We start from the raw sequence: 60,991 nt of genomic DNA, 5'->3' as shown, positions 1-60,991 counted from the left end.
ATGCAGGCGCTGGGCGCCGGGGGAGGCAGGCCCTATAAATAGTTTGTGTAACACACCGTGCCCGGGCCCCAAAAGCATTCCCCGTGCTGCCGGCAGCTGCTGAAAAAGGCCGAACCCAGCAGCTGCCGGGCTGCATTCAGCCCCCGGGACCCCCCAGCCCTCCCCGGGGTGCCCCTCGGGCTCTCCAAGGAGCTGTGTTGGTGCAGGAGGAGGGGAAGGGGGCTTTGTGGGGCTTTGTCCCCCCTCCAGCCCCCCGCTGGCACAAAGGGCCCTTGTGCCAGAGCCTGGGGCAGCTGCTGGGGACAGGTGGGGACGGCCACGGGCAGCTGGAGGGGGACCCCCGGGTGGGCGAGCACCCGGGAGGGGCTGCATTGCAAGGGGGGGGCGAGATGAGCCCCGTTGTGGGATTAATTGGCAGCTGGGCCCCCACCTGCTGCCCCCTCCCCACAAATGCTGGGAATGGGGAGGGAAAGGAGCTGCCAGCTGGTGGCTGCGGGGAGGGAGGGAGGGGAAGGGCTGCCGGATGGGGACAGCTGGCACCCCAAAGCCCCACAATGGGGCCAGTGTGCGTGGCCCGCCCCACCGAGGATGAGGAGCAGGGGGCCTAGAGGAGGGACGCGGGGATGGGGACACCCCTGTCCCACACTCCGAGCCCCCCCAGGGCCCCGAAGGACGCCAAAACCCCCCCCAGCAGCCTCCCCAATGCCCCCACCCTGCAAGGAGGAGGCCGAGCCGCCCGTCCAACAGAGCTCGTTTTATTACCCGGAGCAGGGTTAGGGGGGCGAGGAAGCGGCGCTGCCGGGGGGGCAGCAGTGGTTATTGCTGCAAGGCGCTGGGGAGGGGCTGCCTGCCTGCCCCCCGTGGGCCCTCGCCCACCGCCAGGCTGGAGACACCCCCTTTCCCCTCCCCGGAGGAGAACGGAGAAGCGCAAGGAGGGTGCCCACGGGGGGTGGGGGGTGAGGGGAGCCCCCCGTGCCGTGCCACGGTGCAGGGGGAGCCCCCAGTTCAGTGCTTACGTGAGGGGGGCGAAGGGCAAGGGGGCGAGGGGGAGGTGGGGAAGGCCACGCAGAAAGGAGCCCGGGCTGGGGGAGGCTGAGCAGCCGGGGCTCCACGCTTTGGTCGTTCTTTGGGGCGAGGGAAGGGTTTTAGGGGGCGCAGAGCTTCCTCCTCCCCGCCGCCTGCCTTCCCCGGCAGGGCAGCCCTGGCTTCCCAGGACCAAGCTGCCCCTGCCCGAGCAAGGCAGGACCTGCTGATGCCCTAGAGCAGGCGATCCGAGCCCTCCCTCTCTCCCCACAGCTCCTCTCCCTTGGGGGCAGCTGCCCCCAGCTTTCTCCCCCCCTCGAGCAGCTGCGGTGACCCCCAGCCCCCCCCTGCTGCTCGCCCTCCTCCTGTTCTGGGCTGGGAGGTGAGGAGGGGAGAGGGCGGGCGGCTCGGCGTGGGATGGAGCGAGGGGAAGGAGCTGGTCCTGCGTGCAGGGACCCCCAGGGAGGCACGTGGAGGGGGCCTGGCCCGCCGGGCTGTCCTAGGCACGGCCATCACCCTGGCTCCTAGCCACACATCGTCAGCAGCAGCCACTGGGGAGGAGAAATGGGGTGAGCAGAGGGCGGCACGCACCGCCCCGACACCCCGCACGGCACCTGCAGCAGCTCCCTGGCCCAGCCCTCGCTCTTTTAGGGTCCTTCCCCTATCCCCGTGGACAAAAGGCCTTCCCCCACGCCCCGCAGGTGCCCCTTTCGCTTTGGGGTCACCCTTTTTTCTCCACCCCCCGCCACCTCAACCTCTCACCTCGGCGAAGTTCATCACGGCGCTGCCCGTGCCCTCGGGGTCCATGCCGCGGAAGAACCCTACAGGGGCACAGGGGCAAGGTGAGCGGCCCGTCCCCTCGCCCGACCAGCCGTCCCCGTGTCTGTTTGTCCCTGCTGTCCCCTCCCCGGGCCGGCACTCACTGAACATGGCCTCCAGCTTGACCAGGCAGCAGACGAAGTTGTCGAAGTCCACCCCCATCTCGGCGTCGGCGTAGCGGGCCACCACCACCTGGTGCAGCTTGTTGTTCAGCTTGAAGCCTGCGAGGCAGAGCGCTCAGCACCCCCGGGGGCGGCTTGGGGAGGGCCGTGCCCCCCAAAAAACTTGAAGGGACAGGGTTTCCGCAGCTTCCCTCTCTGCCCCACAACCTACCCGCCGACTCCAGGGCCATGCGCATCTCGTAGGCGCTCATGGTGCCCGACTTATCCAGGTCGTGCTGGCGGAAGATGGTCTGCAAAAGGCACCGCCGAGGAGGTGAAGGGCAGGTTCTCCCCCAGACATCATCCCCAAACCCCAGAGGGGTGCCCCGCTCACCAGCCAGCTGCGGATCTTGTTCCAGAGGATCTGGAACTCCACCAGCCCCAGGCGGGCGCTGCCGTCCTTCTGGGAGCACAGGGTCAAGGAGAAACTGGGGAGCAGAGGGGTGGAGGAGCAGAGCAGGCACAGGGAGGGCGAAGCGAGCAGATCCTGGCCTCTTTAGGCGAGAGGAAGCGTTTCAGCCAGGCCATGCCCAGCTTTTTTTTCCACCTTCCCCTCTCCGTCCTGCTGCACAAGCAAAATCAGAGCTCGCCAGCCCAAGGGAAAGCTCGATGCTTAAACCAGCCGTGGTGCCACTCACCAGGAAATTTGGCTACACGTTGTCTGCAGGGAGCACACAGCATGGGGCTGTGTGTGCTCGGGGCAAAAACAGGCTGGCGTGCAAACGGGATGCCACAGGACATGGCTGGGGAAGGGCTCGGAGCCGCTTCTCAGAGCCCGTGGCTCCACGCAGCCACCCCTGGAGCACCCTCGGTGGGGCCACGAGGACCCCTTCCCCCTTTCCCCAGCTTCCCAGCCCTGGCACGGCCGGGCAGCCCAGCCCCAGTTCCCACGGAGAAGTTTCCCAGGCGCCAGGCTGCCTGCCAGGAAAGCTGTCCCCTGCCCGTGGCGCCAAGAGGATACATCCATCAGGTTGACCATGTTGCGGCAGGAGTCCAGGCTGAACCCGTCCGTCTTCAGGTCTTTGTCTGAGGAGGAGGAGGAGGAGGAGGAAGGGATACGTGCATCAGAACACAATATGGGGCCCCGGGGAACAGAGGGGAAGGAGGGCAGCACTCACGCCTCGCGATGACTCTGTTCAGGATGGTCCTGAGCTCGAAGACGCTGATTTCCATGTCCTGCAGCAGCAGCAGCAGCGTTAGCGGCACCCTGCTCCTCACCCCGCTCCTTCCCACATTTCTGCCCGCACATCCCTGCCTTTTTCACAGCACAGCAGGGCACCACCACGTGCCCTGCATGGTTTGAAGAGCCTGGGCCACATCTGACCTCCCCTTCCCCAAAATCTTGCTCCCAGCACACCCTGGGGACAGCTGGGCTGAGCTGCAGCATCTGCTTTTTGGTGGGTGGTACCAAAAGCCCCCAGGACATCACCAGAGTCCCCAGGAGCCCTTTTTTAGGAAGCCCCTGCTCTCTGCAGCCTGATGGCCAAGGGTCCCGTCCCCTCGCCACCCCAGGGAGCCGCTGGGGGCTTCCCAAAGCTTGGCGTGGCACGGCCATACCCACCTCCCCTGCCAGCTGCTGGAACATGTTCTTGAAGCCATCCTCAATGTCATCCTCGGTGATCTCCTCCTGCAGCCAGAAAGGGAGCTCAGCGAGCAAACACAACACCCCAAACCCACAGGGCCACCTCCTGCCCACAGCTCCCGGCCCCAAAGCCTCGGCGCCAGCTGAAGGAGAGCGGCAACCCCTACCTCATCGGCCAGATCTGCGGAGATCTCCTCGTCCAGCTCCCTGGGGGGCACAAAGGGGGGAAAAAGAGTGAGGGGAGGGCTGTGGGGTCTGGCTCAGGGGCACGGGGCCACCTGGTCCCGTAGGTGTGGGAGGTGGCAGGAGGCCCTGCAGCGGGGACTCACGCCGTGTCCGACTGCTTCTCGGTGAAGACCCGCAGCACGAAGTCGGCCTCCTTGTGCGGCTCGAAGGTGGAGGGCACCACGATGTACTCGCCGGGGGGCAGCCGGATCTGGTTGCTCACCTCCCGCAGGTTGATGAAGGTCTCAGAGCGCGCCCGCGACTGGTTGCGCAGGAAGAAATCCTTCTTCAGGTGCACGTTCTGGCTGCCCTGGGCCTGGGGGAGAGGGGCACACACGCTCGTGGGCAACAGCCCTGCACGATGGGGACCTGCGGGGTCCCCATCCCACGTCAATCCGCCCTGCACCCTTCAGCGCCGCCAGCCCGGTGGCAATCCCGGTCCCCAGAGCTGTGTCCGAGGTCGTACCTCCTCAGGAACCTGCGGGGAGGAGAGAAGGTGGAAAATGAGAACCCCTGGACCCGCACCCTCTCTCTCAGGGCGCCAGGAGGGGTGCCTGAGGTGCGGGGAGGTGGCGGCGGGGTGGGGGTTACCTCGTAGACCGCGAAGCCGATGGTGTGCATGTCGCCCCCCAGGCGCCGCTCCCGCCGCCGGTGCTTCTGCATCAGGGCCACCAGGAAGCTGCAGGCCACCTCGTCGTCCCCGGGGTCGTCGTCCTCCTCCAGCAGCTTGATCTTGAACTGGGGGTTGATCCAGAAGGTGGCTGCGAGGAAGGAGGACATCGGGGTGAGATACCCGGCTCGGTGATGCCACCAAGGATGGAGCTGCCGGGGGGTGAGGTACCTGGGTGATTCCTGCAGCCCCCAGCAGTGCTCCCCCGGCGCCACGTGCCCTCGAACACCTGCGTGTGCCACCTGCTGAGCTCGTCCTTGGTGAGGGCGTCGGGGGTCAGGTTGCAGATCTCCAGCCTGGAGAACTCCCGCATGAAGTCCCGGAAAGACATCCTGCGGGCGAGCAGGCAGGGGCTGAGGCCAGGCCACGGCTGGGGAACGCAAGCAGCTCTGGATTCGGCTGTGGCTGCCTTTACCAGGTGGAAAAAGTCGGTGGGAACCACCCCAAAGCCCTTCTCAGGGCGGTGAGCTGAACGCTGGGTGCCCTGTGGTGAGCTAAGGCTCACCAGCCAGGCTGTCGGTGCTGGGGGTGGCACCCCTGCAGCCCTTCACCCCATGAACCTCGCTCTTTGAGCCTCCAAACCACCCCACAGCACAGAGTCCCACAGCAGGCTTCCAACACCTGCCTGAGCTGCTGCTCGCTGGGAACCCCTTCGTTTTCCTGGTTTGGTAAGAAGCAGGGAACTCCTTCCTGCTCACCCTGCATTTCCAAGTGTTCGGGCTCCCTCTTTGGCCACTCGAAGAGTCACAGCCAAGGTTTGGAGAGAATTACAGGGTGCCAAGATCACCTACACCGAGCAGCCACAACTCGTTTAAAGCCCAGAGCTGGGTCTGTGCCATAAGGGATGATTGAACTTCTTAGGAATTAGTTAGTGCTTAATTTCCTTGAGGGAAGGGGAATCATTAACTAGAGCAGGTAGGAAAACGTTACAGGCTTGCTGGTAGTGGAAACACCGATGACAAAGGCAGGTCACGAGCTTTAGGAGAAGCACTAAGATCTCTCCTGGGCTCCTCTGCTCGTTGCCAAGCTGGATGCCGAGGAAGAGCAGCCCAAAGCTCTGGCACTCACCAAAACTCTCCGTCCTCCATCTTCAGCTGCAGCTCTTCCCTGTCGCCGGGGTCGATGTTGTCCCACTCGGGGGAGCTGGAATAATCGGCACAGACCATCAGACTCCTCAAGGCGAACTGAGGCAACCTCGGTGCTGCGAGCTTCCCCTCAGCGGTGCCACGCAGGGCTGTGTGCGCTCCCAGCTGGACTCACCCATCGCTCCAGGCTCCCGTCCACTCCACCTGGCCCCAGGGGTTCCTGATGCGGATGAGCTGCTCCTGCTGACCCCGGTAGTTCACCTGCCAGTCATCAGATGCAAGAAGTTAAACCCGTGCCACTGGGCACGGCGTTTTAGGGCTATTAAGGTCTCCCGTAGCCAACTCACATCTCTGAAGGCTGTGACGGAATAGGCATGGCCCTTCACCAGCTTCTTGAAGGTCACCGCTTCCATATCAAAGGCACTCGTGATCTGAAAAGAACATGCGAAGCTCAGGTGAATATGATCAAATTCATGCAGGTCGATCCCCACCCTTTTTGAGGGGAGTTTGAGACACTGCATGGAGAACGACCCATGCTTTGTAATGCTCCAGCCAAGGGAAGGAGCTCCCTGTACTCAAATGCTGCTGACCGAGGATGATTTCAAGACAGTTTCTCTGCTGGAGGACCCTGAAGACCCACCACGAAACCACCCAAACTTCAGAAAGCATAAGACAAGGTTTCGTGCTTCCCCAGCCACAGAAGTGTCACTAGGAGCAGAGATTGTGGGTTACAAATCTCCGCGGAGGTTACGCAACGCACCACGGTGGCGATTTGCAAACTGAACGAAACGTGAAATGAGTTGCAAATCCAAGGGGTAGGGCTGTCAGCGGTGATGGGGATGATGCTCTGTGCTGTTTGTGGCCGAGAGGGAGCAGATGACAGAGCCCACCCCAGGTGATCTGCAGATATTGACCCAAGACTTGGCCAGAGCTCTAGGCTCTTGCTCAGCAGCCTGGCTGCAGATGGACATCTCCAACCCCAATAAAGAGAGACCGTTCCCAGGCACCAGGGCGTAGCCTCCGTGCCCACGGGCGCTCTGCTAGGAGGAGAAAGGAGTCACCTCCCACCCGGCGTCCCAGCGAAAGCCCTTACGTCGATGGAGCAGCCCAGCAGGGAGCCCCTCTCCAGCGCCTTGCGGATGATGTGGCCCATGTTGCGCGGCGCCCGCTTGAGGTCGTACATCTCCGCCACGCCGCCGGTGAAGTCCTCGAAGCCCTCGGTGGTGCTGCCTCCCGAAAGCGCCTCGTAGCAGCCGTTCAGCCTGAGCGCGGGGCAGCGAGAGGGGGGCATGTGAGGCGATGGGGACACGTCCCCTCCGACCCCGGTGCCCGCTGCCGTGGGACTCACTTGGCGTAGGCTTTCTCCAGCAGAGCGCTCCAAAACTCAGTGCACTCCGCGGAGTGCACGAACAGGAGCTCCCCATCCTTGGTGGGAAGCAGGTCGTCCACCACCACATCCACCCACTCGCCGAACTGCCAGATCTGGGGGAAAAAGACAGGGGTGAGCAGGACGGAGGGGCGCCCTGAGCGTGCCCCAAAATCGCCCGTCCTGCCCCCAGCCCACCTGGAAGTGGAAGATGCCGGCGTAGTCCTCCTGGAAGCTCTGCCCGTGGGGCACCACGCGGTGCAGGAGCTCCTCGTTGAGCGTGAGGGAGCCGATGGCAGCCAGCAGCCAGCAGTCGCCTGGGCAAGGAGAGGAAAACGGCGAGGAAAACGGCGTGAGCCTTCGCCAGGGGGTGGAGGCGGCTCATTCAGCCTGCACACATCGCGTGGGGTCTCTGGGCGCCCTGCACCAGCTCCCCAGCTGGCTGTCTGGGTCTCCAATCTCTCGGGTGTCTCCACCAGCAGCCCGTTCCCCTGCCACACGGCCAGCTCTGGCAGAGAACCTCGCTCCTAGCCCACGTGGAGTAACAGCAGGTGCTGGGAAAGCAGCGCTAGCTCAAGGCAGAGAGGGAACAACCCTCCCTGGCCAAACAAACCTCCCCGGCCTGTGTCAGCACCAACACAGTCAGCACCAACAGCCCCTCCCGCAGCCCTTTGTCTAGACCTGCCTGGATGCCCTCCATGTCTCAGGACAGTGAGCTCTGCAGGGCGAATTTGCTTGGCATTTAAAGAAAAGTTTCCCTGTTTTCACTCCCCAAGCGAGACGTTTAGCACCGGTGCCCTGGCTTCGAGCTGCAAGAAATAACCCCGCACTTCTCCTTCCAAGAGCTCTTAACCGCAAGCGCTGCTCGAGGCCAGCACTCGTTTCTAAATTCTTTCCCTCAGTTTCCCCTTCCTCTTTCGCCTCTAGAGCCTGTCATACACCAGCCCTGAGCCTGGGTAACCTGTGCGGGGCTGTGTTTAGACAAAACAGAGCTTCAAACTCTGCCCTCCTAGTGACCGACTGAGAAACACGGAAATGCTCTGGGCTGTGACACGCTCCAGGTACCGCTGCAGGTTTGTCCAAATTGCTGGCTGCATTCAGTGTGGTCAGTCCTGAAACCAGAGTGCTGTGCTAGGGTGCTCAGCTTGATCGGGATCAGGAAAATGCTGCTGAAGGCAGCCAGAACTGGTTTTGATAGCCCCAGGATTGCAGTTACCAGCCCTCCCAGCCCTTTGCTCCTTGCCTCAGCCCCTTGGCTTGGGCAACACCCCTGGGGAAGGCGTACGGGGATGGTTCACAGAAAGGCACTGCTCCTCGGTCCCAAACCCAAGGACAGATCCCCAGCACTCACCCAGAGCCCCCTGGCAGATATCCGTCCGGGTTGCACCGCCAACGATGAACTGAGGGTCACCCACCAACTCCTGCAGGAGGAGGAGAGAATCAGAGGGCGGCCCCCCGCGGTCGATGCTCTCCTGGGCACCGCTCTGTTTCCTTGGGTGAAGCACCCAGAGACTCGAGCACGGCGAGGAGCAGGCCAGAGCCAGGCTGCAGCTTGGCAAACCGCGTCAATGCAGATACTGCAGGCGGGGAATAGGAGCCCAACGCGCCGAGCAGCGAGCCCAAAGCTTACCGAGGGGCGCTTCCACTCCACCCCCCGCGTCTTGCTGGAGTGCGGCCCCAGCTCCTTGAAGCCGAGGGCGGAGGGGCCGGCCGGGAACTGGGGGTCCCTGAAGAGGGTCCCGCTCTCGATGCACCCCTGCTTGAGGGCCTCGTAGTCCTGGTTGAGGTACTTGACGGCGTTGTGGTGCTGGCCCACCCCCTCGGCTCGCAGGCGGTCCCGCTCCAGCCGGGCGGCGATCCCCCCGAAGGGCAGCATGGCTGGGCACCGGCTGCGCTACCTCCGCCTCCGCTCCCTGCGGAGAAACGGGCACCGTGAGGCCGTGGCAGCCCCCACGAGCAGGACCTGGCTTCGGGAGCACCTCCCCAAGCTCCATCCCAGTGATTTAAGCCTCTCCCTTGGAGGCTCGAGGAGCTTGCGTCTGGCTCCCGGCGCTGCTTTTTGGACTCGCAGGGACCTTCCCCATCCCGCACGCTGGCTCCTCCTCGCCCGCCGGGCTGTTCCTCTGCCTGGAGAGCCTGAGCATTGAGTCAACAACGGGACGGGGAAGGGAGGAGCGCCTCGGGGAGCCGCGAGGCCCCGCATCATGTCGGGTGGCGAGGGAAGGAAGAGGCGGGATGGGATGGCCCTTCCTCAGCGCTGGGTGACGCGAGGAGGGGCGCAGCGGGACGGGGTGCAGGCTGTGGGGCTGACAGCACCGGCACCGTGAGCCTCAGCCCCTTCACGCTCCAGGCTGAGCTTCCTTTGGGGACGCGGGCACGGTGTGGGTTATTCTTAGCCCTGTTACTGCAAATACCCACAGAGGCTGTGGCGGGCGGCAGGCCGGGGTCACGCAGGCGCAGAGCGGGGAGGAAGGCTGCGGACCCACGGGTGGGACGGGGGCGTGGGGGCGGTGGGATGTGGGGCGGGGGGCTTCCCCAGGGTGATGCCGGGATGCTGCCGGCCCCACGCCAAGCAGGGAAATGCAGACAGCGGCTTGGAGAGGATCCCAGCCCCAGGCTGGCTTTCCACGCCACAAAATGCCCGGCCACAAGCGGGGGGCTCTGCGGGGCTGCCCACCAGAGCGGGACACGGCACCGGGTGGGCAGCGCCGGGCACCACCTGCCCGGAGACCCCCCCAAAATCCCTGAGACCCCCTAAAAATCCCAGAGACCCTCCCAAAACCCCAGAGACCCCCCCTAAATCCCGGAGACCCCCCCAAAAAAAACCACAGCCCCCAAACCCCGCTGCCACCCCCCGGAGGACGCAGCACGGAGGCGCACGGCTGGGTCCCCCCACGGGGGCCGGGGGGGACACGCAGGGACTCACCGCTCGCCCCCCACGGAAGCTGCCACCGCCCTGCCCGGCCCTGCCCGGCTCGGCACGGCCCTGCCCGGCTCGGCCCGGCGGAGGGAGGGCTCTGGGATGTGGCTGTGGGAGGTGGCGTTCAAGGAGCAGCCCCGGGGCCGGGCTCCCCGCTCGCCCACCCACCCCACGCGTGTCCTGTCCCCCCCCTCCGTGACTCAGCGCTGCGCTATGCGGGCGGTGGCCCTGCCCGGATCGGTTCAGCCCTAACCTTGGCAGCCCTCTAAGCGGCTTTGTGGTGTCTCCTCTAATCCTGCCCTGCGGGAAGCCAGGATTTTTGTCCCCAAGTGGGGAGAGAGCCGGGGGTGCGTGTTGGGCACCCTACTGAGCACCACGCACCCCGCTGCTGGGGTGATACCTGCTACACCCACCCCAACCCCACCAGATGCAGCTCCCCATCCACATTTAGCATTAGGATGGACACGGAGCCTTGCAGGACACACTGAGAGCCCACAGGCCCTGTGTAGGGTTTGCAGACACAATAGGAGCCCGCCAGCCCCTGGTCCCGTTCAGCACGCATGCTCCCAGCCCTGCTGCAGCCTCCCCTCCCTGCCAGCTCCCCCCCGCTGCGCAAAGGAAGACCACGAGAACAATAGCTCCTTTTTTTTGGTTTCTTTTCTTTTGTACACAAATATATACAGGGTATTATACACATCTCTACACAGACAGTGCCAATCCCAACGCAGGTCTCCATGGGCAGCGTCCCAGGGCTGCAGGCACAGAGACCGGGGCACCCCGGGCAGGGTGGGGGGCACGGGCAGCAGGCGGGGGCACAGACACGGATATAGGATCAATATCCTCCTTGCCCCAGCCTGGGACCCGGCGGGGAGCTCCCATCTCACGTGCCCACCCCTGGAAGGGCTGGCTTCAAACACCACGCTTCTCCACACCAGCACGTGCTCCAGCCCCGGCCTGCCCTCTCCACACCTCCAGGACCCACATTTCATCCCCTCCACGCCCCCTTTCCCTCTGGGCCTGGGGATCCTATAGAGAGGTGTACAGGGACGTCAGCTCTACCCTCCCCGGAGCAGCCCCATGTCTCAGGATCCCCTCTTCTAACAAGGGATGAGGGGAGATAAGCCGGGGGTGGCAAGGGCCTGTCCCCGCAGCAGGGCCGGGGAGGGCTGACGCCGCTCTTGTTCGGGTCCGTAAAGTGCTTTGAGCTCCAGGGCCAGAGTTGGTGATTGAAAAAGGTAAAACCCCTGTCCCCCGGCCCCGTCAGGGCCTGCGGGGCACAGCTCCAGCGAGCCAGAAGAGCAGGAGTGGGCCCCGCAGGCGCTGGGCAGAGGGAAGGGGCAGTGTCAGCGATGAGCACCAAACAGGATGGTGGCGGGGGGCTGAGGGAAATAAATATAGCTCAGTAGCAGGGAGATTTATTATTTTCCTTTACATTTTACACAAGGGGAGGAGGGGAAAGCAATCGAGGGCAATGGGTGCTGACCAGAAACCTCCTCACAAGAACCTCCACACGGGTGCCAGGGGCTCCAGGCCACCTCTCCTGCCCCTGCCCACCTCCGCAGCCACCCAGGGCCCCTCTCCCATCCTTCTTGTCCCCAGGACACAGCTATCACCAGAGAGGGGACACGAGGGCAGAAGCAGGCAAGGAACAGCCCCAGGCAGGTGAAGCAGCCCAGGGCTGCACAGGGCCAAAGAGCTGTAGCCTAAACCCTTTTCTCCCCTCACCATAGCACCCAGGAGACCCCCAAAACAGCCCTCCTGCACCTGACCCTGCGGTGCAGACACAGGGCAGAAAGGGGATCCACGGTCTGCCACAGAAGTCAGGTTGGTTTTCGCTCGAAAGGGGAGGAAAAATGTGCAAAAAAATGCCACTTAAAATGATGCTGCAGTCCCCCAGCCGTACCCCCGGGGAGCAGGGGGCACGATTTAGGGGAGAGGCTGCCTGCGCCTCCTCCTGCCTGCGAGAAGCACCCTGGGCACCCCTCACCCTGCAAGGGGCTGCCCCCGTGCTGCTCCCCCAGCAGTCCCCCAGCAGGGTGAGGCTGTCACCTGCCCCCTGGGGGACTTCTCCATCCCCCCCTCCCCAGCACCTAGCACGTCACCCCACGGGGACACGCGGGCACGGGGAGGAGGGAAGACAGCACTGCACGTGCAGGTGGAACAAAGTTACCCCATCTTCCTACGGGGGGCTTCCAAGACATCAATTAAAGCTTCGTTTGTCACCTTCCTGCAAATCTAATAAATTATTAGTGTTTCTGTTTCTCACCAGGAGGACAAGGGACAGAAGGGGCAGCCAACGAGGCCCCGGTGGTGCCCCTTGTCCCCAGAGCCCTCCCCAAAGCACCCAGCCTCCCTTCTCTCTCCTGGGGTGCTGGCAGGGTCATGGTCCCTTCCTCCCCAGCCCCTGGGGGGTCTGCGGTCCGGGTACGTGTTAACGAAGGTAGCTAATGAAGAGCAAGCCCGCAGAGCGGCGGGGAGGTGGAGGCAGGGAAGCGGAGAGCCAGGGCCAGGGCCCCTGCCCTTGCTGAAGGTGGTGGCCCCAGGGGTGGGCGAGGGCTGCGGGTGGCCCCCTCCCCATCTCTGCGCTCCCTTGGGTTTCTCTCGGCCGGTCTGGGTGGGCGCAGCCTGCCCCGCTCCTGGGCCTCCATCCCCTCTCCTCCCTCCTGCCCTCCCTCCGCAGTCCCTACTGGCGGATCTCGTTCTCTATCAGGCTGTCCTCACATGACTGGAAATCCGTGTCGTTCATGCCATCGGCGGTGATGAGCTCCTCGTCCTGCGACCCCTGCTCCTCCGACTCGGTCGCTTCACCCTCCGGGGAGGAGTCCTGCAGCACTTGGGCGATGTACTTCTGCTGGGGCAAAAGGAGGGGGACAGCAGAAAGACGGTGAGCACGGGCAGCTGTGAGACCTCCTTGCACTGTGCAAGGAGGAGGTTGAGCATTAAGGAGCACGAAGATGGTTACAACTCATCACCCAGCTCAGGTGAGCGACACCTGCCTCCCACTCCTGTTGGGAGATTGTGGGTGCTGCCTCAGAAAGGTGAGAAGCAAGGAGAAAAAGTCTCTGGATGTTGCCTCCCCCTTTCCTAAATCCCCCAGAGAGCAGTGCGCCAGGGCAGGGAGGTAGGGACAGGAACTCACAGTGGATTTGGGAGCCGGCAGATTAGTGGCAGGTCTCCCGTTCTGCCTGCTTTCTATGGTGTCCACCTCTGTGTGTTCGATCTGGAGAGGAAAAGGTGAGATTAAGAGAAAGTTGAGGAGATGCATTTGTAGGAGCCGCACTCCAGCAAGGCTGCCCTTGACCTCTGCACAGGTACGGGAGCAGCACACGCATGGTAAAGGTTCCTTGGGAACCTTTGCCACAAAGCTGGTGAAGAGATGCCCTGCCAGGGACCAGGCTGGGACATCCCAATTTGCCCCCAAGCCCATTTCACTGCTCGGCTGCACCCCCAGGGGAAGGGCCCCCAGGCAGCAACCCAGCTCACCTTGTAATTGTGAGCGCTGAGGTATTTGAAGTGCCCGAAGCAGACGTGACACAGGCAGATCACGATGGTGATCACGAGGACCACAAAGGTGAACATGGAAGTGGGGGCCAGGAACCCTGAGGCAAATAAAAGCCAACGTTAGGTTGCCAGAGCCCGACGGACAGGGGGAGGCCACCTGCAGCCCGGCTGGACGCCTCCCAGCCCAGCGCTCACCCGTGCGCACGGTGGAGAAGAAGAGGAGCCAGAAGAGGCAGAGGATGGGGGCAGCCACCACTTGGTTCACAGCCCCGGAATGGATCTTCTTGTCCAGCTTGGCAGGCAGGTAGGCATAATACAGGTTGTACCGGTCCACCAGGTGCTTGAGCAGCATGTACATGAGCCCTGAGGGAGAGAGAGGGGAGAGGTGGCAGGAGGAAAGCTGCCTCTTTCCCAGCGCCTCAGGGCAGCGGGAAATAATTCACCCCAAAGCGGGGAGGCAAAGGGAAGTCGCTTACCAAAGGGGACGATGATGGGGCAGGTGATGCTGTAGGTCATGACCACGGTGAAGACGCACATCATCCAGGCGTAGGCAGCCCCAAACTGGAACTCGTAGGCCTGGTGCTGCCGGAGAGAGCAGAGACTCAGCTGTGGGGGCAACCCCCACCCAGCCCTTGGCGAGCCCCAGGGCGCACGGCCCCTGGCACAGCACCTTTTGGGGAGACCCCAAAGCGCCCCCAGCCCCACCACTCACCCGCTTGACGTTCCTGCGCTCGGCGGCCGAGCGGGCCAGGCAGAGGCGGATCATGTACATCAGCAGGCCGGGGATGCGCAGCAGGTCCATGGCGTTGCCAATGAAGGCAGAGGCGATGACGTAGTTGACGAAGAAAGCCCCGTTATCGGGCAGGAACACGCACCTGGGGAGCACAGCAGGCTGCAGGAGATGCTCCCCCGCCCCGCCACGCACCCAGGTCAGGGGTTCTGCCTCTGGAGGCTGCCAGGAACCTCCTCCCCCCATCCCCGCTGCAAAGAAGGGGCTTTCTTCCCTGCCCCACTTACTCAAATCGCACTGTGGCTTCAGCCAGGAATTTTTTGTCGAAGAGCCAGCGGAAAAAGACATCCAAGCTGTGGGGGAAGGGGGTGGGAAGAGAAGAGAAACAGTCGGAAGCGGTGGCATACGGACATAGACATGCAAATGTATGGAAACTGCTCTAAAAAGGCCCAGAGCTCTGACCACAGGCCTTATTGTTCCCTCTTGGGATATGTCATTGGCATTTATGTAAATCAGACACTGGGAAAACCAGTTACAGGACGCAAAAAGGGATGCAAGACTTCCCATTCTCACACGTGTTCTCCCTTCACCCTAATCCCATCAGTATTTCCCTCTCTGCTCCTGGCAGAGGTTGTTTGAGTGAAACAACCATGGGTTAGTGACCACAGGAGAAACCACTCAGGTACATGGTAACCTCAGGCACAGAAATAAGAAAAAAAAAACAACAAATCTCATTCCCCCTCATTCTATATTTTTTGATATAGAACTGTACAATCCTCTGGCACCTCTAGGGCCAGGATTTCAGCGGAGCACAGAGATCCCCACGCAGCAGTGGGACTGATTTTGTCCTCGGAAAGAAGCGTGACCTGTTTGCTGGGACACAGCCAAAATGCAAATCCTGGGAGAACATTTACCTGCCTAGGGCACAAGGCTAAAAGCAGCAGGACATTTTAAACCTGGCGGGGAAACTTTGCTGTAGTCACCCCCCTGCAATGAAAGGCAGCTTTTCTATCTCTGTTGGAAGGCTTCTCTATTCTCAAAAACCACCCAATTTAGCCACCGAGGGTCTGTACCCTGAATTTATGGGATGTAGATTCCCCACCCCGCAATGCATAAAGAACTCCCTGTCACAGTAGATCCCCCCCCCATCGTGCTTCCACCTCCCAGTTTTCCTCTCTTTGTTGCACAGCTGCTGTGCTTTGCTCCCTGTCAGTGCTGAGCCCATGCTGATTCCTGGCAGCTGAAGCCCCCCTGTCACAGGACATTTCTATAACCCCTGCAGGAGGATTTGGGGCTTGCATCCAGCAGGATTCACATTTCTGCAGCCTACAAATAGGAAGACCACCCAGCCGAGCAGTATGACGTCCTCAGTTCTGGCTCAAGTGGGGGAATTTGCTACTTTTGTGTAAAAGTGAGCACAAGTAAAACAGATGTGGGAAGAATCTCCTTCACCAGCAGGCCTCAACAAGGCTTTTTATGTGCATCCATCAGCCACCTCAGGGTTTGTTGCCTTTCTAGGAACACCCAGGGAAGGGTGGCTGGGACATTTGTGCAAGCAGGGTGAGGAGGCATTGCAGGAGGACCACCAGAGGTGCATCTCAGCCCTCTCCACGCTCCAGGTCTCTGCTTGCTTACCTTTCCCTCCACACCTACCTGCTCAGGCCCAGCGAGGGCAGCAGCAAGACCATGAAGATGAGGAAGGTGTAACACTTGTGCATGGTGGTCCTGTTCTCTCCAGACCTGGGGGCAGAGAGAAGGCCATTAAAATTGTCACTTTTAATGTCACTTTTTTTTTTTAAAATGTCACTTTTAATTTGCAATTGTTATTGAGAATAAGCAGCTTCAGTAATCTGCAGCTGCCAGAGACGCCAGGTGAAAGGAGCTTATGTTCTCACACATGGTGAATATGCCCCTTTCCCTCCAAGGTATCCCTTGGAAAAGCTACGTCCTACACACGGGTACAGGCACACCACACCTGCACGCTCACCTCAGCCAAGACCTTCCCTTACTACCTGCATTTCTCATTACCTTTGTCCCCAACTCCTCCCAGCCTTCCTCTTGCAAATGTACATCAAGCTCCGCTCAAATAACCCCAATACTGTGCAACACCCAGCTAAGGGCTGGCAGAAGAGCAGCAGACCCCAAGGTGACCAAGAGGTGCCACAAGACACCGCGCTGGGGGTGGACGACAGGAATTGAAGCGAGAGGAACCAGTCAGCAGCTCTCCATCAGCGGGGAGCATCAAGATGCCAGGCACTGGCTGCTCTTACCTGGTCCAGTGCGCTTCGAAGAAGGCCGAATAATACACGATGGTGGGCAGCAGAGCTGAGAAGCACCACAGCAGCAGCGTGGGGAAGAACTGCGTGATGATGGGGTTCTGCAACGAGGAAGAGAAGAGACCACGCGTTACACGTGATGTGGCAGCTCTCGTGCCCGTCACAGGAGCTGCCTTTGCTGATGCAGAGTCCCCAGCAGCCACCGCACCCTGGCCAGGCTTAGCACCCCTTCTGGAGGCTGGGAACATGTGGCAGGGTGCTGGCCCTTTCCTGGGGACACCTCTCTTGTTCTCAAGGCTGAAGGGACCTGAGGCACGCTGACAATCTCACTGTCCCTTCCCCTGCAGGGGCTGCTGTGCCTCAGGGTGGTGGGTTCAGTGCTCCCCATCCCGTGCCCTTTTCCGAAGGCCTTACGTTGAGGTACTCCACAGGCTTGGTGACGTTGAACTTGTCCATCGTGGTGATGATGATCGCAGGGGTGGTGAGGAAGAAGAGGAGGATGAAGAGGACCACGTTGATCACCAGGCAGCGGATCCACCAGATGAAGCCCCGGATGGAGAGGTGTTCCCTGGGTGGGGTGAGGGGGGAAGAGGGCATCAGGACCAGCCACACCGAGCCTCACACACGTTCACGACACAGCCCAGCCTGCATCAACAGGGCCTGGGGCACGATCCCAAGCTTTCCCCTTCTAAGTCAGTGCCCAACTCTGGCTCAGCCAGGCAAGAACAACTCCTTTAGCTATCAGAGTGTGAGGGTGCACCCCTTTCCCATCACTGGGGACCCAAAGAACCCCACAGCTGCTCACCAGTAGATGTTCTGCGGGTCAGGAGCATAGCTGACAGTCCAGTTGGAAACATGAAGGGACTCGCTGCAGGAAGAGGCCTTGGGCTCCCCGCGGCACGCACATCCCTGGCACTTGCAAGCGTTGAAGTCTTTGAGGATTCTGGAGAAGAGAACAGTGGAGATGGTGACACACAGGGCTAGCAGGGACACGTTGAGGTGAACGCCCTGTGGCTGGGATCTGATTTCACGGAAGAGCTGTGAGACACCACCTTCCTGGCAGAACCCCTTGCAAGACTCACATGGCTGTGATGGTCTCGTTGTGGAAGGTGACGAAGGCCATCCCCAAAGGCTTCTCGTTCACCTTCTCCTTCTCCCGCTTGTAGTCGTCTTTGAGTTTCTCCTCCAGCTTCGTGTAGTACTCGATTGCCTCCACCTGGGCAGAGGGACAGAGGTTAGAGCAGAGACCTGGGGACGCCAGCCAGTGTGGGCAGTACAAGGACCCAATGCTCACGTTAACCCTTCTGCCCAGCGTCTCCAGCTCTCCACATACCTCCTCACAGCCCCTGATGACACAGCAGCACAGGTGGCCGCAGGGCTTAGGGTTGATCATAGATGGGGTGTTCTCCTTGCCCTGCAGGTTGGTGAAATAGATTCGCCCGCGCTCAGCCTTCTTTCTGAAGCGGGAGAGTGGAAAAGAAAAAAGGTGCTCAGAAAAGCTTTCATTGCACAAGATTCGAAGGAGAAGCAGCTGGGAAGAACCCGCTCCCCACCTCCTGTGTACCCTCACCCCAGCCCTGCCCTCTCCCCCAAACCAGGGGCTGCTTACCTCTCCGCATCCAGGAACATCAGCCGGGCCACATCATAGCAGGGACGCGCCTCCAGCACGGTGCAGTTGGCATAGGCCTCCCTGCAGACAGAGAAAACCAGCCCCTCACACACTGCATCAGAGCTGCACCTCAAAACAAAGCCCACACCTTCAGCCCTTCCTCCTGCCACGGGCTGAGCATCAGCAGAAGCTTGGAAAGCAGGAGAGCAGCAGGCTCTGCTCCCTCTTTTGGGAGCAACGTGTGGGGCAACGGAAGAGAAACTTTTCTTTTTTAGGGGTTCAGTTAAAAAAGAGAATGCAGTTTTCTACAGAGAGCATGATCAATGCAGAGGCAGCAGCGAAGCATCCCACAGCTATTGCTGGAGCGCCTCCTGCCTGCTTCTCACAGCTCTGAAGCTGAGCCCTTATCACGTGCCCTGTCTCACTACTTACCATGCTGACCCCCTACGGCTCTGCAAGATATAGCTGGGCACGTCCCAAAATGCTGCATATTGGGATAAAAATTTGCACTGCAAAATCGCAGCAAGATGCCCAAGATGAAAGTGCTCACTGATTCGGACTGCTTCCCCCTCCTCACCTCGATGTATTATTGCTATTTCAGATAACACTAGCACCACTCCACTAAAATATATATATATATATATATATATATGTATTTTTTTTTTTTTTTTTTTTTTTTTTTACAGAGCAGCTTTAATTAGGAACACAGTCAGACTCACTCAAAATGCTTCTTGATCTTTTCTGGCTCGGCATATTTTGAAATCCCATTGATGAAGAGAGTTCGCTTCACCTGGAAGGAAGAGAATGCAGATCGGTATGGGTGGCATGAAAGACCAGACTGCAGAAAAAAAAGAAAACCCCAAGGCCCTGGCCTGAGCTAGCAGTGGGAGAAGGCAGCCCCCACGCTTGCAGAATCTTTGCTCCCCACCTCCTGTGCTGCTGCTAGCTGTCGGCATTTCATACCCTGACGTGCTGCAGGTTGATGGGGTGGGGGCTCACACTGCAGCCGCCTCAGAAACAGGGATGTTATAGTATGAAACAAGGCAAAAACAACTGGAGAAGAGCCCCAAACCCACACAGCAGCTGGAGCAACTCCTGAGGAAGACATAGGGCACGCCACATGCCCACCCAGCTCAGGTCTCTCTCATTTCCCCTGCACGGCATCAGGACTGCTGCTCTGGAGCAGGCAGAACATGCCAGCCCCAAATTGCTGCGGGAAGCGGGGGTGCCTGGCACCCTCTCCCAGGCTGCCCAACTTGACAGGAGGCCCAGGAAGCCTGGGCGAGCTCCCAGCCCTGCTCACCAAGTCATCCTCCTTGTAGCGCATCTTGGAGGTGTGCCGGCGCATGCTGTACACCGTCAGCAGCAGGTACAGGAAGGCGAAGGATGTGTGCAGCCACAGCAGGTTATTCCTGGCACGAGAGAGACCGTGCTTAAAGCCAGCACGAGGTTGCCACCGCAGCCCTGGCCCTCAGGAACCTCCCCACAAAGCCTCTGGGGCCAGGAGGAGCGTTCCTGGCAGGGCATCACCCACAAGCCCTGCCAACAGCCTCCAGGAGCTCAGTCTGGACGTAGGAGCAGGGACAGCAGCCTCACAGGAAGGGCAGAAATGCAGCCTTCGAGGAGGCAAGGCTCTGCAGCACGTGGGCATCCAGAAAACGCACCCTGAGGGCCACCAGTACCCACACCATCCCTGCCCACACCTACCCGGAGTTCAGGTTGGCGATCGTCGTCCTCCCAAAGCTGTAAGCGTTGTTTTCTGGGGAGAAAGGCAGACAGGCACGCTCGGTTACACCGAGGGGCTGGGGCAAAGCACCCCAAAACCCAAGCCGCCCAGGACAAACCCTACGCACACCCCAAACCCAAAGTGGGACAGGACCCAGGGTTTCTCTCTGCTGCTCCCGTCCCAGCCTCTGCTCCTCCCTGGCAGGACCAGGGCTCCCTGCCCTCACCTAGCAGGTCCCCTGAGAAGTTGACGGGTAGCACAATGCCCACGGAGAGCACACCCACGGCCACCAGCAGCCCGATGATGTGCCTCTGGAAGGACAGGTAGTGCACCGCGTCGCCCCCGCACTTGTCCCGGATCTCGTCATCCCTGCCAGGGAGAGAAAGAAAGACAGTGAAGAAACCTCCTCCAGCAACCTGAGGGCAGGCAGGAAAGCGCTGGGTGACGGCTGTGAACCCACAAACCACCCCTGTAACCCACACAACACCCCTGGATCAAGCCCTAGAGCTGCAGCCATGCCCTGGGGAGGGACTCCAGCACCTGGCCATGCACCAGCGCAGGCAGAAGCCTGCGGTGCAAAGCTTGCTGCAGCTCTGCTCCCCGTGCTGCTGCCCTCTGCAGGGCAGCTGACCCCTGAGAGCCACACCTGATGCCCATCCTTATGCTGGGTCCCATCTATCCCCTTGCTGATGCGGCCCCACAGAGCTCTGAAACGTAGAAATGCTTAGGAAAGCACCCCTGAGCATCAGCATGTGTCTCTCTGTACCCTCCAGTCCACCTTTCACTGCCGTGGGCCTTCCTTGGACAGCAGTGCCCCTAGCAGGAGCCTCAGGGAGAGCAGCAGCCTGTTTCTGAGATGAGATCGAGGCAGAGGTGACCTGGGCTGGGATTTCTCCTCTGTCACCTTGGGTTTGGCTCTGGGACTCCTCATCTAGTCCTGTCTTTTCCTGTCCTCTCCACACAGCCTGCTGCAGCCCCCTCTCTGAAGGGCACTCAAGGGGAACAACTCCGTTTGTGTCCCAGCCCGTGTGCTGCCTCTGCTTTTTCTCCTTTTGGTTCCCCACCCGCAGGCAGGTCCTGGGGCACTTACTTTATCCTGAAGATGGCCGTCAGCCAGGAGCAGAAGCCCTGTGCAGAGAGAAGACAGGAGGGGCTCACGTCACTCCGCGATCCCTTCTCCCTGGACTCTGCCACGTGGCTGGCCCCCACCAAGCAGCTTGGCCTCCCAGGAAAGCCGGGGCCCCCCTCCGGAGAGCACAAAAGCTCTCCACAGCCCGGGGATGCCCAGAAAATTCATCGCACAGGTATTTCAGCCCCTGCTTTTGCCTCCTGCCACTACTCACGTTGTCCCTCTGGTCGAAGTCGACGGAGCTGGATACGGAGGTGAGGCGTTCGTAGCGGTCGTGGTTGTCGGAGTGCAGGGCGGAGGCGACGCTGCAATGACAAATTTGGGGGAGAGAGGAGGCAGAAGGTGAGGGTGAGAGGAGGCAGCTGGGCCGGGAAGCGAGAGCACCCGGAAGGCCAGCGGTTAATTCGGGTCAGTTTGCCCCAGGTGAGACGGAGGAGAGAGGACAGCCTCGAAGAGCGGAGGGGAGCAGTAAGCAGAGACCCCTCCTCGGGTGGCACCGGGCTCTGGCAGCCTCCCCGGGCTCAGATGTGGGTGCTGCTCCCTCATCGTGCACCAGCCCCTGCCAGGAGGGGCTGGGGGCAGCTGCCACGGTGGGGGAGATTGTGTCTGCTTAGTGCAGGGTTCAGAGAGGGAGGAGGAGACGTGAAGGAGAGGGTGCCACAAGAGGAGACAGGCTTCAAGAGGAAAAATGAGCCAGGCTCAGCCCAGCTGCTCCTCGGCTTCATCTGGGGACCTCTGCAGGCAGCAGACCCAGACAGGGAGCGGGGAGGCAGCTAGGAGCATGGGGCTGAAGGGCAGGAGAGGTGACTGTCCCAAACAGCTGTGCTCCAGACACAGGCAGGGACCTCGATGAAGAACCTGCAGCGTCCAAGGCAGGTAACAGCCCCCGCTATGAATGAAAGTGGAGGGCAGGCTGGCAAAGGAGAGAGGAAAATGGTCCAGAGACCTAAATTAAATAGCACTGGTAAGGTGACAACATCAGGCTGGGACCCTGGAGGTGCAAGAAGGGAAATGGCTGATCTGAAGGCTAGAAGCAAAGGGGGGAAAAAAAAAAAAAAAAAGATGCAAACAGTCTCTGTGTAACCAGTACAGGCTCAAGAAGGATCAGATGGATGAGAACCTAGAGAAGAAACAGGTGAGAGATGAGTGCTAGAGACAAGGAGGTGACACTAGGGGGAGGAAAACAAGCAAGGACACTTGTGACCCTGCAGAAGGGAAGAGGATGGGACACGTGGCCTCCCTGCAGAGCAGAGCAGCACCTGCTGAGCCCCTAGCTGGAAGCAACGCCCGGAGGGGAAAGGAGATTAGCTGAAGGTCACGGGTCTACAGGAGAACAGATTAGACACAGCCCTGCAACTGCACGGCCCGGCACCTTGCTCTGCTGCAGGGACAGCTCAAGCTTCAACCAAGCTCTGGGACCCTCAGCCCTTTGAGATCCCCAAGACCCTGAAGCTGGGCACGGGGAGAGGGTGAATTTCTGCTGCCTGCAGCCCTGAGGAAACCCTGGCACGCTGGCCACGGTGTGCTTCTGGCTCCTTGGTGCTGGAAAAGCATTGGGCAGGGCAGAGAAACACTAGAGAGCATAGCTGTGAAGAGAGCCATGGCTCTCATGATAAGATCACCTCGTGACAAGACTCTCCCTTGTGATAAGATTAACTCAGCTCCGTTGCAGGGGATGCAGAGACCATGACCAGGACAACTGGCAGCGCTGTGAAGATGGTGGGTGCCAGCCTTGCCAAAGATGGGGAGCTGAAGATGGAGCTCCAGGTGGACCTGTGTCTAGCTGGAGGCTTTTTAAAGCGAAGCACTAACACGGCGAGCGAGAGGTGGATGAGTTGCACTAGGCCTGGGTGACAGCAGAGCCCCAGCAAGCTCAGGGGAGCAATGGGAAGAGGAACAAGAGGACCCCTGGAGAGAGACAAGCGCTCAGGAGGATAATAGAGGTGACCAAACCCTCCTGCAAGGCCACATCCTGAGCCTCAGAGCTCTGCTACCTCTACCTGACTCCCCCTTGGTAGAGCTGCCAGCCTACCTGAAGCAGGGCCAACCACTACTGAAGCATTCAAGCGTGAGCAGGGCATCCCCTCCGTGCTATTCACCACAGCTACCAGCACCTTTGCTTCCACAACTCCAATTCCTCTGCTCCTTTTGGAGCAAAGAGCAGCCACAAAAACATGGCAGCAGTGTGACCATCTCAGGCTCTGTGCTGCTGGCTGGCTCCCCTGCAGCGTGTAGCACTCAACACATCAGCAAGAACGGTCCTTACTTAGATAAAAAAGCAGCAAGAAAGAGGGAAGAGCAGGGAGGAAAGGTCTGGAAATGCCAGGCTGAGGTGCTGGGGCAGGAAGGGGTGGGTGCTAAGGGACAAGAGCCAGCACTTCCTTTGGTCCTGGCAGCCTCACAGGGGTGAAGGCGAGAGAAGAGCTGTGTGAGGGCCTGCCAGATCCTCCCCACGCACCTCGGTGCTCCTGAGAGCAGCCCTCGTGGCTCACCAGCACGAGGTAAAGGAGGCTGCCCTCTGCCAGGGCGACCCCAGGATGCCACAGGGTCATTTCCAGCTCCTCCATCACAGCTACGTTTATTCCCATCACACAGCAGGACCCTGGCAGGTACAGCAGGGTGCATGACACGGCACCCTCTGCCTCCACCGGCAGCTTCCCGGCGCTGCTGCATGCAGGGAGAATTTAAGGGCTCGGAGGGGAAAACCAGGGAGTGCCCAGCTGCGGGAGGTGGCTGACACAAAGGGGAGGGGAAGAGCAAAGTGTGAATCCCCTGAGAGACACAAATCCAAGCCCTGAGCTCCCAGCCACTCAGATTAGTTCAGAAGCAAGAGAGAAAACTGCAAAAAGAAGAGAAAGAGAGAGACAGGGAGAAAGAGAGGAGAAACAAGACCCTGAAAAAACAACATACTATTCCCGCTCCTCTCGCTCCGTCTGCCAGCGTCGGCGCCTGGGGGCACAGAAACAGAAAAGGAGAGGTTACAACAGGGGAGCGGGTGCTGGGGCCCCTCCATCGCAGGGCACTGTGCGCCCAGCAGGGCTCCACGCCATCCTGAGGAGGAGAGAAACCTGCTGGGGGTGAGGCCAGAGAAGATCTTCCCTCCAGGGCTTGGTTAGCAAGGTCTGCTCCCAAAAGGAGCTCCAAGCATCAGCCTCCAACACAAAGTCACCGTCTCCGAGGGGCCCTGAGTTTTGCCAGAAGGCTCAGTCCCCCAAACACACCTTGGGCAGGGAGGATGAGCACCAGGAGTGATGTTTTAGCACCTGCAAGCTAAACCCCCACTTGCACAGGAGCAGATACACAGGCCCTACAGCTCCTCTGCCTGCTTCCTGACAATCTAGCTACGCACACTGCCTCCAGAAGCAAAACAAGAGGGTTGCTGGACACATTCCTTCTGCCATCCCTGCTCTGGCCCCACAAAGAGGTCCCCACAGCCCTGTCCAGGTGTGCTGTGCTCCAAGTGTCAGTGCAGGTCTCCTGCCACAGAGCACGGGAGGGATGAGCTGCAGCTTGTCCACTTTCCACCCTGCCAAAAACGCCTGGTGGCCCACCCTTTTCCCCTTGGGGAGTAGGAGCTGTGCAGGACGAGCTCCATATCCGCGCCCAGGCTTACCTGTCAGCATCAGTCACCAGGGCCAGGCGCCCGTAGTCCCAAGCAACCTTCCGCAAAATTGAGAAGACAAACAGCAGTGCCTGGAGGAGAGCAGAGGGAGAGCCGTGAGACAAAGCAAAGTTATCTCTTTGCCCTTCGCCTGCAGAAGTGCAGGAACGGGGTTAGGAGGGGACAGAGCTGCTCATGACATCCTGGGGAATTTGGGACCCCACAGCTCTCACCATCAGGCCACGGCCCTCCCTCCCTGACTAACCAAGGTGAGAAGGTGCCAAAGCAGCAGCGGGAGGAGGAGGAGGAGGAGGCAGACTTACGAGGAAGCACATAAAGTCGAGGGCGAGGACGGTGGGCACGCCGCCGAAGGGCAGCCCCTGCAGCACGGTGCTGCGGATGCGGGCGCTGTAGCAGTAATCCTTGGTGCTGTTGCTGCAGGAGGCGGCCTTGCAGGTGCCCCCGGCTGAGCCCAGGGTGGCGATCACGTAGGGAAGCATCTCTACAGCTTCATCGTCTTCCCTGGGGGAGGGAGAGAAAGGGCGGGTTAGGTGCCTGCCTGCTGGCTCAGCACGGCCCCGTTAGGGCTGGGGGCCAGGAGCTGGTCCCACTGTGCACGATCCCAAAGCCTCCCTCGCCTGCTCCCACGGCTTTTCGGTGCACCTCTTCCTCACCGACTACTCCTTCTCCCAAAAGGTGCTGTCTCCCCGCACCTTCCCCCTGCCAGGGAGGGCATTTAGCCACCAAAAGGGTGGGGTGGGCGTTCAGTCACGGCTGGCTGATGGCAGCGAACGGCTCCGGGACGGTTGCTGCATCATGATCCCACCATTTCCTCCGCCTGGCTGCGTGCCACCGAGCTTTACGAGGCTGAATCACCGCGCTCGGCTCGCTGCAGGCCTCAGCCCCACGCTCCCAGGGCCCCCATCAGAGGCTGGTAACACCTCAGCAGCCCCGGGAGAGCATCACCACCCTCTCCCGACCCTACAGCAACACCGCCAGGAGCGCACGGCACAGCCTGGGTACGGGAGATGACCTTGACTCCCAGGACGGCGCTCTGATGCTCTCAGCACCTCTCACCCAACCCCTCGTGCGCTGGGTACCCCACCACACACCTTTTGGGGTCACTAATAGCGGAGAACCCCGTCCTTGTGCTTCTTTATATCACACTGGGAATTGCTCAGCCGCTCCCATACTCTTTTTGGGCCAGTTTTTGCTCCAGAACCCTATGCCTCCTCCCTTCTTCACCACCTTCTGGGGTTTCCTAACACCCGAGCGGATCACGCACGCCAGTGCAGTCTTAGCTATTGGTGCAGAGAAATACCAAAAGACTCGCAACAGCTCGGGGAAGGATGATTCTCCTCTGCAGAGACCGAGCCATTTACCTTGTTCCCGCGTGCTTTATAGCCCCATTCTCAGTCTCCTTTCTAGCAGGAACACGGCTCGTGCACGCACATTGCCCACGGCGCTACCATAACCATCATTTATCCCAACCATTAGGCATTCAAGACGAATTTCACGAGCCTGTGGATAACGCAGGCCACATTTTACAGAAACAGGTCCCACAGAAGTATTTTTTTCCCCCTAAAGCCAAGAAGAAGGACTGGAAGAGATCCTTCCTAGCAGAAAAGCTGTGGCTTACACAGGAGCATCTCTTTCCTGCCAGCCCTCCAGCAGTGCCCTCCTGTCACATCCCTCCAGGTCAGACCCAGCTCCTGCTGGAGGCTGATCCTAAAGGGATGCACGTCTTGAGGCTCCTGCTTCCTGCAAAACCCTCCACGCTGCCTTCTAACTCCTTGGTGCTGTGCTTATGTGTGTAAGCCCCCCAAAACACCTTCTGCTTTCTGGATCCCCACAGCACAGGGGCTGTTTCGTTCCTCTGGGGGAGAAGGACTCCTTACAGGGGATCTTTGCTACACAAACACTGCTGCTCCTTCACAGTGCTCAAAAGCTGAACTGTTCGGGTGCCCCACAGGTGTCCCTGGTGGTCTCTCCCTCTGAATTTTCACATTCCTCCTCAATTTGAGCCATCTCATCAGTGAAGCACAGGTGCACGTTTTTAGCAGAAGCTCCGCACCTCTCACCCCCCTTCCCCTTGTTTATCAGTAAGCTCACCTAGTCTTGGAGATTCCTGTTTATCTCTGATCTTAATCCTCTCCCTGGGGGATAATTACCACATCTGCCTTCCCTCCTGCCCCGTGTCTGTCCCCTGCCAGCCTCCACAGGCTGGCTATTCTCACCCACACCCAGCTCTCCTTCCTGAAGTGCAGGATCTCTTTCCCAAAACCAGGTTTCTGAGCTAGCCTCTCAAGGTCACACTGACTCTTTCCTCCTGTGTGGCAGGCACCGACCTCCTTGCAGCACTGAGCTCAGCCACACGGGGATTTCGTCCCCTGGGCACCACCGTGAGCCCTTACCCGCAGCACTTCACCACCGAGGACACCCTTCATGATGCAAGCCACTGTGCGGTGATGGCGAGGAGCATCTCAGGGGCTGGCAGGGCGTGCTGCTGCATCAGCCCTTTTCCGTGCTCCTAATGCATGCTGCAGCTCCCAGGGGTTGCAGGGGGATGGCCTCACCTCCTCCTCGCTGCACGGTGCTCGCCCGCCAGGGCTGGTCTCCAAAGGGCAAGGTAATGGCAGCCCTGCGGCACGCGGAGCCGGGCTCTCCTCGCGGCTGCACGCTGATAAGAGGCTGAGCAGCCAAAGCAAGAGGAGGAATTGTTCCTCAACAACAGCCAGCATCAGCAGAGGGCCCTCCCGGAGAGAGGGCTGGAGGCGGCCAGCAAGGCAGGATGGTTAGAGAAGGACATCCAGGAACCGGCACATGCGGCCAGTGGGGAAAGCTCAGCGCTGACACAGCAACCGGTACGGCCACACGCAGCAAGGTGACCTTGGCCATGAGAACGTCCAACCCGGGGCACCGAGACGCTGGAAATCCTTGAGGTTTTACGACACATCGTTCCCCACACGCACCCGGTCTCAGCAGCCGCTGAGCTCAACAGGGAAGGCAGGGAAATTGCACGGTCCACGAGGCAGGGCTAGGAGACCCAGCCTGAGCTCCTGCTGCGAGCTGAGCAAGCAGCAAAGGTCACAGCAGAGCGAGGTGGACCCCAAAAACAGCCTTGAGACTCACCCTGTCCCCGAGCCCTTATCCACATAGCTCCGGATAGACAGCCGGGCCCCTCTCGGCGTGTCACTGCTGGAAGATGGCCTGGTCCCTCTTCTGCAGGATGCTTGCTGCTGCCAGAGGGACCTGAACCACAGACAGGGAAATCTCTGCACACCTGCTGAGCACCACGAGGGCTGAACACCTCCTTTTGAGTTTTTGGGTCGATCTCAGGCTGCTGGGCAGGGGTCTGTAGCCAGGAGCCACGCACACACGGCAGGCTGGGGAGGCTGGGCCCGCAGCCAGCCAGCAGCACGTGAGAGATGCTGAGCGGGCTGCTCTTTTCACCGGCCTCTCTCCACCCTCTGGGCTTGGCAAGAGGAGCCGGGCCCAGGCTGGGAACGCAGGGAACAAAGTGCCGGTCGGGCACTGGGCACGGAGCTGACGGCACCCGGCCAAGAGCAGGGACACAGAAGTGGCACTCGAAGGCAAGCAGCCCGGCTCCCAGAGCTGCAGAGAGAGGTGTGGGAGATAAAAAGTGGTTGCTTAGGCTTGAAGGAGGGCTCTGAATTTTAGGCGAGGCACAGCAGCACAAGCCTTGTGTCATCCAGAGCCCTATCTCAACGCTCGGGTAAACAGAGAAATGGCACTTTAATCGGGCAAAGCCACTTTGAGTCACTGTTTACGGGGAGCACAGCTCCACGAGGGCAAATACCAAACCTAAGAAAGTCCATCCAAGGCTTGCAGGGGGTAACACGGGCTCCTCTTGCCCACAGCCCCTGCTCGCACATACCAAGACCACCGAAATCCTGCCTTGACCTGAGGGAGGCTGATGACTGCTGGTTCACACACTGGAAAGTGCTGTTCCGTCTCTGGTTTCTGGATCAGGACAACACACCGCAGCAGGACAGCTACACGAAGTGACAAGTCACCTGTTGGAGCTGCAGCTGAGGCCCCTAATGCAACAGGACCGAGCAGCAAACGATCCCTCCAGAGCCTGGCCTTCCCAAACGCATCGCAGGAGCGCAGGAACAATTAATGGATAATGGCAGTCAGAGTTTAATTACTAATTAATAACCCAGATGAGGTTGCTGTTTAGAATTTCGCCCAACACGAATCTAGCCTTGGCAGCCTGCATGGGCTAATGCTTGGTGAGATATTTCTCCACGGATCCTCACGCAAGAGAAATCGCCCCTGCTCAGGAAAGCTGCTAAGCACACACTTATCTCGAGACGCTCTCGCTGAAGTGATCACAGCTTAAACACACAGCGAAATTAAAGTGTTTGTCTAAAATGGGGCGGACTGGAGCACCGTGCTCTGCTTCAAGCACCAGCTGTTCTCCAAGACCATTCGCTGACCCCAGGCTACACGTTCTGGTTATCAGCACAGCCCCCAGTTGAGGTTTCACGGTGGAGGCAGCGAAGATCAAGTAGCTCAACCCGAATTTGTCTCTGATGGTGAGAAATAGGCTCCTGTGGTACACCACAGGGACAACTGCCACACGCTGCTTAGCATTGATACCCTGAGAGCTCACAGAGCTGACTTTCAGCCACACCGGGACCTAAAGCCTCGTCCCCTCTCCCAAGCTTATCCTTGCATTTCCCGTTGCCTTCCAGCAAGCTCTCTTTGGTTTTAAATAAACACGGCAGGTCGAGAAGCACCAACTGTCCCGATGAGATGTAGTTTACCCCATTTAAACCAACAAACGCTCAGACATCCAGGTAGCTGCCCCATTTCTGCACCCCGGGACACCCTCAAACCTCGCTGCCAGCCTCGCTACGCACCATCAGCGTTCATGTCAGGGCTTATCAGCCTCTTGGCAAATGCTGCCACACACAACAAACACGGCCTTTGCATCTCTGTTGCTGTCACAGGGCTTTATTTTTTTTTTCTATGGGGTATTCTGGGAAAAAAAAAAAAAAAAAAAAAAAAAAAAAAAACAGAAAAGGAAGAAAACCACCCCCAAAACCTCTTGCTGGGGCAGGCGCTCTCCAGCCACGAAGCGCAGCAGCGCGCTCCGTTACCGTGTGAGGGATGAGGGGCTGCCCAGCGGGCCCTTTCCACATCCCCGTGCAGGAAGACTCATGCCACTTGCTGGAGATAAGGCAGGAACCGTTTAAAGGACATTTTATCCACGAAGAAGACGCAGCACCACTGTCTCACCTCACACACCAGAGAGCAGGGGGCCGCCAGCCTGGCTCTTCCAAGGTGCCCTCATGGCTCCGAGGAGCCAGCCTGACCCTCCAGCAGAGCACCAGGCAGCTTCACCTGCCTTAAACCAGGCTGTGGAAAAGTCCGAGGAGGCAGGAGGGCAGCACCTCCTCTATCCTTCCCCACGAGGCCGGCCGGCCGCTGCCAAGCTGCCCATTTGTTTGCGCTCCAGGCCCGTGGGGGTTATCACACCACAGCCCCGTAAGCAAGCAGCAAGGCTGGAATTTCCCCCCTGGCAGCTTGCCCTGCTCTGATGCCACCCGACTGGCCTCCCCATCAAAGGCTGGGAGCCTGGGGACACCTTTTTCGGGGCCAGGTGGAGCAGAGCTGGTGCTCAGGCAGCTGCCCAGCCCTGTCCACAGCAGCCAGGCCCGGATCCTGCGACGCCTGCGCTCGGCAGCAGGCAAAGCTCCCGATATAGCACCGCCTGCCTATTTATAACACGCTGTTTACCAACACTGAGCGCTCTCAGGGTGGAAATGAGATGAGTCAAGGGAGCACGAGCGCTCTGGATCCCCCCTCCTGTCATGGGGAGGATCAGGAGACAGCAGGAGGGTGACCTAGGGCTGGTCACCTCACCACCGGGATCATACTCGAGGGCACCCTCAGTATATATATTTTTAATATCAGACCCCAAAGCTCTGGGTAGATCGTCCTGTTGATTAGATCCACCACACAAGACCCTCTCCCAGCAGCTCGATGGAGGGCTGCTGGCTGCTATGGGGCTGTGGTGGGAGGCTCGGGCACTGCCTGTGTCCTGCAGAGCAACCACGATGCTGCTGCCACCCCCATGGAGAGAGGAATGGGGTTTCAGGGGCTGTAGGCAGCACAGACATCTGACAACAACTACCAGAGGCCTTCTTCAATTTCTCTGCGGCCCGAGGCATACCCCCACCCGGCAGCGAGGCACAGGCCCTGCAGTGCTGCTGCTGATCCAAACGCCCATATGGCGGCAGAGCCTTGAAGCCCATCCAGGCAGAACAACCAGTGCCAGCTCCTGGCTCCTCCTAAAGCCACCACCACATTTTTTCCATCCCTCCCTCCTGGCTGAGCCCAGCCGCCTCTCCACGCCAGGCTCATTTTTAGAACCTCGCCTTTTCCTCTCCTCCTTGGAGAAGGCCATCGCTTTCCTGCCTTCAAACCCACCAGGAGGGTAATGGACCTCCTGGCTCCTCTCCCCTTTCTCATTTCCTGGAGCCATCCTCGGTGCCGTCGCACTTACCAGCTCCAAATGGACTGGAGAGGACGATTAAGAGGCTCGGATCGATTTCTGAGCTTCCACCCCTCCTGAGGGGCATGGGGAGGGCGGTCCCAGTGGCTTTACCAGAAAGCCTCAGCCGCAGCTTGATGTGTGTCCAGTTATAGCCTGGAGCACGCCGTGTTAACAGCAGGACCACAGGACAGATGTAGAAACACAGCGTGCTGTTGGACTTACCCTTCTGGGCGAGTTACACCTGTCCTGTCCCTGCTCGAGGGTTGCACAGCCCACGAGATTAAAACCGAGGGTGTTTTTGGATGGTTCTCCAGCTGCTTACAGGAGGAACGGCAAAAGCACAAGCTTCAGTCTGCCCCCACTGGCTCAGGGAGCCAGGGAGATGTCGGAGATGTCTCCCTGCCTGCACACGCAGGCGAGCAGTGCTGTGCACTATGAATTTTGCTACTGCTGGTTCAATTCCATCAAAGATCGATGCTCAGGCTCTGCAGGACTGGGTACGTTCCCTGCTCTCGAAGCACGGACACGAGTTTGCCAGGCAGAGGAGTTAAGCGCCCTGCTCTGAGCCCAGAAGCATCTCTCACCGACAGAGCGCTTCCTCACAACACAGACACGAGGATTTTTTTCTTTCCAAATAGCGAGAAAGAACACTTTGTCCTAAGGATCCCAAACCCTCCCTGACTCGGAAATCCACCTCGCGTAAGGCTCCTGCAGGCAAAACGGGGCATTAGCACGCATGCACCTCTACGTGGGGAGACAGAGCAGGACTTACGAGGTCCTGGTGCTGGGTAGGAGGAGAGGGAGGTGCCCCAAAGCTCTGCTCCGGGCCTCCAGAGCCAGCTCGGCAAGGAAAGGAGGTGGTGTTGGGAAAGAAGGGCTCTGCAAACAGCAAGGCGAGATGGCATCTAGGGAGGGACGAGCTCAGGGATGCTCTGAAAGGCTGGGAGGCAATTAGAGGCTGATAGGGATGATCGGGCAAGCCGAAAACAGCCCCAGGGGAGGGTGGGGTGCCAAGGAAAAAGCAGGCAGGCACGCTTGCTGTGGGCCGGGCCGGCTCCCAGCACTCCAGCAGCTTCTCAGGACTAGGCTGGGTGTTCCCAGTCCCGTTCAGAGTGCCTATTCTTCCCCCTTAACAGGCATCAAAGCATTTCCCTGACTCGCCACCATAGTCAGCAGCTATCTGCCAGCTCTGAAGCTCCCCTTACCACAGAGGATAAGGGAACACGGAGATATGCATTAGAGCGAGGTGCCGCCAGCGCTAGGCGGCAGGGATTTACAGGGGAGACATCCTGTCAGGCAAACTGGCTCATCTTTATTTTTAACAGCATTACCGCGTTAGTGGGTGAAAGGGAAGTCGCGGATGGAGCGAGATTTTAGCAAGCCATCTGCCGCAGCACCTCACCCAACCTCCCTCCCGAGGTTTGCTCGGCAGGCTCAGACAGAAACATCGCCTCGCGGGCTGGAAAGCGGCCCAGTGACCCTAAATAAAACAGCAGCTACAGGTGACAAAGCCCCGGACCACGGGCTGGTAGGGGGATTTTCGCTTTTGGGCATTATTGGCCTTGAAGCAGGCGGTGGGTATTTGTCTGGCCAAGCAGCCAAGGGCCACAGGGAAAGGGATGCCATAAATCACCTGAAGAGTCGGATGGATGATGGGCTGGGGTGAGGAGAGGGACAAACTGCAGAGGCACACACGTGGAGAGTGTCGGAGAGCCTGGGCATCACCCTGTGTTAGATAAGGTCAGGATGGTGCTTGCTTTTTTGGAGGAGCCTCCTCACAAGGCATGCATGTTATCCTCACGCAGGATAACCGAGTCCCACCTCGATCTTTCCCTCGGTTAGATAAACAGACCGATCTCCTCCCGCTTCTCGCCGGAAAGCTCCCTCCCCAGCCCTCAGATCCTTCTGCAACCCTCCTGCCTTCTCCTCAATTTCTCAATATCCCCTTCCGAGCGCCGACACTGGATTTAGACGGAGTATTTTCGTACCCGTCTCCCCAGCACCTCCCACAGAAGCCAAGTCATATTCCCATGGCTACTGGCTGCTTCCTCGCCAGGTAGCCAACACGGCACGTTCCGCTGCCGGCCTGGAAGGGGCCTCCACGGGTGGTCTGGAGGGATGCTGAGCTTTGAGGTAGAGCCAGCTACTGCTCGTCCGTAACCACACGGGCTATAACTCGGCCATGTAAGCTATAACTTGACCTTTTGCCAAATTGGTAAAAACAAATTTGTTTCTTTTCTTCCTCAGGCTAACCCAGCCCTACTTCTTCCCATCCTTCCTCCCATGTCATTTCTAAAGGCCTTAATAATTTCTGTCGCTTTCCTGGATGCTCTCTGCTTTGTGGACATCCTCCAAAGCGCTCCCTCTACATCCGAGCCTAGTCCTTCAGCAACACCTCACCCGTGACAGGGACAGCAGTGATTACTTCCCATCCCTTAGAGGTGACACTCCGAGCACACACACAGCCTGGCACCAGGCCTGCCTCGCATTTTTCCTCCCCCCCAGCAAAGCACCAACCCACCCTGCTCAGAAATCCCAGCCAGGGTCTCCTGTCGGAGAGGAACATCAGACCTCCTTTTCAGTGTGACTTGTGGATCCTCTTGGGATCTCCTTCCACTAGATGCTTTCTGAAGGGGCTGCTCACCATGCAGAAGTTGCTTTAGCCTGTTTTAAAGTACTCTCAGGTGGATTTCATAAGGCTGTGTCCCCTTGACCCCATCTAATTTACCCCAGCAGCCATCACCTGTTCCAACCTGTGCTTGCATTCGCTTTTCACAATTAACTCCTCTACATCCCTCACCACCCCAACCTTCCCCACCAGGTGAAGGTGGTTCCTCCTCACCATCACCTTTCCCTTGTTCTCCTTTTCCTCCCAGCCGATGCCTCCCTGTGTCCGCCACGCCGTTTTTGTGTCCGCCACCACTCCAGCTCCTTCCTCGCGGATTTATAACGCTGCCACTCACGCCGCCTTCTCCTCCCCGTGAGTAATAGCGAGCCCCTGGGCAGTTACTGCAGCTCAGGAGGCACGCAGTCATTTGTTCCCAGCTCGGTGCCTCGAGTGTGGAGAAGAGCCCAGCAAACCCAAACCACCGGCTTGCAGCCTGTCACCCCGGGGGAGGCGGCAGCCCTGCCAGCATCACCCGGGAGCCTCCAGAGCACAACACTTTCACACAAAGGGAATCCAGCTGATGCACAGAGGGATCCAACCCTGGTAAGGTCTTCTCTGCCCCCCCAGGGGCTGGATTTTTGGTTGAAGAGCCTAGGTGTCGTCAAGCCAGCTGCAGAGACCACCCCCAGGCTGTGTCACTACCAGGCTCTGCTGGGACATGGGACGGAAGACACCAGCTGCTGACGACTATTCCAAGCAGCAGACGAGGCCTGCTGCCATCTGGGTTTCCTCTAAGTAACAGATAATGCCAAGATTGTCTCATTCCCTGGCTTCGGAGGGACCCGAGGCAGAGCCTACTGACGGCCCCGATTTAATTAGGGGAAGCACCGAGGGCAGGCCAGAGCCCCGCTGGCTGCCACCCCGCAGCGGAGATCCGCGAGGGATTCAGCGGGAGCATCCCCCGAGGATGGTGTCAGAGCCCGGGGGAGCCTTTCTGGTGCTACTGAGCCATCGCAAGCACACGCAGCTGGCTGGAACAACCCAGCGAGGGGGGCAAACGCCGCGGAGAAGCCCGGAGGAAAGCATCCAGCATCTCAGGCGTAGCCGGGGAGCCCGGGGCTCGCTGCGGCCCATCGGTATGTGGAGCAGAGGGCAGACACCCAGCTCCACGCCGGAGGAGCACGAAGCGAGGGGGCAGTGCCAAGCACGGGCCTGCAGCCCCGGAGAAAAGCCGCTTCATGCTGCGAGCCTCGGCTCCACCAGCTTGGCACCGGCGTCACGGATATATCTCGCCCTCTTTCTCTCGCAGGGCGCGTACACGTACGCACACGTTTGTTTTTATCCTCCCTTTGTTGTTTTCTGATTAATATCTTGCTAGAAAAGCCACCAGGCCCATCCCCTGAGCCCCCTTTTTGCTGCTACCCTGCGGCACGCAGCCTCCGTGGGAGCTGCAGGCAGGGGAGCCCCGGAGCAGGACATGCTCGGGGCAGCTCCTGCGCGTCCCAGCCCTCTCCGGGTGGCTCAGGGTGGGTAAATCCCGCCTGCAAAATGCGGGAAAGGAGGGAAAAAAAAGGAGACAACTCCCGTTTCTCCCATTTCCAGCGGCTGTGGCTGTCACACTGACCTGGGGTGAAAGCGGGGAGCACGCTGGCAGCAAAGCGTTTGCTTCCTGCCTGCCCAGCCCCGACAGGAGCCCGGGGAGCTGGGAGGAGGAGGAGGAGCACAGACAAAGGCGAGCCTTCCTCTGAGTCACGCAGCATCTCGGGGGACGCTCCTGCACCATGGCTGGGGCCGGTTGGGGCGGCAGCACCCCTGCCCCGCTCCCTGTGGGGTCTCCGCGTCCCTCTCCTTGTCGGTGGGCACCCAGTGCCATGGGAAAAGGGCCCTTTTTGCCCCGTTACCATGGGGATGGGGATGCGGGGTGGGCACCGCACAGCCACCCCGAGCCAGGTGCTGCTGGGGAACCTCGGCTTCACGTATAGGGGTGCCCACACCGGGGGCTGCTCCCCTCCTTCTCCCCTTTGTTCCCCCTCTCGGGGATTAGGAAGTGGATTAGGAAAAGGCCTGAGCGGCGCTGCTAAAGGACGGGGAGACGGCTCCGTTTCCCAAACATCCCCACCGTCACGTTCCCTCTCTGCACCAAAAAAAAAAAAAAAACCAAAAAAAAACCCCACGGGGAAAATCGGGCCCAGCAAGCCCCATCCGCCCTGCCTCCAGCAGCAGAGCCTTTATATCCCACATCCCCCATCGGGTCCCTAGCAGACCCCGATCCCGCACCCCACAGCGGGCAGCACAGACCCCAAAGGCTTCCCATGGGGATTTAGGGGGTGAGGATGAGGACGGGGCGTGATGGTGAGGGTGTACACAGGGTACAACCCCCGCAGCGGGGCTGGGGGCTGCCGCTTCTTGGGAAAACGGGATTTGGGGTTTTACCTTTCGGGTGCATTTTCACCCCAAAAGGCGAGCGCGCTGCGGGAAGCCCCCGGACCCTGCAGCCGGCATTTCCCAGCCGAGAAATCCGCATTTCCCAGCCCCAAATCCCGGATATTTCCCCCCCTTTCCCACCCCAACCGGGGACACCGGGCCAGCAGGGCACGGCGCGGAGCCCCGCCGAGCGCCCCCCGCCCCAAAACCACGGCACCCCCGCGACCCCCGCGCTTTGCACCGGGGCCCCGAGGGGCTCCCGGCGCTGCCCGAGCCCCGCACACCCGCCCCAAGATGGCAGCCGGCGCCCCCCGCCCCGCAGCGCTCACCCGGGGCCAGGCGCGGACGGCTCCGGGCTCCCCCCGGCCACCGGGACCGGCACCGGGACGGGCGGGGCGGGGAGGGGAGGGGGCGGCCTCGGCTCCTCTCGGCAATCTTCGGCTCCGCTCGGCCAGGGGAGGGCCGAGGGGGCGGCGGCGCGCATGCGCAGCTGCGCTGCGAAGCGGAGGCCTCCGAAGCGAGGTAGGGAGGGAGGTGGGGGGCAGGGAGCGGGGTGCGCGCTGAGGGGGCTCCGCGCTGAGGAGGGGGTTTGGTGCCCCGTGAGGGGGTTTTGTGCGCTGGGAGGGGGCAACGAGCTCGGCCTCGTCCCCCCCCGAGCCTCCCCGGGGGTTTTGGGGCGGTGGGGTGGGATTCCTGCGCCCTGACGGTGTGTGGCGGGGACTCGGGAAGTGCGGGCTGCCCGCCCCCGAAATGTGCCTGTGGGGGAATTTGGGGAGGGAGGCGGCGTGACGGGGCTGCCCAGCCCGCACGGCGCCCCGAAATGCACCAGCGAGGCAGGGCTGGGCTGCACAGCCAGCCCCACGGGCAGCAGAGCGCTGCTTGGGGGTGCTGGGTGCCTTTGGGGTGCCCCCTCGCCTTTGGGGTGCCCCCTCGCCTTTAGGTCCCAGCCCTGCCACCCCTGCCCCTTGTCCTCTCCACAGCTTAATGTCCTGCTGGTACAACAGCAATAATCCCCTGCTATTTTAGGCTGCGAATGTGTATAATGGATTAAGGTGCTCGGCTGCTGGAGCAGTAAGAGCCCCAAGTGCTTTTGGGACTCCCGGATCCTTAATGTGTCAAAAGTAAGTTTTCTCTTGCAGGTGTCCAGCCCTTTCTGGCTGTGGGAACGGGGTCAGCGTGTTGCCCTTGCGAGCTGTTAACAGACACACCTGTAGTGAGCTGCCGTTGGTAACTTGGATCAATAAATGCCCCGTTTAATAGCTAATCCTATTCATAAACGGAGCCCCAGAAGCCTTAATTCCTCCGCCAATCTTGGCCTTTCTGCCTGTCATTAATGCACAACCAATTATGCCCGGGTAATGAATATCTTGTGTACTTCTAACACGCCCAAGCCCTTAATCACCGCTTCCTCTATGAGGAGGGCCGTGGATGGACCGAGCCCCGTAGCTCCCAGCTGGCTCTCGCAGCTCACCCTGGCAGACATCCTATAAATAACCCCCCAGCGCCAGAGCTGGGGTGAGGTGTTTGCGTGGTGTGCCTTGCCTTGATTTATTTCCCGTGTTTTAGTGATGGATGACAGATGCAGTTCACATCCTTGCGGTGCCCAGGGCAGGTCTATTTCGGTCTCTGAGAAGAATAAAGGGCACGTGGGCTCCTGCTGTTGCGCTCTTCAGCTCAAATCGCTGCTCCCGAAGGTGAGGAATATTTCTTCCTCTTTCATTTGGTGCGTTTGACAGCAGGCGCTGGCTGCTCGGCCTCAGCACATCTGCGGGTTTTCCCTGTGGCCAGTTGGAGTGGATGAGTTCCCAGCAGAAGGAAGGAACAGAAATTACCGAACGACGGCAGAACTACAGGTCTTGGTTTGAGACCAGGGAGCAAGTATCTCTTGAGATGTTCTCACTTGGACCAACGCACGTCAGGGTCGCCAGACAAGGCAGAAATCCCAGTCTCGTGTTTTGCCACATCCCCTCGGTCCAGCATTCGTGCGGCTGTGCGATGAGGCTGCTTGGGGTGCTGATCCTGCTGAAAACGGTTCCTGATTGACGCATGTGCTGGAGCCAGCACAGGGGAAGTGATGGACACGGGACTCCTTTCTTGCACTTCGTGTCCTGACATGGGTTCAGAGGCAGTATCTGGAAGGTGTTCTTGCTTCTTGTGGTCTCCCTGAAGAGGTCTGCTCTCGTGTTTGCATGTGGATTACGAAAATGGTGCATCTGGCCCGCTCCAGTTACCTGGCATGAAGTTTTCCAGAATTCTCCATTCAAAAGCCACTGCAGCCTTGCAGTAAATAGAAATCACTCCTTTAATCTCCTGGGAAAATGGTGAAGTTGGTCGCTTTAGTATGGCACTTGAAAGTGGTGCAGTGGGTAAACAACCAGCAGAGGTTTGAAACCAGTGAAGAGTTTCCTTGTTGAGTGGTGTCCGGATTTGATGCGAGCCTATTGCACTGAGCGGGGTAATGCTGAAGGGCCCTCGAGAAGGGAATGTTTGCTGTAGGGATTACTGCATATTTGGACCCAGAGAAGTAGAAATTGTGTCACCTTGGTGAATACTGGATGCGCCGATTCCTCACCCCTTTCTGAATCTTGCTCTGTGTGAACTTTTAACCGGTACGTGGGGCGGAGAGAAGCAAAGCCAGGTTCGGCTCTCAAGAAGTTAGGTCCCTCCAAGTGCTCCTGGAAGCGAGGTGCTGCTTAACGCCGCTCTTGCCTAGCGTGAACAGCTCCGAAGCTAATCCTGCCTGAGCAGGAGGTTGGGCTAGGCGACCTCCAGCAGTCCCAGCAAGGTAATTCCGCGGTGAGGAGCGTGGAGGTGACTAAGTGGGAATTCCTCCAAATCTTCCTGTGCTTGAAGGTTGTGGGGATGCCCTTGCCATCCACCAAAACCCCCCAGGAGAGCCGCCTTTGGAAGCAAACCCAGGGAGCACAGGCTGAGCTCCTCGCTGCAGGGGGAAACAGAGGGCAGAGGATATCAATTGCCTGCTCGCAGCCATGGGACCACCAAGGCAGAGCTGTGTCTGGCCGAGGAGAGCCTGGAAGCAGAGCGAAACCATCATCTGCTCATTTCTGGAAGGGGAGCTGGCCTGTTACAATAGCTGCAGGTGTGATTCACTGCTCGCAAAGCCCCTTGCAGCCTTGCATGCTGTGCGCGGTGCCGCAGATGCATTCTTCCCTTCCTTCCGCCCCGAACCTTCCTGCAAATTGCAAACGTCCTCCCTGGTTACTCAGCTCCTAGCAGGATGCTTCATGCCAAACAGTCACCCGTACAGAGTTTCTCAGCTGGTGACACATCTTAATGCGCCGAGGAATAATTCCTAGCAGTGAGGGGGTACTGAGTCATGTGGAAAAATAAACAGTCCTCCGACACTTCGTGCTGCTGCTGCTGCTTCTGCCCGAAGCTCTGTAACTTCCTTTGAACCTTCACTGCTGCCACAGGGTAGAAATAAACCCTGGCTCCTCCCGGGACCGGGTGGTGAGGTGACCATGGGGAATGGAGGCTGGGGACACGGTGGGCTCCCCAAAAAGCACCCGTCAGTGACAACAGAGTGGCCGACTCACTGCTGCTTGCCTAGTTCTAGGGGGCTGCAAGGCCTCGCTGCGATGCTGGAGGGTTTAGGAGCAGTATTACAGCCTGGGGTTGAGTTTCCCACAGGGAAACAGGACACCCAAGTGCAGAACAGGGCACCTGTAGTCCTCCCTGCTGATGAATGCAGCCTCTTTGGGGTCTCGTTCAGGAGAGGGAACGGTGCAGGTGATCTCTGAGCAGAAGCTTGGAGTCATTCGGAGATTTTCTGCCCCACAGCAACGTGGCTTTGTCAGCAAATGACCTCAGGCTTTGATTATGGCTGATCTCTGTCCCAAACCTGCCCGGGTGACAGGTGAGCTGGATTGTCAGGTAGCTGAGGAAGCTCGCCTCGCTCGGGGAGCGCTGCTGCAAAGTGGCTGTGGTGCAGATCCACAGGGCTTCTCGTCCAGCTCTCGGGTAATACGTGCTCTGTAGGACAGCTGCAAACCCCAGGTTAGCAAACATTGGGGAAAAATAAAAAGAATAAAGAGAGAGTGAAGATGTAGCCTGGCTTTTTTGCTCAGTTGTAGTGAGAACAACCGAGGCTGTGTCTGTCGCAAGGCTCTGTGGATGTTTTTTTCCCCCAGTGAAGTTAGATCAGCTTTATTTTAAGAGATAAGGAGACTGTTTTACAACACGCTGCTCTGGAATTTGGCCCTGTGCTCATCAGGACTGGCAAAGGGAGACGAGAGGTCAACGTGTTTTTAACGTTTAAGCAGGAGAGAGGCAGAGCACATGGTGGTTACGCTGTGGAGGGCCAGGTAAGCATGGTCACAGCAGCAGCTGCAGCCACAGAGATAGTTGTAACTCTACCTGGGCTGGCCTGCAGGAGGACGGGATCCAGATCCGGGCTGTTTCCTCCCCCTGCCTGTGTCTGCCTGGCAAAGTGATCTGGGCTCAGATAAGCCGCAGCGACTGAGCGCTGAGCGTGCAGGCTGCTCCCCATCAGTCTGACAGAATGAGGTTAGGGAGCAGCTCGGGATGCAGTTAGGGAGGAGGGTGCGGTACGGGCGGAGGTGAGCCCTGTAACCCAGTTCTGTTGCAACCGGGGCGCTGCTGCCTGGGGCTGCACGGGTACCGTAAAGGCACGGGGAGCTCTTCCTCCTGGGCAGGCTCTAAAGGCTGCTGAACACCTTGCTCGTCGAGCATCTTGCTTTGTGTAAGCCCTGGTGCCGCTCTGCAGAGTGTCTCTGGCTTTCTACCTGGTTTTATAGGTAACGTTGGTAGCTTTTGCTGGTCACTCCGGTCTCTAAACTAGAAGCTGTTCACATCCAGAATGCTCAAACCCGTTTGTTGTTAACCTGCTTCGCAGTGCACAGAAGGATCTTCATCCCTGGGCACAGAAGACTGCAGTATGGGGTTACTAACCCAGCTTCATAGTCTAAGCATCCGAATTACTGTCTGCTGAACCTGGCAGAGGCTCTTGTGGCACGCTAACGATGCCGTTAGTGCGCTGTGCGCTGTGGATTGCAACGTCTGAAGAGTTGCTGAGACTCTAGTATGACATTCCCAGAAGGAAAAGGAAGTGAAATGAACACTGTGCTATTTCCAGGATTCGTAATTCTCTTATTTCTTCCACAGGTCGTGTTGCCAGAATCCAAATGGCCCTCTTGAACAGGCAGCTGGGTTTTTCCTTAACCCACCTAAGGAGCGCAGTCAGCCAGCGTCACTTCAGGTAATTTTTCAGATCCTGCTTTTGTTTCCTTGGGAGAGCTTCCTGACTGAAAGAGATGCCATGAAGCAGATCAAGAAGAACACAGAGTATTTCTAGTTTAAAAAGGATAATATAGTCAAAAAATAGCGTAGATGTCTCTTCGCAGGTTGTGAAGTGAGCCCAAACACAACAACAGATGCAGGTTCCTGGCAGACAGAACACGGTCTGAATTCTGCATTTTTCCTGTGCTGGGAAGGAGGTTTTCAGGCGGAGGTTTTCAGGCCTTAGATGGTGATGCAGAGGCCTGCAAGCAGAAGATAAAAGTGCTCGTGTTTCTCAGCCAAGTGCAAAAAAGCAACAGCCAGCCCCTGCTGATGTAAAGCCAATTACGTGTTTAAAATTCCTCCCGAGTTTATCATTTCTGCTCTTTAGAACAAGAATAACCTGAGAAGTGATTTCCTTGTACCTTAACACCGTCCATTTTGCTATTTTTCTTTAGGTGCTTGTTCCAGGCTCAGTGCATTTAAAACTCATTAAATTCATTTACTTCTCTTCTCCAGTGCCTTGCGCAAAGCCTAGACCCTCATCCTGCGGTACACTCCAGCATTTAGCTCCCTGAAGGGCTTCAGTCTGCAGGGTGAGAATAGTCGTTGCTGTGACTGTGGTCTAGAAAGGGGATTAAGAGAGTGCCCAGGGCCGGGTTTTGTTGTAGTCCCAGGAGCTACTGCTGCTTTGTAGCTTTGATCCTGCCTAGATTTCCCCTTCTCCTTCCTGCAGCAGCACTCGTGCCCCTTTCCAGCTTCCTCCTGCCTTCCCTGCTATGCAGCCAGAGCCTGGCAAGCGGAGCGTAAAGTGCGATAAACGAATAGCTGCTCCCGGAAGGGAGGTTGAATTATTTCTCAGCTTATCCCTGCTGCTCCCAAGCATACTCAAAATCAGATCTACCGACTTGGTACCGTGTAGTGTGTTCCTGTTATTCCTCACGCCCGATAATCGCACATTGCAAGCAGATACAGAAGATACTGCTGCTCTCTGGGTGCCTCCCACATGGGGAAGGTGAGGATCTCTTAGATTCTAATTGGCAGCAGCTTAGCACAGCCACAGCAGGACCTCAGAGGTCTCACTGCAAGCAGAATAAGGTGAGAACACCTCATAGACTTCACTGAAAAGATAAGTCAGAAAAGTCCTTACTGCTGGGGAGTGTCTACAAGATGGAAAGAGCTCGTCTTGAATCTTAGCTTCCTCTGAGCTGTTTCTGGCAGAAGCAATCACTTTTTTTTTTTTTGCTTGTAAATTGAACTGAATCACCCACAGTTGCTAAAAAAAAACAAACAACACAACAGTAAATGCAAGCCATCTTTTAGTCATGTTTCAGAGTAGAATGGTTGTTTTATGTGTGACATTTAGTGAGGAGTGTGCAAAGCTCAAAGTAGCATCTGGCTTTCAGAGAGCGCACTGAATGCAGTAGATGTGTCACCCGTGTGGTATGTATATGTTGCTGGCGTCTTCTGAGTGGTTTGTGCAGTGACAAGATCCTGTTGCTGGGTTTGTCCTTGCTCCCCAAGGGTTACTGGGGAGGTCTCTCTCTCATTCTTTCCTGTTTTTTCCCAGTATCACAGCATCATGCCGAGCAATACAGAAACTTACTCGTGTGCGAGTGGTGGACAACAGCGCCTTGGGGAACACGCCGTACCACCGGCCACCAAAATGCATCCACGTGTATAACAAGACTGGAGTTGGCAAAGTAGGAGACAAGATTCTTCTGGCTATCAAAGGAGAGAAGAAGAAGGCTTTGATTGTAGGGCACAAGATGCCTGGCCCTCACATGACGCCTAGGTTTGATTCTAACAACGTGGTACTCATAGAGGACAATGGAAATCCGATAGGGACTAGAATAAAAACACCCATACCATATACCCTGCGACAGAAAGGAGAGTTCTCCAAAGTGTTGGCCATTGCCCGCAACTTTGTATGAGGTTACTTCATTTTCCGAAGAAAGATTTCTGGCGATCCCATTCAGGTTTTTTAATTCTGTAGCTGTTCCTGGGTCCTTCACCTAAAAAGGTGAAGTGTGAAAAAGCTGAGGTTCATCACCTGTTTGTGAATTGCAAACAACTAATTTAAGTATTGAAATACCTTGTTTTTCTCCCAAAGATGGGTGATTTGTTTTGCGGAAATGTCTGCAGTGTGTTTGGGAAATGCTCATTCATTCTCACTGTTCTGGAGGTGTTACTTTGGACTCTAACCATTAAAATGAGAACATGAAAATCCTTGTGTTGTACTTCTTATGCTTTCTTCTTCCTGTTTCTGCCACTCACAGTTCTGCTGGAGCAGGGCATGAAGCCCAGTCCCTGGCGGGGTGACTTTGGGGTCTACAAAATGGCTTCACATTGAATGGAGTAGGAGAGATGACAGCAGTATGGTGAACTATTGGTGCTTTGAGCACCTTCAGTAAAAGGGTTTGTTTCCACATCTTTGCCTAGGAGAAAAAGTCTGTAGGAAAGATTGGAACTGGGAAAGCACGATGGCCTACAACTTCACTGGTGGGTGGTTGAACGGGATATGCCAGAGATGGGGAAGAGGATGTGGGAGGGAAAAGGGAATCTGATAGGTTTGAGACACAGCCTATGCTATCCGCTGGATCAACCTCAGGAAATTAACCTTGTCTTCTCTGGACAGCACAAGGGCTGTGCTCAGGCTGAAACCTCCCTAGGAAGAAACTTGCTTTTGGACTGCTTTTTGGGACTGCATCAGGGAACGTAGGCTAGCCTGTTACCTACTGCCAACAGGCAGCGTGTGCTGGTTGGTGAGACCAGCCGTTGTCCACAAGCGCCTCCTCAGCTCAGGCACAGTAATGGGAAAGTGCTGCTGGGTTGCTTTCAGTGCTAACTGTAGGCCCGGAGCCACAGAGCTTCCTTTAAATGGAGCCAAGCAGAGCAACTTGGTGCTTGCCATGGGTAAAGGGATGTGGGAGCACTCCTGGAAATGGCAGTGCTGGGGAAGGGGACGCGGGGGATGCAGCTGGCAGGAGGCCACCTTCCTTCAGTCCCCTGAGCCTGCTGTTCACGGATCTGATGGCTGTGGCAGCTGCCTGTGCCTTGTTCTCCCTTTCCCATTGTGCTGGGGAGCTCTTCATCAGCGTGGCCTTGGCTTCAGCAGCAGGAAAGGATCTGGAGACGGCAGTGCTGAACTACGCCAGATTTGGACTCCTGGCAGGTCTGTTTGCCCTGTGCTCTCTGCTGTCCCTGTCAAAACCAAATCGTCCAAGAAAAATGAGAGCCCTGCACCTCCTCCTACTCCATTACTTCAGGCAATGCAGACAGGACAATGCTTTGTATTTAAATTTAGCTTTAACCTGCAAGTAGTGGCACTGCTCTCCTCGGCACAGCTTCCCTGTGAACCGGAGGGACCCGAGCCTACGGGCTGCTCAGTTCGGTGCAGAAAACAAAATCGGCTGCTGCTTGCAGCACACTGTTTGTCTGCTGCTGTCTGTGGGCCAGTGAATGCTGAATGTGCTGCTCCCAACCCTCCTAGGCCCTGCAGGCATTACAAGTGAGCCCTCCGCCCGCCTGCTTGACACAGCAGATGCTCGCCCAGCTGATGTCAGTCTTTCCAGTCTGTCTGAGCACAGTCGCTTTCAAGGAGACACTTTCTGTGCTGGGAGGTGACGTGGAGGCTGCTTTGCGAGGCGGGGCAGTGAACGAATTGAGCATGGCTGGGTTCTCCACTTTTATTTCCTAGAAGAAGCTGCAATTGCTGGCTGAGCATCCCTGGGCGTGCACGCCGGCCATCTAGTGGCTCCCTGTGGCTGGGGCTTTGGAGAGGAGCTCTAAAAGCCTGGGCATTGAAGTCTTCCCCCCTGCAAAGATGGAAATCCCTAAAGCTGCTCAGGTTGTGGTCCTGCCCCGGTTCAGTGAGCAGCCAGAGCTGTCTTTGTGTCTGGCTGTTACCTGTGTGATTTTACTGGGGTGCTGTGAAGTACAACGGAGTCAAACTTAAAAAAAAAAAAAAAAAAGTTCATCATCTGCCTAAGATTCCTCTAAATTCCTGAGGATGCATGTGAACCTGCTGCTGTCAGAAGTGGAAATACTTAGGAATTCCCAACACAAAGCCACCTGGAAAAGCGTGGCTTTGGCTTCGGGAGCAAAATCGGTCCAGGTGCATCTCAGGGCCAAGTGGCTCCGGGGAGCGCTGGGCACACAGGGCCCATTCTGGCAACTGAGAAACTTTATAGGGGCAGACATGCTACTGGGCACAGCTGCAGGGTGATAAATCTACCAAAGTTCAGCTAAGGAATGGAAAAAAAAAAAAAAAAAAAGAAGTGTATGTGTTTATGCATATTTAGGAAACTTAGCAGCTCTGCATTTTTCCATTAGAAAACCTTCCTTGACTTTGAAAGTCCCCCAACCCCAAGGACCATGCAAACAAATACCTTTGTATTTTTAAAAGCAAATCACAAGACAATTAACAAGAGGGAGAATAGATCTCCCCACAATCTTTTCTTTGAGAAAAGGAAAATTGCCTCCGTTCACTTAAGGCTGAATAATCTACTTTCCAATGCTATTTGTGCCGGGTGTTCAGTTTCTGTGCAAAGGCTGCCACAAAGTGGAAGAGAGGTTCATGTGTGGTTCCAGCTCACCCTGTTTGTAGCTCACCTAAAGGGCTATTTTACTGTGGGTTTTGTTTGCTTGATTATTTTTTTATTTTTTTTCTTAGCAACGACTCCAGCCTTGAAGCAGTCTCCCGGTAGGACCCAGGGGCCTACACACAATTCTTGTTTTTCTTATCCTAGATGTAAGGACTACTAGTCCCTCATGGGACGCACGGACCCTGCTGTTTGGATATTAAATATTTCCCAGAATATTTGCTAATAACTTCCCAGCATTTCACAGGGGAAAAGCCCATGGGGAGAGGGCACCAGAGGAAGCGGGCAAGACAGTGGAGCAGACTTGAGATTAAAGCGTGGAGAGGCGCTTTATTCGGAAGTCAAGTGATAACGTGGAGCTAAATCCTTCACTTGGGGACTTAATGAGCAGCTGTGCAGACAGCTAAGCCAAGCACATCCCGCAGGGGCAGCTCCTGCAGCTTGTACCCCTCTTTTCCTGACGGGACAGCGATGGCCTCAGCAGGCCTGCGGTGACAGGCCTGTGCTTGGCAACCCTCAGGTGCTCGCCTGTGGCACCTTCTCACTAAGGGGCTCTCCATTTGGTGTGTCACTGGCTTGCTGGGGCCGTGTGGCCTGCCCCATGCTCAACTCAGGCCATGCCAAGCCTCTGCAGGGCTTCATGGGCTCCATCTTGTGGCATCCTTCCTCTGGTGGCCTACCCGCAGAGCCCTGCAAGGGGAGGCTTTCCTTCAGCTTCCACCCTGCTGGGAAATCAATCTGATCGCCTCTGGGGGTAGCAATCCCTGCAGGGCCTTTCCCTGAAGGTGGCCAGTGGTCTTCTCCTTCCCTGCTCCCTGTTTATGCTTATTATTCTGCCATTAAAAGGGTTTTTATATGGGAAAAGTGCCCAGCAGGGGATGGTGCTGAGGAGGCTGTCTCTCATCTCCTGAGCAGCCTCTGGGGGAGCTGCAAGCTGCTGCAGAGAGAAAGGGAAGCCAGGAGCCAGAGGCCTCCCAGGGCCTTTTTCCTTTTTTTTTTTTTTTTTTTTTTTTTTTTTTTACCCCTAGGACATTGCTGTGACCAATGTGTCTCCCTGGCCAGCCCTGCCCATGTGCATTTACTTCCCATGTGGGGTTTGCATCGGATTCAGCTCCCCCAAGGGTGCCTGTTCCCTGGGTGATGGCCAGGACTTGGTGCCCAGACGTCCTTCGGTGGGAGGTGGGAGACACTGGTCTTCTTGGGGCGTCCTGCGTGGGTATAGAGAGATGGTCTCTGAGGAGATGCTCGCCCAGAAAAGATGTGGGGCAGGGCTCTCTGTTGAGCTGCAGGGCCTGGAAGGAGACAGGCAAGCACAGGGGATTAGCTGGCCATGAGAAGGGGTGTCCCGAAAGGAAGCAGGCGAGACAGATTATCACGGAGGGATGCTGTGGGGAGCTGATGTCTTCCATCTGCTTGGAGACAGAGGCTGGGAGACAGAGGCTGGGAGGCAGGCGGCCCTGGCTCGTGGCCCCGTGCCAGTGGGGTAGATGGGCCGCAGGGCTGGGGACGGCAGCTGGGACTTAGGGGGCTGGGAGGAGGGGGACGCAGCTGGAGGCTGGACCTTGGTCAAAAGCATGCTGCTGGACTTGTAGCCAGCCCTTGGTTGGTGGGGTGAGAGCCGTCAGAGGGGCTAAATCCTGAAACTGCAGTGAGTTGCACGTCCCAGAGCAAGAGGTGGGTGCTGGAGTGGTCCTGTGGGGGGCCATGGCTTCAGTCCCCACCTAGCTGCCACCATGGTGCGGGTCTGGTCTCCGTGCCCACAGCCAGCACGAGCAGAGGATGCTTCTGAGCAGCAGAGAGGGCTGCCACCTCCTGCTCTTCTTCTGCATGTGGCTGTGCCACCCAGGGGGAGCAAAGAGGACCGGGAGGCAGCAGGAGCCAGGGCTGCGTTTGTTAATATCCCACACAGCTCCTGCTGGGGTAGGCAGGGGGCACAGGGTGCAGCAGGGGGATGCACAGGAGCAGGACACATGCCCTGGCAGCCTTGCAAACTCATTTTCTGGATGTAAGCTTCTCAAGCGTAAGGAATGCGGTGGTGAATGATACTGAGTATGTTCGTAATGCTGTAGCATAAATCAGCGGTGGAGCCTCAATGAACTAGCGCATGGCGGGCTGGTCAGCTTATCTCAGAAGCTGTCAGGGGTAGATGACAGGAATTTTCCTATGCCTCTCGCAGATACACCCTCTAACAAGAAAATAGAATTGGAAAGCTCAGGAGTGTCTAGCTTGGAAGAGAAAGAAGATTAATGAGGGCTCATGATAGAAGGATAAAAAGAAGGAGGTGGAGACAACACATCAGGCACATCCATTCTCCCTGTCTGAGACAGCAGTAGAGGTGACATCCTATCAAACAGGCTGGCAGAGGAAAGAAAATCAGCTTTATTTATTTATTTATTTATTTATTTATTTATTTTATTTTATTTTTCCTGTCACCCATAGCACAAGTTACCCCATGGAACTCATCGCTCCAGGACTCCAGCAGGAGTCAGTGGTTAATGCAGCTCGAAGCAAACTGGACACTTACCTCCATGGCAGTAATCGTATGCACGCCTTCCCCAGCAGGTTGGGAAGTGATGTGCCCAGTTATTGAGGTGTGGATGCCACAGGCAGGCTGTCACTTGGGTTTCTGAAATACAAGCTTGCTTGGGAAATGTCTGAAGGCTACAAGCTCCGTGCAGGTAACGTGGTTCTTTAACAACAAACATGCAAGCCCAAAGCTATGGGGCTGGGTACCGGGGTGCTCCTGGGGCAAGCTGCAGGTTTGAACCAAATCTCCTCTGGCAGGACCCTTGTTGGACCCTGTCATCCCCTGTGGCTCCTCTGCCATATGAGCTGCATTTCTAAGGTTTAAAGGGTTCATTGCTCTGGTTGTGTGCAGCCCAGGTGGCTGAGCTTTGCTCCAGACAAATCTGTGTTTGCCTTCCTCCTCCAACCTCGGCTCAGGATCATCCCATGCATTCCCTGGAGATCCCCGTCCATCAGGAGGGCGGTGGGAAAGGATCGAGTTCACCGACAGCACAAAACCCATTGCTCTGCGGAGCAGACGAAGTGAGGAGAGGAGGTGGTAGGATGGCAGATGCTATCTCGGCCCTTGTTTCCTGAGGTTTACACTCGGCTCTTGGCCCTCCTCCAGGAGGCCCTAGACAGCTCTGGGCAGCCCTGAATCTGTGTTTCGTGGTGCTCACGGTAGCAAACAGCTGGTTTAACTGGCTTCTCCTGTCTGCCACCTCGCCCTTGATGTCCCTAGGCTCTGCCTTGCGGAGGAGGGGACCTCACCTGCAGCCAGGTGAGCTAAGGACAGGGACCTCGGGGGCATCAAACCCAGACCCACGGAGGCAGTTCCCTCCTGGGTGGCTCACACATAGGGACAGGGAGGAGAGAGAAGTGTCCTGCCTGCCAGAGAGGGTCTCCAAACCTGCTGGAGTCCCCGCTCAGTGCACTGACAGCATCTCATGTTGCTTGCTAGCAAACTCAATGGCAAGAAGCTCTGCTCAGATGTACCCAGGGCACGGCTCTGTCCAAGAAGTCAGGTCTGTGTGGTCAGCCTGGCCCAGATACCAGCCACCAGGGTGTAGAGATGTGGTGCAGAGCTGTGGCCGCTGCTGGCTCAGAGGCCCTGAGACGTCAAACCCCAGTCAAAAGTGCCCAGTGCTGCGCAGAAGGGTTAACAGCCCGCTCCCTCTCCGCTTTGGGGAGCTTTGTTCATCGGAGTATTAAATTCCACAGCTGTAAATAATCTGCAGCAGGAGAGATTATCAAGACCCTGGGAAGAAGCAGCTTTTATTAATAAGATCAGTTCTCCCTGCGAAGCATCACGTAGCCGCTCCCCACCCTTTCCTCGCTGCCTCACACCTCACCAGGCATTTCCAAGGGCTTTCCCACCTCTATCCCCTGCCATCCTGGTGGCCGAATCCTTCCACAGCTCTCCCTCTGTCTCGCTGCTACTGAGCACAAATGGGGACCTTCACAGCCATCGGTGGCACGGGCCAAGGCTCTTCTGGAGAGCAACGCCCCTTGCCTTGTCTGAAATGTGGGATCTTTTTTTTCAGGAGCATCCTGGGAACGTACCAGGAACGTGGGAAGGTGACGGCTCCCCCAGAGGGGTGAGGAACCACCCAAGAGGCCAAAATACACCTGGTTCTTTAGGATGCACACGAGGGCCTGGCCCTCCTTCAAGCCTCCCAGTCCACAGGCATCCCCAGCCTGATTCCTCCCCACGCCCAGATCTCCTGACGGGTTGCTGAGAGGGGCTGGCTTTGGGGAGCAGCAAATGCTTTGGGAACCCCCTTGTGCTTTCAGGGCACTGTAGATGTTTGCAGGAGCACCCTGCCCATGGTGGGGGTGCACTGGGCACATGGGAAGTGCCCGTAGGCACCCCCTCATCCTCCTGCTTTCCTTGCGAAGCTCTCAAGCCCAGAGCTGACCCTGGGCAGCCACAAATTCCCCCCACGCCACTCCCCACATCCCCAGAGAAACCTGTGCCCCGCTGACCAGGGCATCTTTTTAATTAAAATCCTTTCTTTGAAATGCGCTGGCTGAACATCTCAGTCCCCCGCCGCTGGTCTCCAGCCAGCCAGAGGGACGTGCAGGGGCAGAATATCACACCGAAATCTCTCTGAACCGCAGCCAGTTCGGAGAAACCGGAGCCGGTGCGGGGAGAGCAGCCGGTGGGGTCCCTGCCCCTGCGCCAAAGGGCTCGGGAACGGGATGAGCCCCTGGCTGGGGGCTGTAAAAGCGGGGTTAGGGGTTGGCAGCCCCCTGGGCGCACCCTATGAGCCTGCAAGGGAACGGCGGAGCTGAGCCAAGCCACCTCTCCGCGTCCCCACCGCCTCCCCGCGTCCCCACCGCCTCCCCGCGTCCCCACGCGCGGCGTGGCCGTGTCTCCTCGCCAGAGGCTTCCCCGGGCCGGCTGCAAGGCAGGCAGCAGCCGCACGGTGTCAGGCGATGCCGGCCTTATGCGGGCAGCTCTCCCCCAGCGCCCAGCCTTTTTGGAGGAGGCGGCCACGGCCCCGCGTGGCTCCGTGTCCCGCGTGTCCCCCCTGCGCGCATCGCGCTCCCGGCTGGCCCTGGCCGCCAGGGTGACCGCGACACCCCGCTGTCCCGGGGAGGGAAGCTGGGGAAAAGGCAGAGAGCCAGTTTTTTGGGGGTCACCTAGAGCCCTGCGGGTGCGCCTCGCAGCGCGGGGACGATGCTGCGGCTCTTTTCTCTGTGGGGGCCACGGTTTGCGGGCGCTGCGTGGGTCCTGCCCTATTTTTTTGGCGTCCCGCCTGCTGTGCCGAGGTGAGGCGAGGTGTGCTGGGTCTCAGCCTGCGGCTGCACAGCGCAGGAGGACACTGCCCTGCGAGGGGAACAAAGAGGATTCGGCACTCGCTGGCACGGGGAGATGCCAAGCTCAGGGGTCCCCCTGTCACCATGAGGCTGCTGCCGCCAAATGCTTCCCACAACGGAGGCACACACGAGCTGGACCACGAATTGAGCTCAGCCCTGCCTCTCCCAGCCTTTTCCTTCCCAGGGGGGGACCCTTTTTCCCACTGGGTTTTGCTGTCAGAGGCAGGGGAGCCGGGGAGGACCCGTCGGGAGGTGCCGCACGGCGCTGAGCCGTGGCCCAGCCTCGCTCAGGTGCAGCTCTCCGTGCGGCGCCTCACGTAGCGAGACGCTGTCTATCCTCCAGCTATTTACCGCCAGCTCATTTTGCAAACGCTGCACTCACCAGATTTTTTTTTTTTTCTTCTCCCCCTCTCTCCCTCCCTTCCTCTCCCTCTCTTCCCCGCGGAGATGCTCAGACAGTGCTCCCCATTCAGCCCGCAGAGCCGGCGCTCCCACCTGCGCGCACGCCGCACAGGCTGACCCACGTGCGGGGTCGCTCCGCTGGGAAGCTCCAAATTCGCCACCTTCCCCTTCTCCTGCTCCGCTGGCTCCGGGCCCGGGGCGGGGAGCGTGGGTGAACAAAGAGCTCGGTGGGCCTGGGGAGGCTGCTGCGGACCACGGAGCTCACGGAGAGGCAAATTGGCACTGGGGGGATTCTCCATGAGCAGGGGATTTGTCTGGTGGCCAGCTCCCACCCCTGTCCTGGCCAGCACGTGCTACTTCCACCTTTTTCTCAAAGCCTCAGGCCCTGGGCTCGGTACACGAGCCGCTGGGCTTTCACCTCCCTTATCTCCCCATCTCGGGAGAGGACTGGGTGGTTAGCAGGAGGCGCTCGGAATTGCGAGCTGAGGGTTTCCCTGCGGGTTGGAGGCCGGGCAGCTGAGGCAGATGGCTGTCTCCACCACCCCATTGCTCCCAACTGCTTGGTGGGTGGTGGTGTGGCCGTGCTGCCCCATGGAGACCCCCCAGCTCCACCCATGGCAGGCCTGAGGGGCTGGGCGGGTGGATGGATGGATGGATGGATGGATGGGTAGATAGATGGATAGGTGGAGAAATCCCAACTTTGTGCCCTGTGGGATGCCCCTGGCTCTCTGGGGAACACGAGGAGGGGTGGCTGGAGATCCCCTCGGGGCACTGTGGGGATGGGGGTTTGCGGGGAGCGGGCTGGGGTCCGTAGGGGCTGCGGGGTTCCCAGGCTGCCCGCAGGCCGAGCGGGGCGGCCGTCACACGCTACGGTAGATGGCAGTGCCGCCCGGATTTTATGAATGGAGGAAAAAGCAGGAGGAGGAGGAGGAGGAGGGGAGGCAGATGGATGTGGGGAGGTGGTGATGGAGGGAGGGAGGGAGGGAGGGAAGGAAGGAGGGAGAGGGGGGGAATTTGCTGGCTGGGCTCCGGCCTCCACCTCCGTTCCCCCTCGCCCCTGCGCCAGGCGCCCTCCCCCAGCCATTAGCATAGGCCTGCCCGGTTTACATGTCAGGCTGCACGTTGCAGCGGCCGGATCCAGCAGCCAGCAGCGCTGGCAGCCGCCCCGAGTCAGCTGCTTCCCAGCGAGGAGCATGGAGGAGCAGGCAGGCGGCGGGAGGCAGCCCGCGGGCCTCCACTTTAAGGTGTCCTCGCCGAGATGCCACCGTGCCTCTGGCACCTCCTGGCCCGCACCCTTCCACCCTGGGGGGCAGCCCTGGGGTCCCAGCCGGCCCCCCAGGAGCCTCGCTCAAGCTGAGCCCAACCCCAAGGGTTTTGGACCAGGGGACTTCTCGGATGCTCTCCATGCACCCCTCGGGGAGGTTTGGGCAAGGCCATGGGGCACAGTTCTGGGCCCTGCCTCTCCCAGGAACATCCCCCTGCCCTGAAGCTGCTGCCTCAGGCCCTGGAGGTGCTCACAGACCCCATCCTGCTTGCCCCCAGCTCAACCCCAACCAGGGGTCTCCAAGGCATCACCTGGGGCTGTGTGGGCCCATCGCTTCCAGCTGCTGCTGGGATTTGCAGCACATCGCTGGCACAGCTGTGGGATGGATGCGATGGAGGAGCAGAAGCGGCTGCTGCACACAGCCCCGGGTCCTGTCCCCTGTGCGCACAGAACTTGGGAGAACTTCAAGTACAAAAATGCTCAGGGGGAGCTTTGGAGAAGGTCCCAGAGAGCGGCACCTCTCTGGGACAGAAGTGTCACCATCACCTTCCCCTCCAGCCCTTTGCTCTGGCTCCTGGCTGGGGCACATCCCTGGTGCCAGCACAGTGCCGGGGAGCAGGGCCAGGCTGTGGGGTGGGCAAGAGACCCCACAGAAAACCTCAGCATGGCCACGTTCGGGATGGATGAGTCTCCTGTCCCCCAGCACAGCCGGGGTGCCCGGGGGTGGTATCCTGCCTCCTTGGGCACCACGGCTGGTTGTAGGTTGTAGGTCTGCTGGTACCTTCAGCACCGTTTGGGCACGGGTTCCTGCCTGCTGATCCCGCTCCAGCCCACATATTTCCACCTGCCTGACCTAAATTCCACAGCAGTTTCAGCAGGATGCAGCATTTTTCATCACCCCTTGCCCAAACCAGTTGTATGGCCTCGCGGTCTGCAGTGAGGTGTTTCTGCGTGCCGCCCTAAAGGATCCTAAATCCTGTAGGATCCTTTGTGTGGAGTGGGGGCGAGCGGGTGGATTGGGGCACCCCGTGGCACCCCCAGCCTCCCTGGTGGGGAAGGCATCTCCCTGCACCGCTGCTCTGCTCCTGTCTGTCTGTCTGCGGGTCAGCACCTGCATGGGGTGGACATGGAAGGGGTTTTGGGTTTTGGGAAGCAGGGAGCAGGGGAGCACGCGCTGCCCGGCACGTAGCTCGTCCTCGGCTGGTGGCCGTGAGCAGCTGGCCGGTCTGACACGCTGAGCTCATTAGGAACTTGCCGACCCCACAGCTGGGCTCACCTGGCTCGTGCGCTGCCGCCGGGTGACTCTGGCTGCGTGTGACAGTCCCCACAGCCTCCCTGGGGACCGGGAATAGCAGCCAGCCTGTCACACGGCCCCGCTGCACCGCGCGAGCCTGCTGGCAGCCACGCGTGCCAGCGTCATGAGGTGGCTTCGGCAGCCGCGGGGGAACGTGCGGCTCCTCACCAGCCCTGGGGACAAAGCGGGTGACAAATCTCCTGATGTGCCCGCACCCCTCCTCTCCGGGGATCAGCCGGGGTAGTCGAAGGCACGGGGGTGCCCTGTGCTCCCCACGTGCTCAGAGCCAGCCCCGAGAGCACCGAGAGGCTGCCCCCACATCCCGACACCACAGCAGGCTGTCAGCTGAGCGGCTTTGTCACCCTTCGAGGTGGCACAGGTTGGCCGCAGAGCTGTCACGGCGGTGATGCTGGCTCGGGGGATCCCAGCACCATCGGGGGAACCGGCATCGTGTCCTTCACCAGCTTCGAAACGCAGCGCTGAGAGCAGCCCCTGTCTGGGGAAGGTGGCTGTGCGCCGCTGGCACCAGCGATGCCGAGCTGCTCGAGAGCGCACGGAAAAAAAAAAAGGGTCTATTTCCTGGAAACCTATATAAATTGGAACCATCTCCCGGCGAGGAGCGCCGAGTTCGGTTTCCTGATGTAAAGCGTCAGCTACAATAAAGAGGGAAAAAAAAAAAAAAAGCAACAAAACACAAAACCCAACAAAAAGCTCCTGGACCACCCACCGCCTGCTGGGGGTGCGGGGAGAGGGAGGTGGGCAGCCCGGGGTCCGCGCAGGTGGGACGCCCGCTGACTGCAAATTTGGGGCAGGCTTCCCACAGCCCTCCCCGAACCCAAGGGAGCCACCTTAAGAGCTCTCCCTCCATAGGACCAAACGGGATCCGCCAGGCGTTTCATATACCATATTCTATAGCCAAGGAAACCCTAACAAAGAGCCGTACGCTCTCACGTTTCGCTTCAGGCTTCTCCCTGCTGCAGCTGGGGCCGAGTTTTTTAAAATCTTTGTGTCATTATTTCGTTCCTCTTTTGAGCCAGCCATAGAGGGACAAGGAGATGCCAAACGAAAAGAATGGGCATTTAAGCAGAACTAGATTGAAGAGGCAGTGTGTGCGCAGAACAACAAGTCTTTTTACATTTCATATGATCTTATACATGGGCTCCATTCAGTATATTTCCCCTCTGTTTCATTTGAATGTACAGAATTAGCCATTCACATCCCCTGGAATTACGTCTCCAGCATTTCCATTCGGAGCTGCCTCCATATTTTGGTTATTAGCTTGGCCGGGGAAACGCAGGCTGAGATCTGAGCCCGTGCTACAGGCTGGAAACGATCTTTTTCTTTATTTTGGAAAGTGCCGGATTTGATGCTCGGTGGCTGTGGTCGGGAAAAGAGACGCGTACACGCAGATAGACGGACGCGTCGGGGCATGCGCGCATCTGGTTGCAGTTGAGGGGGGTCTTTTTCATGTTAATCCTGCTGGATTTAGTCCTTCTAATGGAAAAGTGAGCCCTGGTTTTCAGGCGTGGGCTGCGGCCAGCCGGGGCCGCGTGCGTGGCCGTGGTGCCGTGCGTGGCCGCGTGGGCGCCGCCTCATTGTCTTGGTGCGGCGGGGCTACCGGGAACAAATATTTATCCTGCTATTTCCTAAAGCTCCCCGGGTGCTTCTACACGTTTAGGAAAACTGTCCCGTAAAACTCGAGCTGGGGGAAAACCGGCGGGGAGAGGCGTGTGCGGCTGATCCTGCTGAGCCGCGGAGCCGGCGTGGGCGTCCCGAGCGCACGCGGGACCCTGCCGTGCTTCGCAAGGCAAAGGAGCATCTCCCTGCCTTGGGGCTGCACCAGAAAACAGGACACCTCGCTTTTAGGTTCCTTGTGGCCATCTGACCACATTTTAATGTACGGCTCCCCCCGAGCAGAGCCTGCTGGAGGGGTTTTCCTGGGGCAGGAGCACAGAGCCCAGCATCTGCGGGCTGTCCTGCGCATCCCTTCAGCCGCAGCCCCGCCTTCGTTTAACCCCGTTATTTATACCTTTCCCTGTGTGTGTTTAATTATAGCAGGACCTGGCAATACCGCTGGGCTTAACGGTCTGTTGGCGTTTCCATTATGAGCCCAGACTGGAAGGATTATATAGCCAGAGTGTTTGAACTGAGCCTCAGACAGAGACTTGGCATAGGCTTTCAGCGCAAACACAAAGATTTTCAATTGGCTTATGGCAGTTTTGAAAAGGGAACATTTTTCACATGCTTAGCCCCTTCCGTTTGCTTAAGCCGCCTTCCTCCGTTTTGAAAATCAGCGAGAGAGGAGTCGTAATTCACCCTGCTCCATCTGTGACTCACGTTTGCTGCGCAGCGATGCCGTGACCGGCCAAGGCAGGGCTCTCTGCCTTACGAGGAGCCCCGTTCCCAAAAATGACCGGGGGAAAGTCATCGCTTTCATGCATCCCTGCCTCCACGCCGCAGCTGCAGTGAAAACAGGAGTTGTCTGACCACATCTCAGCAGCAGAGACACGTAACGTCACCGACGTGTCCTGGGAGGCCAACAGCACTTCCTGGGCATCTGTTGCTTTGTCCTCAAGTAAACATCTCGAGCAAGTTGGCTCAATCAAGCCCTAACGATGCTTTCTCTTCCCACCAGCTGTAAGAGGAGCAGGGGGCAATTATTTCAGCAGCAACACCTACCCTGGGGATGGGCTGGAGGGTGCTGAGAGAAGCTCCTGTGGTGGGACGCGGTGCATGCGTCCGTCTCCACAAGCAGCCAGATCATTCTCTGCTAGCATGGGAGGCAGCCCAAGAGCAGGGAAAAAAAAAAAAGCAGTGCCTTCTTTCTTTCTTTTATGCATGGGAATCTTTGCTACAGAAGGATTAAGAGATTTGCCCACGGTCTCGTAGCAGGTCAGGAAGCTTTCCTTGGGAGTGAGCCTAGATCTGCACCCGCGTTTGAGCGCGTTAAACAAGTTGATACAACGAGCAAGGGAATGCCCTGTGCTGGGAGGAATTGCAAGGCACTCTGGCCGGGCACCAGCTAGCTGGTGAGTTCAGGAGGAGCTGATAGCAGGGAGCATGGGCTGCAAACAACCTTTCCCTCCGGAAAGCTTGACTTTGATTCTGGGGGTAGCTGCTCCGTGTCTGTGTCTCAGGGAGAGCTGGTCTACCCATTGCAGCCTGGCCCGGAGGGATGCTACCCGAGCTGGTGCTGTGCCCTATCTTATCGGGTGCAGCGTGGGGTGCCCTCGCCTGCCTACACCCCTGCTGGGTGTGTTTTTCCTCCCCAATTTGTCCTTCCCCATGGAGAAGCTCTGGGTTTGTGAGGCTGAGGAGCCGTGCTGAGGTCTAGCAGAACACGCTTGGAGCTTTTGAGGCTGGAAGGGCTCGTCCCTCGCCTCGGCCAAGGCTGGCAGCACCGCGGCGAGGAGATAGAGCAACAGCTGGCAGGAGGAGCCGAGGGCAGAAGGAGTTCAGCAGCCAAATGTCATCTGCTCCTTCTCCTGCTGCCAAGAGCTCCTTCCCGTGAAGCCACCACATCTCCCGTCAAGGAAGAAGCTGCCCCAAGCTGCCTCCATCCCTCCCTGCTCCATCCCTCCTTGCCCTTACATGGCCAGCAGCCCCTGGTCGCTCTGCGGCTGCTGTGGTGCACGAGGAGGTGTGGGCACGGTGCTGGGTGCTTGGTATGGCCAAGTGGGTTGGGCTCACGGGAATTGAAAGTATTTGTTCAAACCAGCCTGCCTCCAGGAGCCCAGCTCCGTGATATACAGCAAAACCACCCTGCAGAACCCAGATCCTGCAGGTAAAACATGATCCAAAATTAAGTGCAAAGAAATATCTCCAAAAAAACGATAATTTTTATCCGATGTTCTCAGGAAGCCTTTCGAAGCAGAGCTGCATGGAGATGCATCTTTTCACAAAGCCATTCACCTGCACAAATGCTCCTCCACGGGCATCCCCGCAGCTCGGTGCCCGGTCCCATGCCCCTGTCCCCGCAGGAGGACACCTCCTGGCGGAGCTGGGACCGACACGGCACACTGCTCGCCCCGTTCCCACTCCCTTATTTCCCTCGCAGATGAGTCACTTGCTGGCACCCCGGCTGGAAGACGGGCGAGTCGCCCCCGGGGTGCTGACACAGCCCGAATGCAAGCCCTTGGCTCCTGCACAGGTAGGGATTCAGGGGGAGGAGCTGCGTATCGTGAGAAAAAGCTTTCCGCGGGATGCCGAGTGAATAGTGGGAAAGTGGCGCTGCTTTGTGAGCGGGCCCCGGGTGTTTCTGTGCTCATTTTTTTGCTTTATTTTGAAGAAAGCGGGAAGGAAATGTTCCTCCTTCAGGGAAACATAAAGCAAAAGCAGAGAGTGGTGGCGTTGGCTGCTCATCCGTGGAGACCAGCAGTCCCCTGAAAGGCCGGCTGACGTCCACGGAGAGGCTGCCTGCGCTGGTGCCTTGAGCTGATGGGGTATGGCCGTGAAGGGGGCTCTCAGTGCTGGCGCAACGTGAGGCTTGTGAGCTTCAGATGTTTGCCTGGCTGGTCTCCAAACCTCCTGCCCTCCTTTGGGCAGGGGCTGAGGTCAGAGACCTTGGAGCTGTGAGGATTTCAGCGCCGCCGCTTCCAAGCAAAACCAGGGCATCACAATGAAAATAAATAAATACATCCAGTTATTCTGAGCCCTGGCAACACTGGAGGGCTTCATTTGCACCGTAGCGGGCAGGATGTGTCTCTCCCTGTTTGGAAGCAATGTCCCCGTTTATATTTTGGTCGCGTATCGATGAATCCCCTCCTCTGTCTGGAGAGCGTGGAGCCTGCACGGCCCTGCGAGACCCTCGGCTCGCAGGTACAGAGCCCTGCAGGTTGCCAGGAGCAGGGCAGGACGCTGTGGGCCTCACTCACCCCCTGCTAGGACGAGCTTTCTCAGTAATATCTCCACAACACGCAGCTTTCCCTCCATGCCTCGTGCCAAAGGAACCTCTCTGCAGGTGCGCTCTTCTCCCGACACCCCCGCATGTCGGCCCGTACACTCCCTGCACACCTTTTGGCTGTCACCTCTGCGCAAGGTGCGATCCAGGACCTCTTGGTTTTGCCCTGCTCCCTGCCTCACTCAGTGCTGGTGATGCTCAGCAGCTGCCTGTCCCCCTCCCTTCTCCCCGTGTCCTCCAGAAATTCGTGTGCCCAGGCGTTCTCCAGGGCTGTGTCCCTGCAGGATGCTCTGCACCCTTGGCCATACCCTTGTCTGGCCCCATGTCTCCCTGCTCCCCCTCACAGAGGCTCGATCCCCTTCCTTTATCTCCCTTCTCTGCACCCTCAGCTCTCCGTCCCTTCCTTCCCCTCCTGGACACACTCTCTGATTTCCCTTCAGCCAAGCCCTCAGCCCACACCCTCTCTCCTCCCAGCATTTTTCGGCTCCTTTCCCCTCCTGCCGGCGCTGCTCCATGCCAGGATGAGGAAGGTGCGGGCGCAGGACCTGCCCCCTTTCCATCTGGAGCACATCCCGAGTGGGGAAGGCAGGCAGGGAACGGGGCCGGTGCGCACTCGGGCTGGCTTAAGGCAGCACATGTGAAACGGATTATTTCAAAGGCTTGGCCCAGTTCGGCGGCAGCAAAGGGTGAGCCTGTGCTCAACCAAAGGCCTTCCCTGCTTCTCCTTTTGCCAAACTTCAGGCCCGCGTGCCAAAAACATGCTGCTTCGGGAGCTCTTCAAAGGAAAGGTCATCAGATTTCCCTGTAGCAAAAGCAAGAGAAGCCCAAGCATTTCCCCCTTACAATGTTCTTGGAAGCAGATGAATCATTTTGGCTGAAATTATATATTTTTACATCTATATTTATGTAGACAGTTCAGCGTTAGGCAGCCGACCAGCAAGACGGCGATCAGCCCGGATGGTTTAAGTATGGCCCAGTGAAAACCAGCTGAAAACCAGTGCTTGGAGCAGGAAGGGTGGCAGCGTGTCCACGGTGCTCAGCAGGACCGGACCCGTTCGTGGGCATCTGCCCCGTGTCTCTGCTTCACGGAGCAGAAATCCTGCTCTGTCAGGATGCAAGGAGCGTGGGTTTGGAGATGGAGCAGACAGGGCAAGCTTCCCGGCTGCCTCTAGGTGCAGCAGCTGCAATTCTCATAGCCACCACCCCTGCTTGCTCCCCACCCGTGCAGACCCACGGAAGGAAACGTGGTGCCCCCGAGACGCGCTGAGCAGCCTCTGAAGCCAGCAGAGCCCGGCCATCCTCGCCCGTGGTGGCCCGTAGGCGCTCAGCACCGTGCCTCCTGCCAGCCATCAGTCATCTGCTGATGCTCCTCGGCCTTCAGGCGGCGGAGGCCGGCGTGTGTGAGTCACCAGCCCTTGCTGGCCCTTGTCCACCCGCTCCATTTGGTGCCGCGCGGTGTGTGTGAGAGCGTGCTCCCCGCTCCCAGCTGTGCGTGCTCGCCTGCCAGCTCGCGGCTGAGCGAATCTGCAGCTGGGCTGGGTTGCGAGCCTCTCTTCGAGCTCTCAGAGGCTTGCTCGTGGATTAGAGGGAAAGGAGGAGGAGGGGGGGACGAGGAGGAGGGAGGGAAAATGAAAAATAAATTCATAAACCAACGGAGTGAGGGATGCCCCATGGAAGGGGGCGTCTGCTTCCAGAGCTGTTTATCCCCCCGGCAGTGTGGTGTGCTGGTGTCCCCACCGCGCCTCCAGCACCAGCAGGCAGGAGATGCCACCTCCCAAAACCTTCCTGGAAGATGAACGGGGTCCCTGTTGGAAGCCCTCCTGCTTTGCTCGGGGGCTGCCAGCTCCTTCAGGCACCACGTTGACTTCCAAGGGAGGCTGAGCCCCTGTCTCGTGGCTACGCGCTCAGTTCGGCTGCTTCTGGGGCTGCTGCCTCTCTCCTCATCATGTTTGTGAG

At 58.5% G+C, this 60,991-nt stretch overlaps 3 protein-coding genes and 1 long non-coding RNA gene across 10 annotated transcripts; 2 read left to right on the top strand and 2 right to left on the bottom strand.

The window, feature by feature from the left end:
* Positions 1-739: 739 nt before the first annotated feature.
* Positions 740-9,997, bottom strand: CAPN11 (calpain 11). The gene is made up of 22 exons (XM_038176681.2): positions 9,858-9,997; positions 8,562-8,844; positions 8,283-8,352; positions 7,130-7,248; positions 6,914-7,047; positions 6,659-6,827; positions 5,913-5,996; positions 5,741-5,826; positions 5,549-5,623; positions 4,652-4,812; positions 4,402-4,571; positions 4,277-4,288; positions 3,915-4,126; positions 3,753-3,792; positions 3,565-3,630; positions 3,122-3,179; positions 2,965-3,029; positions 2,338-2,406; positions 2,176-2,254; positions 1,947-2,063; positions 1,786-1,844; positions 740-1,574 (listed from the first exon to the last, which is right to left on the bottom strand). The coding sequence occupies exons 2-22, from the start codon at positions 8,805-8,807 to the stop codon at positions 1,548-1,550; spliced, it is 2,118 nt and encodes a 705-aa protein (XP_038032609.1). The 5' UTR covers positions 8,808-8,844; positions 9,858-9,997; the 3' UTR covers positions 740-1,547.
* Positions 9,998-10,490: 493 nt separating this feature from the next.
* On the bottom strand, positions 10,491-36,471 carry TMEM63B (transmembrane protein 63B). Of its 5 annotated transcripts, none has more exons than XM_038176679.2 (24): positions 36,314-36,471; positions 24,747-24,945; positions 24,436-24,515; positions 23,733-23,771; positions 21,037-21,127; positions 20,784-20,821; positions 19,920-20,062; positions 19,675-19,726; positions 19,271-19,379; positions 18,687-18,757; positions 17,968-18,048; positions 17,692-17,815; positions 17,441-17,574; positions 17,164-17,301; positions 16,773-16,926; positions 16,353-16,459; positions 15,736-15,822; positions 14,370-14,435; positions 14,065-14,227; positions 13,829-13,934; positions 13,548-13,715; positions 13,335-13,450; positions 12,991-13,071; positions 10,491-12,702 (listed from the first exon to the last, which is right to left on the bottom strand). In XM_038176679.2, exons 1-24 carry the CDS (start codon positions 36,466-36,468, stop codon positions 12,535-12,537), a joined length of 2,670 nt encoding a protein of 889 aa, XP_038032607.2. In that variant the 5' UTR covers positions 36,469-36,471; the 3' UTR covers positions 10,491-12,534. The 5 variants fall into 5 exon arrangements, with proteins under 5 accessions (XP_038032607.2, XP_071891792.1, XP_038032608.1 ...); XM_072035691.1 differs by having other exon boundaries at positions 10,491-12,699; XM_038176680.2 differs by lacking the exon at positions 36,314-36,471 and adding an exon at positions 33,474-33,589.
* On the top strand, positions 33,698-35,409 carry LOC119716418 (uncharacterized). Its single transcript, XR_005264368.2, has 2 exons — positions 33,698-34,163; positions 34,266-35,409. It is a non-coding gene; the product is annotated as an uncharacterized lncRNA (long non-coding RNA).
* On the top strand, positions 36,362-43,472 carry MRPL14 (mitochondrial ribosomal protein L14). 3 transcript variants are annotated; one of them, XM_072035698.1, is made up of 4 exons: positions 37,016-37,105; positions 37,551-37,678; positions 41,130-41,223; positions 42,814-43,472. In XM_072035698.1, exons 3-4 carry the CDS (start codon positions 41,150-41,152, stop codon positions 43,175-43,177), a joined length of 438 nt encoding a protein of 145 aa, XP_071891799.1. In that variant the 5' UTR covers positions 37,016-37,105; positions 37,551-37,678; positions 41,130-41,149; the 3' UTR covers positions 43,178-43,472. The 3 variants fall into 3 exon arrangements, with proteins under 3 accessions (XP_027309800.3, XP_071891799.1, XP_071891798.1); XM_027453999.3 differs by lacking the exons at positions 37,016-37,105; positions 37,551-37,678 and adding an exon at positions 36,362-36,506; XM_072035697.1 differs by lacking the exons at positions 37,016-37,105; positions 37,551-37,678 and adding an exon at positions 37,700-39,084.
* The last annotated feature ends 17,519 nt before the right edge of the window (positions 43,473-60,991 follow it).

This window comes from Anas platyrhynchos, chromosome 3 (assembly GCF_047663525.1).
Source record: "Anas platyrhynchos isolate ZD024472 breed Pekin duck chromosome 3, IASCAAS_PekinDuck_T2T, whole genome shotgun sequence".
NCBI lineage: Eukaryota > Metazoa > Chordata > Aves > Anseriformes > Anatidae > Anas > Anas platyrhynchos.
This window is presented reverse-complemented; position numbering and strand designations above follow the sequence as displayed.

What these genes read in the sequence shown, in the direction of transcription:
- CAPN11 (XM_038176681.2), bottom strand. Translation starts at nt 8,807, where the DNA reads ATGCTGCCCTTCGGGGGGATCGCCGCCCGGCTGGAGCGGGACCGCCTG. An exon ending in TGGAGTGGAAGCGCCCCTCG is followed by an intron (nt 8,353 to 8,561) that starts GTAAGCTTTGGG and finishes CTCCTCCTGCAG; the next exon opens with GAGTTGGTGGGTGACCCTCA. An exon ending in CCGGCATCTTCCACTTCCAG is followed by an intron (nt 7,048 to 7,129) that starts GTGGGCTGGGGG and finishes TTTTTCCCCCAG; the next exon opens with ATCTGGCAGTTCGGCGAGTG.
- TMEM63B (XM_038176679.2), bottom strand. Translation starts at nt 36,468, where the DNA reads ATGCGCGCCGCCGCCCCCTCGGCCCTCCCCTGGCCGAGCGGAGCCGAA. An exon ending in GAGCGAGAGGAGCGGGAATA is followed by an intron (nt 21,128 to 23,732) that starts GTATGTTGTTTT and finishes TTGTCATTGCAG; the next exon opens with CGTCGCCTCCGCCCTGCACT. An exon ending in ACTTCGACCAGAGGGACAAC is followed by an intron (nt 20,822 to 21,036) that starts GTGAGTAGTGGC and finishes CTCTCTGCACAG; the next exon opens with GGCTTCTGCTCCTGGCTGAC.
- MRPL14 (XM_072035697.1), top strand. Translation starts at nt 38,847, where the DNA reads ATGCCCTTGCCATCCACCAAAACCCCCCAGGAGAGCCGCCTTTGGAAG. An exon ending in GCCTGTTACAATAGCTGCAG is followed by an intron (nt 39,085 to 41,129) that starts GTGTGATTCACT and finishes TTTCTTCCACAG; the next exon opens with GTCGTGTTGCCAGAATCCAA. An exon ending in GTCAGCCAGCGTCACTTCAG is followed by an intron (nt 41,224 to 42,813) that starts GTAATTTTTCAG and finishes GTTTTTTCCCAG; the next exon opens with TATCACAGCATCATGCCGAG.